Raw genomic sequence first — 72089 nt, 5'->3', positions numbered from 1 at the left:
TGATCTCAACCACATTAAAGTACAGTTCAATTTCCTCGACACACCCACAACCTGTTAAAAACATAAGACAAATTGATGATCGCAATTAAAATGTATCGAAGCATTACGGATAAGTGACGACTAATTAATTAAAACGTTTAATTAATAACACGGCTAAAAGCGTTGTTAATAAATTATGAAAGGCCTTGGACTTGTCTGATGTGGGTCCAGTTTTACATACGGGCGATTTAAAGTTGCTCAGATGTTGACGACTCACCATTACTTACCCGAGCCTTTTTCCAACTATGACGAGGTCAGCTTCTAGTCCAAATGAATGCAGCTAAGTACCAGTGTTTTACAAGGAGCGACTGTCTATCTGACCTCTTCAATCCAGTTACCCAGGCAACCAATACCCCTAGGTAAGACTGGTTGGTACCCGTAACGACTGCCAAAGATGTTCAATGACGGCAAATTATTCACGTAGTGAGCGTTAAATTAACTGACGCATGTTAGGCAGGTTTACTGAAGCGCATTGAGGGATATAGAGCAGTTAATAGCTGTGATTCGATCAATAACATTGTAATGTGATTTACACGGTTGATTTCTGAAGAAAATGAAACTCAACATTTAGTAACACTTATCACATGACTAGTGAGTTTAGGGAAACAGTTTTTATGTATTATAAAAGAATTGAACACAACGAATACTTTAAATTATAATTAATTATTTTTATGTCTTGCTTGATTAGGGCTAGCAACTGTTGCAGGACACTTATTAGTTGCTGCTAAGTGGCCCGTGTGATCTCATAATTCTGTTCTGTTGTCCTGTGTTGCATTAAGTATTTACATTTAACGTGTAGTGGAGGCATTCTCTTTGTGATCTTAGTTTTGGATAATAGTGCTAATTAGCAGATAAAACAAGGCAACTGGATAGCTGCGGGTGAGTGGTGTGTGGGCGGCCTTTATAAAATGGATTTCACTACTGTCAGTACCTGAGTTGTGTTCAGGTGAAATGTAGCTATAATTAAATTATTACAATAGGCATCACGGTAGTTTTAAGTTACATTTGCTATATGGAAAGGTATTTTTGAAATATATTTTTTATGCCTGACAAGCCTGATTAATAACTGAATAATGTTTTTGACTTTTCTACAAATACCGTTGCTAGGTACCTACTACCTCTATTCTGTTCTTACGAATTGATAAACAGAATCTAAAACTTTAGTCGCTAAGATCTAAAGTTAATCCTGTTGCTTCAATACGCTTATAAAGTAGCGAAGTTCTAAAAGAAGTATTTTAGGTATTAAAAAACTTTGCTTTTTATCAGAAATAAAACACATTAAACAAGCTAAGGGCCAATTTTAAGGGGAAGGTAACAATTAAAAACGTAATAAAGAACTGCTGACGACACTAATTTTTATTGCGTAACCCTTTCTTGGCACCCCTGTCATTGTATTTTGAATTGTGCCTCGTTTAAACAGCTAATTTGGAAATGTTAAAATTCAATAACACGCTCTCTCCATGCATTTTTCCAAGATGAAGGAATTCAAAAACCTGGCTCGATGAATGATAGTGACTTTCAGAATCGCTATCACTCCTCGAAACACATATAGAGAGTTGCTACCGGCTGACATTAGTTATATGACCATCTGACTAAAGCCTCAAGCTGGCAAGAAATGAAATGAAATGAAATTTATTTATTTGCTAGAATATAGGTACATTATGATGGTAAATATAATAACAAAAAATGGTTTCACTATATTCGACTTATAAATTAGTCATGCAAATATTTAAGTTTTCCTATAATCTAATAGCTAAATTTCTATTATAATTCTATTTCTCCTCTAGGTATTCTTTAACTGTATAAAAACATTTGTCAATAAGCCAATTTCTGAGGGACTTCTTAAATTTACTCATAGGTAGTTCTTTAATGCGAGATGGTAGCTTATTGTATATTCGAATGCACATTGGGTAACAATTTCTACGGTACAATTCAGTTCTCATCGATGGTAAATTTAATTTATTTGGGAATCTACAGTTAAATGTGCATTCATCACCAAGTTTATTAAACATAATATCTTCATATGATTTAGTAAATTTACAAACTTCCTCTATATAAATGCAAGCAAGTGTTAGGATTTTTAGCTTTTTGAAAAGCGGTTTGCATGATGTCAAATTATCCACATTACAAATCGCTCGAATACATCGTTTTGTGAGATAAAACTCTGCCAACATGCACCGAGTTTCCCCATATAAAGATGCCATATCTTAATACTGATGCGACATATGCATGGTAGGCTTGCATAGTCGCCTGTTTTGTGGAAACATTACCTAATCGCCACAAAGCGTAAGCAAATCTGTCGATTTTTCCGCACACTTTTTCCACATGACCGCTCCACGAACATCGTTCATCGAGCACTATTCCTAGGAAGGTGGTTTTGTCCGTTTTTTTTAGTTGTTTTTCATTTAATTTTAAGTTTAGGCTCGTTCCAGTTGCATCTTTGTTGTAAAATTGTATGTAATTTGTTTTGTCTACATTAGGTTTTAAATTATTATTTTCCATCCATTTCGCTATTTCATTTATTGTAGTGTTAATTTCATGCTCATAATTATTATCAAATTTAGGTATAGTTACCGATACATCGTCAGCAAAAAGTGTGCAGGTATAGTCGGTTACATCTGGGAGATCATTTATATAAATGAGAAAAAGTAATGGTCCCAAAATGCTACCCTGCGGAACCCCGAATTTATTTTCAATTTGCGTGCTTTGGCAGGTAGACCAATTTAGATCGTGGCCCTTACTTTGTATTTCAACAAATTGTGATCTATTTGTGAGATAGCTTTTAATCCAATTGTAAGCGTTACCACGTAAGCCATATTTATCACATTTTTTTAGTAGTAGGTCATGTGATACGAAGTCAAAAGCTTTTGACATATCAAAGAATACTACGGTGGTTGGTATTTTGTCATCTATATGTTTTATAACTTTGCTGATTAATGAGAATGCGGCAAGGGTAGTAGATTTACCTTTCTGGAAGCCATTCTGTTCCTTTTTTAGTATTTGAAATTTATTTATGAATTGTAGTATTCTTGAGTGCATAACTTTCTCATAAACTTTGGAGATAATAGGAATCAAAGCGACTGGTCTATAGTTAGAGGCATTCCTTTTATCACCCTTCTTATATATTGGCTTGATTACGGATATTTTTAATCCGTCTGGAAATACACCATCTGATATCGATTGATTTATCAAATGAGTTAGTATCGGGGTTAATATTGGGGCAACTAATTTAATGATCTGTGTGTTTATTTGATCATATCCGGTTGCGTTACTATCATTGAGTGATTTAATTATTCGAAGAATTTCATTATTAGTGGCGGGCCGTAAAAATATACTTGAGTCAGTTTGATTAATTTTGTAATTGTTTATTTTACTATCAAACTCCTTATTAGTTAATTTAATGAAATAGTTGTTGAAATGGTTCGCTATTTCCATAGGTTTATTTATAGTTGTTCCATCTACTTCTAATTCCTGAATATGTGTGTTATAAGTCTTTTCATTATTTGTATTATACCTGATTAAGTTCCACGTTGCTTTGCATTTATTTTTAGCCTTGTCTATATATTTAGTATTACTTAGTCTTTGCGCTTTTTGTATGCATTTTCTCATCAAATAATTATATTTAGTATATTTGTGTCTATTTTCTTTATTAGGCATACGATAGTATTGGATGCGAAGGAGTCTTTTAGTTCTAGCCGATTTCTTTATCCCTTTGCTGATCCATTTCATGTTCTTTTTAGTTACATCTATTTTTATTGTAATTTTAGGAAAGCAAAGGTGGTAAAATAACATAAGATTTTTATGAAAGTTATCAAACGCTGTATTCACATCTCGTTCATTATATACTTCAGACCAATTTAAATTAGATAGATAATAATAGAATTTTTGTTTATTTTCGGAGTTAAAGTCTAGTTTGGTAATTTTTCGGAATCGATCTGGTGTGATTTTTGTCTCAATCGGCACTGACATTAACTGGGCCGTTTCATGATCTGATAGTCCTAATGGAATGACTTCACAAGACGATTCTTTTATATTGCTAATAATTTGATCCAGACATGCGTGTCTCCTAGTAGGTTGTTGTATGTGTAACTGTAGACCAAAATTTAATGCTATTCTATTCAATTCAGATACGCTGTCGTGTTTCCCATCCTTCCTATTACATAGTATATTAATATTCAAGTCACCTAGTAATACTATTTTTTTGTTAAATTTATTACGAAGTTTGCACAACATCGATTCTAATGTTTTTAGAAAAGTGAACGGGTTTGAGTTTGGCGTCCGGTACAAGACAATTACTAAAATGTCGTATTGCGGCAGTTCAATGCCACAACACTCAAAAACTTGTTCCTTAGCGAATTGTTTTACTTTTTCTATCACTTTATATTCAACAAAGTTCTGGCAAAATACACAAACACCTCCTCTCTTTTTGTTTTTCCTAGAGAACCAATCAGCTAATTTGTATCCGCTTAAGTTAACATTGCTCTCATCGCCAGCTTTAATAAAAGTCTCTGTTAGACATAAAATATTTATGTTTTTATTTTTGTCATTAAATGAGTCAATTGTTATTTCCAGATGTTCTTTCTTACTTCTAAACCCCGCTATATTCTGGTGAAGAATGTTTAGAGCACTATCATTTTGTTTTTTCTGTCTATCATTTATATTACTAAAATCATCCGAGTGTGTTTTATTGGGTTCCTTATTTTTATCCACTGCATTATTTTTTATGTTATCAATATCATAATCTGTTATACTTTTATCGACGTTTTTAAAAGGATCTAGGTTATTATTTTTAACATTATCAGTAACGAAAAAATTTTATCCTGTTTCTTTTTACACTATCGTTTTGTTTAATTTTAACTGAATTATATTTTCGTAATGAATTTTTATGATGATTAACTGATATTTCTTTGTTCGAATCACATAACCACTTGGTGCATCTTGCCTGAGCCATACCTTGGTTAAAGAGTAAATACTTATTATTATAATCAATTGAATCAATTAGCAAGTTTAGTTTATGACATGTGTTGCTATCAGATTCTAAAAAATAACAATTCTCATGGTTTTTACAAATTAACTCTAGATACTTATTTAACATGTTCTCATTAAGATGTTTATTAGACACAATACTTAATACTATAATAGGACATTTGTTGTTTACTTTTATAAAATTACACAGTTCACTGGAAATCATAAGAGGGTTATTGTCATTCTCACCTATACAAATAATAATTTTGTCCGTTTGTCTACATCTGAGATCGTAATTATTACCTATCAGTTGGGTTGCTGTTGCATTGCTCTTTGTTATCCCAGATACCATATACTTCTCGAACTTAGAATTAGTTCTCATGTCATTCAATCGAGTTGCCATGTTTACAATCTGCTGGGTTCCAAGTATATGTATTTTATTTTCTTGACATCTCGTTTGCTCTGTTCTATTAGCTATCTTTATACTATTTCGTTTATCTGAGCTGTTATTTTTCTTCTCAGCGTTTATTGCTTTATCATTAGTAATCTCAGAGCGATCGCGGTCTACCATAGTTTTGACACAATTTATTTCATTAGGGTTTTTTTGTATATCCACCGTGTTTTGTACTACATTTTCAGTAAAATGTTCATTTTTTTTATGTTCAAATATCTCCTTCCTTACATTAAAGGTGTTTTTAGTCAGCAAGTCATTAATTTTATTTCCTTGTTCTTCTACTATTTTTCTCAGACAATTCTTTTCTATTTTTAGACTCTCTATTTGTTTCTCGGCATTTTCAAGTTTCTCTTTCAATTCTTTGATATTATCCTTAAGTAATTTTATTTCTGGATAATTCCACGGCGCCGTTGATAGGTCAGGAAGACTTCTCTGTAGAATGTTAGATTCCGTTGAAATGAATGAGTTGTCATCAATACTGTCAAGTGAAGCATTTAGAGCCGTGTTTCCTCTTCTGATCGTGATGTTTTCATAACTGCGATCCATTTTAATGTTTTATTTAATTTACTTTTTTCTACTTTGTTATAATTCGACTTCGATAAATTCAATTAATTTTACCAAATCAAGTATAATTTTTAATGTGGTATCCCTGTTGTTCATACTACGCTCCCCGTTACTGGCGTAAAAATATGTACCCAAAGTTTCAACTTGTTCAATTATTTATGTTCGCCCGTGTCTCATAGTTCCATAAAAAACATGCTCAGGAAATCAGCACATTTTTATTACTCAAAATGCTTGAAGAAAACTTGTCTTAAAAAATACATGCAATCATAAAAAGCCAAAAAAAGTAAGCAAAAGTTGCATGCGTCAGGCAGATTCGAACCAGCAGCCCCATTCATCGACTGAGCGCCTCCTCCAACGCGCCACTCAGACATTAACAATGCGTGCGAATTATCGGTAGAGGTTGTAGCCGTAAAGATCGTTGAAGTTTTGAAGCGTCGTTTGATAATTCGAATTTGAATTAACTTGCAGAAAGCGTATTTTTTGTGTATCACTTATAAATGTCTATTTACTTACAGTTATTTGTTCACTGGCTTCAATTATATTCAGTTTCACTTTAATTTTATCGAATATTGCTGGATTTTGTTTTTATTTGTGTTAAAAGTTTGTTTAGAACTGAATCACTTCACTGTATGATGCTTTCGATAAAAAAAGTAATTTTCACATGCCACTTTTGTCTGCAAACACTGTCACTGTATATTTGAACATTTTCGATCTTATTTATGTGATTTACTACTTGTTTTACAGGGTTTTAATATTTTTAATGAATTTTTTTTACGGAGCTTATGTTTACTTGGCGAATAGCGCCATCTATCCTATCAAGACAGATTCTTACACTATAAAGAAAAAGTTCACTTATCAATAAACTGACCATTGCTAACAGATTAACCAACCTAGGTTTAAAATAACTTTGCAAGCCTTTTAAAAAATAACGAACACAAACAACAGTACCTATATAAGCAAACTACCTAGGTCAGTACATACAACGACCTCTGATGCTATCTGCGTACTACGTAGTTAAAGCGTAAATCAAGTCGACCGAATTAAGTTGTCATGCCGTAGCCCGGCCTTTTTAAAACATTTGTCACTCTCTCATTTTGATCGGATTACATTCTGATGGGCTCGTACTTTAAACAAATGACACAGGTTTAAAGTGTCAATTCAAATTAAATGTTTTGCTGTTGAAATAGTTTATTATTTTAGTGGCGCTTTGCAATTAAATATTATGTTAAAACTGTCGATAATTGGGATTAATTAATTGCTGCTGAGTTTTTGGAATCATTTACTGCCTGCCTATGTGTGTAAATAACCTACGATTTTAACTGTACTTTATCGCAGTTTATTAATTACTAACTGTTTTCCAAAAATACCATTATAATAAAGAGAGAACATATTTTGTTCGTTTGTCCTCTAAAGGTTCCGAAACCACTGAGCTGACTTGAATAATTCTTTCACTCTTGGTAAGTAATGTACATGTTTACACTGTTTCCGAGTAATGTGTATCAGCTATGTTTTATCCCGGTACGAGCTGCAGTTTCCAGGGAAAGCGGGTGAAAGCTCAGAAAAAACGGAAAATTTAGTATAGATGGTTGTTTATAGTTTTCAAGAACATCGTGTCTATTTAATTCCTAGTGTTCGTATTGATTTAAAAACAAATGCTCTATTTACTCCAAGTCGAAACAAAACTAAATCGCTCACACACACAAACAGATCTCAGAGTGTAGTGAAAGCCGCTTGAACAATAGACTCGGTCAGTGATGTGTCAATCTTAATGTGGTCGATTAAGTGTGATACACAGTGACCCCTTTGTCAATTGAACGGCTGATAAAGTCCCACCATCCAGTTTAGTTCTGTAGGCGTTAAATTCCTTATCGGCAAGAAAAATATTGAAATTGTTACTTTATACATAATTGTATAATGTGGGTGTTATGTGGGCTCAACCCGCAGAATATCTGCATTGCGATGTGACAAAATTGTTACTTTAATTGCAGCGAGTCTACAATTTATTTGAAGTAGTAAAATAAAATGTGAACATCACTGAAAAATGTGACACGTCGGTTGTAATGGACAGCACTCACACATACAGATAAAGAATAAAATGTATAAGTGTATTTCAGTTAAAGTATTAAGCAGTCGACACACCGATTTAAAATAAACAAATAATGATGGCATCGATGGTCACCCATCCACAAAACGATCGCACCAAGCGTTGCTTAACTTTCTGATCTGGTTGTTACTTAGACACAAGCTTAATACAATCCACCATGCATATACAACCTAATTATCACGCCGTTTAGGCAGCTTCATTGTGACGTCATTACGGCATTCTGTCGTTGAGCATTTAGATATTCATACAATCTTTATGTTAATACACTTTGAAAGTACATAAAAACTTGAAAAGTTGCATTGGTTGGCATTGGCCTTACTACTAACTTACAGTTGAGACATCATACAAGTACTAGCGCCAGTAACTCACCTAATCTAAACGCTCCACAGAACAGTAAAGTTATCAGGTGCTACACAGCGGTGTCTTAATGTTTAACGAGTTTACTTCTGCCTATCTTTGAAAGTTTTACGTTCTGATTATTCTTCTAATTAGTATTAGTGCTTAGGTCTTAGTTTAGTTCTAAGTGGGGTGATTTTTATATTAGTCTAGTCTATACCAAGCCTTTTCGTTTTATTCTCTTCATTTTGATTATTTTATTTTCTAGTTTTCGATCGCATTATTTATAATATGTCAGTAAAAAAGATTTATAAAACATGGAAAAGACGCTTTCCATTTATCACAATCTGCACTCCTCATAATTATTATATCCTTGTGACAAAATTGCCAAAAAAACGGTTTTTAAATGTTTAGGTTCTTAACGTTTGCATAATATTGCTTATTGCCTTTGATAAACGGTATTTTACATATGTGTAATGTGTAGGTATATATAATGTGACAAATTACAATTCATACATAATTTTTTTTTAATAATTCCCAGAGTTTAACATTCTATTCTACACAGTTGTTAGATGAAACTGTTAGCATTGTCAGTGTTAAAATATAACAGAAGAATAAGAAACGTGTTCAGAATAATTTATTAGCAATTTCTTTATTCTTGGACTGAAAACATTTTGTACATAGAAATAGCTGGCTATAATTAAATTTCCGTATTTTTGTCCCTCATTTCAAATCAGGGTAACAAAAGAAAAATAAAATGGATCTGTAATGGTTATCTAGAAAGAGAATTTGTACAGAATAGAAGTATAGGAACTTAATCCCAAATTGTTCAAAGAACTATTTCTAAGACTTAAGTAGGTACTGTATATCGATTTCCCGGAAAAATAATTTGTTTTTGCCGACAAGAAAGACAGGAAAAGTTTAATAATGAAGACTAGTTGGCTAGCCTCACGGTTCCACCACCGACAAAACAACCTACTTCACCTATATGGATAAAAAGTAGCCCATATACTTTCTTAGACACTAGACTAGAATATCAGTTTTAGAAAGTTTTAGCGTGACAGACGGACAGACACACAGAGTTGCTATCACATTTAAAATATTCAAGCCAGAATTTCCCAATGTAAGTTCCACTAAAGATTTACCAGCTACTTTCAGGACGACTTAACCCGAACAAAACATACCTACCTACTTTCTTATACAAACTCTTTTACCAAGAGCTTAACTACTGATACGTTTTTCTTGAACCGTAGCGTATATGCACTTGCAATGAAGAATGCCAAGAAAGTCTGATGTTCAAATATACTAGAGAGATTCATGGAGAACAAAATGATTAGTGGAGGTGCCATATCGGAAAATCGCCTAAGAAAGATGCGCGTCAAAATGCGGCTGTGCGAGGGTCGAGGAACGTTACTGTTATCGCCGTTATACGCCTTCTTTGGACCCAACCATTTTTAGGAATACCAAAAATCAGTGAAAAATGCCAAAAAGAAGAAGTTAGTTCACTCGAAACTGATCGGTTTGGTCATCCCTGCCCTACGAAATTTGACCTAGAAGAAGGCGCCTGTCCTACCTGCATTATGGCATCTCCGCTCATCTTTCCTTACTCCGTGAGAGAGATTATAGTGTGAGTATCCAATTTAATATACTGCTTTAAACGCTACTGTGGTTGCTACAACTTTGGTCTTTAGGAATTTTGGGAACTTTATAAGTGATTTTGATGCATAGTTGTAAGTTGTTGTAGAACACAATAAAATGAGTTTTTTTTTTAGGTGCATGCTAATCAGTATCTTGTGTAGAGAAACAAAAAAGAGGTACAGTAGGTATGTATTCACAACTGACTTTGAAGTAAAGAAAGATTACCTTATATTTTTAATTGGTGGGACATTGGTAAGCAGTAGTAAATAAATGTAGAAAAGTCCTTTCCTTTTTTATAATTATCCACCCCGGCTAATCGGATAAGCAACACAAAACATACGCTACTAAACGCAAGTGGGACTGGGCGAAAGTACCATGTATGTATACACATACTCGTATTTACGTCTCGAGACGCGGGAAGCTCTCCAGCCTTTATTATTTACGTACCGCGACAGACATGTTGACAGTGGTTAAGGTGATGTTTCAATGGTGCGAATGATTGTACGAATGTGGATTGAAATCGCAGGAAATAAATGTCAAGATCTATAAAGCGATCGCGTATCTTATGTAGGTAAAAGTTCAGACTTTTACGGCAGATAATTTAAATTTATTCAGCAGTAACTTACTACTTGTGAAAATGTTTGATTTGAATTGTGATTTAATTTGAACGACGGCTAAATTATTATTAAGTACAATATTGCTAAAATAACGTTATCGTTACTAAAAGGAATTTTTAATCAACTGTGATAGCTTTACTAGAGTTTAACCACGACTTTGTGACCAAGACTGAATATTCATGTAACAAACCAAACTGAAGACAAAGACATAACACCCAAATCGCACCAGTGAAACCACACCCACCTCGTACTTCAAAATATGAAAGGTGCCCGATGAAGTAGCGTTGTGAGTCGCCCACAGAGAATATAAACCGCACACCCGCACACCCAGCGTGCATACACGTCCACGTTTTACGGGGATTGCATTCAGACAAAGAATCTTCGTGTTCCTTCCCACACACTTTTTCGTGGAAAAAATAAACGCAATCATGAAACCGTTGGAAATGTTTCTTAATTTTTCTGTTCGTTTTTTTTCTGCTAGTGAAGGCAGTGAAAGTGTATTTTTGTTGGTTTCGGGTCTTGAAAATTACCTTAGAGAAGTCTCATCAGACAGACAACTTTTCCATTTTTACATCACGTGAGTGTAGTGAAATCTGCGGATTGGAAATTGAGTTTCTTATCTGTTAATAAAAATAAAAGAAAATTGACACCTCACTATCAGTAGAGTAACACAATATTGAGATTACGTGAAACAAATGCTACTGCCCTAAGTCATTATTGTCATATATTATTGTATTATATTTCGTAGGTACCAAATACTGAAATTAACTACGTCCATCGAATATTTCGGGAATCATCGAAAAACAAACATTGGTATGAATAACAATTTTACATTTGGTGCAATATGAAAGTTTTAACAACAGTCTATTGCACATGATTCGAATCGGCCATGCGTACACAGAATTTCAATATCCGTCCATGGGTTTATAGAGGTACTTCCACTCGAAAGGCTGCTTACACACTCGCGATTAAACTGTATTAACATCCTACGTTTTAATATCGCGTGCATACTAATAAAAGTTGCATCGTTTTTCCTCATGCATTTTTGAAGACGCGTCGTAAATGCTAGCGCAAAAAAATACAAGACAAATATGTATGAGACGGCGAACGCTTGCTCTTTAGAGAAACATGGCTAGATGAAATATCATAAAGTTGGTATATTTTCAAGCATTGGTTTACCATCATTTTCTACAACTAAGAATAGTCTCTTGTATATACTTTTTTTTGTTTTTTGTAACCTTCATACAATTGACATCCTTTTAAATCTTTCTGTTTAGCGAATCGTTACCAACATTCATTTTCAATATTCTGTTGCGATTTTCTACCATTCCTAATTAGCCAAAGTTCTCCCATTCTGCAACCAGCCTAAACACGGTTTTGACATTTTAATATAAATTTGATACTTTACTGGCAAGTCCGATATTAGTGGCATTTGAATATCGAGTGCGATACAAGTTAGTTCGACGATGGTTGTAGGAAATTAAATGGTCTAGCTCTATTTAGTTTCTGCGCTGAACGGAACGTGAACTAAGAATATAGGACCGGCTATTCTAGTGCAGTTTGCATAGTTTACAATAGATTGAAAAGCCAAATGTGTATTAAAATTCGTATAGGTACTTGTGTATACTGCAATAATGGTGACCACTTAAATTGATACGTATTTTTGAATGCAGCGTTGCATTTTTTTGATATGATATAAATGAAAACTAAAAACCTCATATGGTTAGGAATACATCCAAATGACCAGTACCTACTTAATTATGAAGTCTGGAAAATATTCTATTTAAAGCAAGTGGTATTTTTTACTCTCCGCGTTTGAGACCTACCGCAATCAGATTTTAGTGAGAGAAAAAATATTTTCCTTCTAATTTAATTAGGTTAAAACAACACACTAACGGTCGAAAAACGAAATGTATTTAGTTTCCTCAATTTAATTTTATCCTAATGAGGGTACAATTTTGAGAACAATTATAATAATTATTCAATAGAACAGCTAAATTATAAATGTTTGGAAACCAAAAACAGATCGCACGTAAAATATTTAGTTTCATACGTAATGATTTGTTGTAGTTTTAACCATAGTTCACAAAATAAATGATTGCTTATGCATGTTTATTTCATAAATTGTTCATAAAATGTTTAATATGAACAAAACATTGGTGTTCATTTTTTTATATTTATTTTATAGTACAACACTTTGGTTGGAGTATCCATCGGTAAGAACTTAAGTATGGTACAGAAGGTATCAGTCTCACTACATGCAAATCTAACACCAAATAATCCTTTCTCTAATAATTAAATATGGGTTTGTATGTTATGTATGTACTACTTTTATCCGGGTATTGAAATTGATTTTCTTTGGAAACAAGCAAACCCGCGAAAAGTAGTATACATCACCATATACCTTACCTAATCATACAGGCAGTGTACTATTGCCACGCTGTTCCACGCGAACGAAGTTGCGAAAAATCTAGCACCAAATACAAGCAAAAATTCACCTGTTTAGCTAACAAAGTTACTTTCCCATACATAATAAAATACGTATAAAGAATTCAAAGGAATAATATCTCCTTGTCTCGTTAACTCCGTACGATATCTTCACTTTATCACCGTCCCTACCCAGCCCCATTATGTCGCGGAAACGTTTTTAGTTCAACAGATCACAAGAAAGAACGTACGAGGAAGGAAATGCAATTTTCCTCACTGATAGCCACGCAAAAATCTTCCTTATTGCTTCGTACATAAGGTTGACTGAAACTGTATTGTGTTACTTGGTAAATTCAGTCACAAGATTAAGGGTGATCATTGGTATAGTAATTGTATCTATGAGGAGTTACATGAAACTATTTCTCTGGAATTCCTTTATTGCTATTAGTATGTAAGTAAGGGTCTTACTACTAATATTACTTTATGTGGTTTGTTTGAGTGTTGCAATGTACAAGTTTGGGTTTTGTTAGGAGGGTCAGTTTCGTGATCAACTATAGATTATACTTACGAGTCTAATTTTGGTAAGGATTGTTAACTAAGCCGTTATTAATAATTATTATAGTAAAAGCTGTCAAACCTTCTAAGACTTGTATGTGTGCATGGTTTATTAACCCTAGAAGCCTAATCTATTTCGAACGTACACAAAGCCTTAACATACGTCTCAGAGGCGTACACATATAAAAGTCCCGATTGTAAGTAAATTATTTAATTATTATTTTTATTATTGAGCAAAAATTGAAATTTGGAATATAAGCTAAAAATAAAACAACACTGTTATTAATTATAACTATAATTACAGTTATTAATTACAACAAAAAAACAATAAGCATAATTTGGAACAAAAAAAATTAACTTCTTCAAAATCAGCTAAAACATATATATTTTTTTGAATACCAATTTTTTTTTTACGCTAATATCTATTCTTGGAGCAAACATTACAACTAATCAGATTTGAGCTTTAACAGTTGACCAAATATGTCCATTCTGAGTACGATTACGAACACGATAAATCCGCTCCGAGTTGGTAGGTGGTAAAACACGGTCTGCAACAGATGATGGACCAGCTTCTGCAACAAGGGTAGGGTCGGTTTCTTCAGAGGCTCCAGATTCTTGTAAAGACGAAACGTACTCAGATACTTCATTATTTTCGTCCTCGCTTTGAACGTTGTCGATAATCTGGTTATCCTCAACTTCGGAATCTGAATCTTCCTGAAAAGGATGTCTTCCTCGTTCAAAATTGCAAAAATATCGTCTTCTTCTAATACATTAGACCGTGACATGTTTATACCTGAAACAACGCCGAAAAAAGATATAAAATATACGAAAAACAAGCAATAGTAAAATCACTCAATCTCAGTTAAAAGTTACACAAAGCCTAAATATACGTCTCGCAGGCGTGCAACACTTCGATAAATCAAAAATGGCGGGACTTACCTCAACGATACGGGCACCGTCCTCTAGCTGCCGTCGGCCACGGAGGTAACAGAAGAGCACCACGCGCTAGCTTCAACCGTTAGAAAAAAACAAACGATATTCGAATGCGTGTACGTCTCGCAGGCGTAGATTAGGCTTCTAGGGTTAATAGGATTATGAATAATTGAAAAAAAAAGATCATATTTGCAAACAAAAGGGTTGTCCATTTTGTTCAAATTATATTCATTTTACTCGTATGTAAAATTATATTATTTAAAAAAAAATCTTAAGTCACTTAAATCTTTTTGAAGAATTATTTTCAGTTTACTTAGACTAATTAGTAAATTAACAATTTCAATGATCGAAATATATTTGAGGTCATAAATTCATGTTCAGAATAACAGATGGCGCTACTAAGTTCAGGGGCAGACCATTTCAATGAGAATTAGGTAGCCTTAAATCCCCTGGGAGTGATTTTAACTAAGCTTTTACTTAAAGGCCTGTTTAAGTTAAAACCTTTTGTAAAAGCAAACATCGGATCCATTTAACTTGAAGGCATTTTGTAAATGCGTCATGATTGAGAGATAAGCTAGGCGTAGTATAAAAATATTGCCAAAAGGTGAGGAAGGTTTTGAGCATGAACGTGAATGGATGCAAGAAGACGACCGAAGAAACGGTGGATGGATTGTGAGAAGATTAACATGGTTAGAAAGAATGTTACTTGTGAGAATCAGATGACGGCAGGTAGTAAAATATGGAAGGAGAAGATATGCTGTAAAAACAAGGATTTAAGTTTTCATAAGATATTGTTCAAATGTGAAGTAACGTTAATGTTCATAAAAAGCCGAGCTGAGTTTGATTCTGTGTGAGACAAAGGATTATTGCATTTCTTTTGTCAAAGTTCTCAATAACAGCTTGAAGTCTAGATTTTATCCCTATTACTATGACCTTTAGCGCATGACTGGCAAAATGTCAAGTGACTAGGTACACTTTTCACTATATCTATGGGATCAAGGCATGGTCTTTCATGCACTTTAATCCCTAACTTAAGTCCAACTTCATGTATCATTATTAAAACCTGCTGTAAAAAGATGGGCTATCCCATGTTTAAATATTTCTCAATTTGAGACGTTAACCACTAGTTAACGTGTGCGAATAAACAAACACATCGGTTTTGTAACATTTATAGTTCGGTAGACATATTTTAAGCCGCTTCTATTACGAAATTATGTAAGCTACTAGCAACAAAAAAACTACAACTATAAAAGTCTAGCCACTATACTACAATATCATCATTTAACCGAAATTCTATCCGAAGTTTTTACAACGCCAACCTAAAACTTGTGTAATCTGTTTCAGTTCAGCACTAATTGCGTTTCTAGTACTCCAGGCTTGTTTATTAAGGTCCTCTAAAGTTTCTTATTGGCTTCTTAATGTCTAACTTCGTGAACACTAAGAGAGCTAAGATGATCTCGATTGGATGTTGAAGACTTTGGGCAATACGGGGAGGTATGAAATTCAATACTATAGGTATGAAGATGAAGAGTTTGTTGGCATGTGCTATTCTTAGGAACTACTTGACTGATATGAATATTTGTTTTAGACTTATGGAGGAAGGCTATTAAAAGCATTTAGTCAATAAGAGTTTGAAACTCCCTCACATTGCACCCACAATGGGGGGTCATTTGATGATTTCCCGTCAAAAAAGGCGCGGGTGAGTGAAACAGATCCAACAGTTTGTGGCCGAAACCGCTAGCGAAAGCTGATTATGAATGTTTTAAGTTTCTGAGATCGTCTCGTAACCATCTAAGAGCAGACATAAATTCTAAAGACTATTGGTAAGAAACACTCTTTTGATATTCTTCCAATCAGATCGAGCAATCATTGAAAAATAGCTGATGTAATAAATGCAAGTCCCACCTACCTACCATAAACACATTGCATTTGAAGCTTTATCAATTAAACTTCACTCGAACTATTTATTATATCAAAACCTCCACTGCATATTAAAATCAAATGTTTAAATTCAAATATCAAATGATACTAAATAAATTTCACAATCAGTAGAACACGTATTCAAAATCCTTTTAGCATTAAAGTTAAATTGTACAGCAAATTCATTAATCCGGATTATAGTTTCCAAACTTGGTTTTAATAGCTCAAATAAAATGTTTTATACCCTGAATTTTAAGTATAATATTTATGTATTTATCTTTTGTTTATGGCCGTGTGTATTAACATATTTTATGCTTTAAGATTAACGAGGCAAATTGTAGTAAAATACAGATTAATTATATATTTGATACCAAATCAAAGACATTTTACAAAAGAGACAAAAAAACTAAATAAACGTATCATTTCTGGGATAATACATCGCTCAACAAGCCGGTATTTGAATAATTTCCTTGGTCCATGAGTCAAGCAATTGGTGTGTCTTTGCATCCTGGACAGTAAAGTGGTTAAGGATACTGCCTTTCTTTTGATAGCATGTTAAAGTTTGAGGAGACTTTTTTTCAAGCTATAGAAAATCCAATAAAATTTTGAAAAAAAAAATAGCTTGAAAAAACGTAACGACAGCACCTTGTCACAAACAAAAACTTTTTACAAAATACAATGTATCAAAAATACAATTGTGACGTCACAACCATTCCCTTGTAATACATTTATAAGTACTTGATTTGTAGCCCAAAAAATTGTAATACGATCTCACAATGCTTTTAATTCTATTTGTGGACCATTTATTATCGTAATATTAAGCTGTGAACACCATTATATTGTGAATTCATGGGGGAGCGGATCACATGGTATTGACAAACGTTATTTATTTCGTATTGTTGGTTGTAATTATATTGGCAAAGTTTGCGCTTTATTTTATTGTGTTTAGAAGTATTATTTTTTGTTTAGCAAGTGTTTTTAATGTAAGGAAATATTTGATTTTATTGTCATTCGGCAGAGTTTTACAAATATTTCAGCCGGTACCTATTACGAAATTTTTTATAAGAATAGATTAGTGTTCATTTAGGACTTCACAATTAAAATTTTCAGACAGATGAGAGTTGCTTCTCGATAAACAAAGTTTTTAGGCTCGTAAACGTTTATCTTCAAACCTGTTCATTATTATTCTATAGAAAATTATAAATCGTCTTTCTTACTCGATATTTCTTCTATAACAATAAAAACTTCCTTAAAACTACGACGCAGAATCGAAGCGCATCTCGAAATTGTTCAGATAAAATATCAGGTATTTATGTAGAATTCATAAAATATTCCCCTCACAGCGAATTCTCAGCAAATACTATTTGTCTTCATTAGTAAACGTAATTAATCAAAGAACAAATTCTTACTGACATTGTTTAAGTTATCGCTTAGCACCTTGTTTTACTTCTGAACTTAGTATTTTATCAGGATTGGACGGAATGATCTTTCTAATCCGCTTATAAGAATTCCACTGAACATTGCGAAATACGTTTTAAAAAATTGAGTGGATCAAATTCTTTTTTTTTATGACATCGATTAAATAGTTGAACAATATTACCTTTGAGGTCACAAACTCAAAAGGTAATTTGTTTGACCACTTTTATTTCGGTGTCTATTCAAATAATAATTAAAAATAAATACTCAATTTATACTACATATTTTACAGCACAATATTGTATTGTTCCCATCAACTGCGACAACAAAAACTTTCCCAAATAAACTATTCATGATTAATCAGAAACATAATGGCGGCCGATTCAAAGTCTCAGAATTTCAAACATTTAGTCCATCAAACAAGACTAGCACCTTATTCCATACAATTTACAGAGAAGTTATAATAATAGGCAATTACTTGGATAGTGGTCGTATAATAATTGCAGAGCAATTTACGTTATTGAGGATCGCTGTTGACAATTTTCCTTCTTGTTCTATTGCTGCATTTATTATTCTATGGTCTTGGTTCAAGTCGTTAGCTGATTCGAGTTATTATTCGTCTTCCAACTCGATTACCACTTCAACTTTAAAATCGTTTTGATATACAAAACCAGGAAGAAGTATTCTCAATTTTGTAGCTCGTTATCTGATCTCATTAACCATTTGGTATTTCAAAAGTACTTGTATCAGTAGAAAGAAACGTCAATCACTTTTGGTAAATCATGAGATACATCTCATTCACCCTCGTTTATCGAATTTGTGTTCCATCTGGTAGATTCTGGATTCTTATCTAAGCAATCTTAGAAATTTAGGCTTAATGTGGTCTGTTGCTTTTACTTCATAACTTGTACCAATCGAAACAGCTAAAGCCTTCCTATGTATTGAATTGAGGACTTCAAAATAGTCGTCCAGTTCAACGTGCGATGCAATATTAATTGTACTGAATTCTGGATTGCTGCCATTAAATCATTGACGTATAATTGGTCCAAAATGCGAATGCTTTTAGTTTTCAGCCGGTGATATAGTTCCAGTTTATTGCAGTTTTAATTTGGTAATTATTTTGATGTGGCGTTTTTGGTTTGCCGATTCATATTTTTGCTGAGGTCTAGTTTAAATTTTCGTACGATGGAAATTGGTAACTATTGAAGGTTTTCGCTTTTTGGTAGTACTTTCGTTTACAATTTATAAAAAAAACGTTTTTATTGAATCTGATTTATTAAAATTACGGATAAAAATGTTTTTCATTTCTTTGGATCCAATAACGGCATACCAGTAATTCAACCCCACAAAATACATAGAATAAAAACTAAAAAAAAAACATCCATCAAAATATCAAAGAAGCGAAAAAAATCCCAAAAATCCATCATCAAAAAAATAAACACGGCCGTATAAATAACATGTTAGGCTGAACGTTAAACTCACAAATGGAATTCATTTCCCAAAATCTGCGTCAAAAGAGCACTTAACATACGTAACATATTCAAACGAGGAGGGGACTTGACAAAATAAGTTATTTACGTGCTCATTATTTCGGTGATAGAGGTGTTTGGCGAAAGAAGGTGTAATAACAGTAAATGGTACCCCATCGTGCGGCGGGGCATCAACTGAAGAGATGGGGATGTCGGAGGTACCAATGCTTGTCGGATTTATGTCACTTGAGAGTGGAGTACTCGTTTTTGTGGTGTGCTGTTGATCAAAATGGAAGGGTTTGTGGAAATCAAGTAATTTGCGTAATGTAAAACATCAGTTTTGGGTTTTTATTTTGCTGATAATGTTATAATAAACTATGTGAGCGGATTCAGGTGTAAATAATGTAAATCAAACTGCTATTGTGGTAGCTTACATGAAATAATGAATTGAAGGGATTATTTTCAATAAAATATCTAGAGGTGTTGTACCTTAGTATCGATAAAACTTTTTTTTTGAACGATAGATGTTATTATCATGCCTAAAGTTATCCAGCTTGTAATAAACAAATTAGTGGTACTAACTTTAAGGTGCCGTGCAGCACGAAGTAAAATTCTTGTACTTATTACCTCGGCATTTTTAAGGTACAAAGCTTCGTCTACATTTTTGCACTCTTATTTAGCATTGTTACTTAAAAACAAAACTGTCAGCGCGTTTTGTTTTTTTTTTTTTCTCTTTTGCTTTTTCTTTCTGTCCTCTGTTTTTGGGATTACGGTAATAAGAGCTTGGAGAGTGTAGTTATTTGCATAATATTGTCATGCTTTTATGGTAATAGGGAAAATCAGGCTTATGCGATTCTTGTTCAGGATGTTTTCAACTTGTTGAATTTTGAAGTGTAAAGAATTCAATGTCGTAAACGGAATAACAATAGTGATAGTGAAATTAGCAAAGCTAAACGGGAAAGGAAATTTGTAAGAGACAGCCACTTTAAGATATTTTTGTCACGATCTTCTTGTCATTATTCGGGTCAACTATTGAGAAAATAATTCTTTGTCTTGTTTGTTATTTTCGAAGCAATTCTGTAGAAGCTTCATAGACCATGAGTAATCTTGTTATTTGATGCCTACAACTCCCACTCAATGTTGAGGAGCTGTAAGATGTGTCGAAACTATAGTAATTCAATGTTCTATCGTGCGGAATGAGGGTACCACAGATTCCTTTGAAGATATTATAAGTCTAGACGGTTGAGGCTAAGCAGTGGAGCTGCGGAGTTGTATAAGTGATACCGAATTAGATATCATTGAAATAGTATAGTTGGAATTAGAGGTATTTTGTAGTAGGTACCTACGATTTTTGTTTTCGTTATTTGGTTAACACTTAGCGTGATCAAGGTACTGATGATTTATGAAAAACTTTTCACAGTCCTGATATTTTCCATCCCCCTTTTTTAATTCTAACTTTAATGAACCCCTTTTAACCTGGTTGCCATTGATATAATTGGTTCCCCTCATCCTTATTCAGAATCGATTTACAAGTAAACACACTGCTCATTTGATAATGTCGTCCTCCACTCAATATTGTCTTTATTTCACCCTTGAAGCCACAAGGACTAGTGAGGGGACACTTCACTTCGGGCCGGCTTTGCTCTCGACAAATTAAACAAGTTGACTCGCTCAAAGTTTGACAAATCCGATTTCCTGTCGCTCTTTTAGAAGTTTCTAGACCATCCGTTGGTGTGATGAAGTTTAACTATTCTACTTAAAGTGGGGACCATTTTGAAAGCATTTGCTTCTGATGAAACTAAATAAAAGACTGAAGTAGGCCGTTGTACAAAGATAAAGTTTTGTGTGGGTTGTAAAGTCAGTCAGGTAAGTATTTAATTACATAAATCGTTTTTATCCTACTGATACCTTCAGGTGAGGACATCCGTTTGGGTGTTGCTTGCTCACCGAACTAATTCGTCTATGAGAAGTTTATTGTATTGCAGATCGTTTTCACAATATTAGGGCATTATATTGTCCTATGACGCGTTCATCTGCAGCATAAAAACCGCTACTGTAAAACGAATATTCATGGTGCTTTCACAAAAAAAAGACTGATTTATAAGGAAAGGTTAGGTCATGCAAGGGTTTATACTCGGACTCTTGCCCCAAATACTACCAGGACGGTATGCTACTACAATATAACCACAAAAATCCTACACAGTGCGCATTGATTTTTGAATCTAGCTGGTAAACTGAATATGTAAAACTTTTATACACACCTACAGCCAGAGTTCCGACATTTCATAGATATTCATCCCTAGAGATCATTCATTCACTCAAACAGTTTAGAAACGTAAAACTAGCTGCTAGATATTATTCTACATAGATTTTCTAAAAATATAATACTGAATTATATATACATTTGCTTATAGTTTATACTGGCATAGGTAATATCAGTGGGTATTTTATGTACCTAAATAATTCTATTTTTACCCGACTGCCAACAGAAACTTATTTTGAATACAAATTTACTGAATATAATTTATAAATATTGATGGAAAGCATCGCAGGCGGGGACCACCTTGACCGCCACCAACGAAAATTCTGCTAAATGGTGCACAACCGAAATGACTATAAATAAGCCTCTGTTGGTCCCCGCCTGCGATGCTTTCCATCAATATTTATAAATTATATTCAGTAAATTTGTATTCAAAATAAGTTTCTGTTTATTTAACTATCGATTACGAACACATATTGTAGTGTATTTTAATATAGGTATTGTTTAAACGGTATTACATAATTAGTTTTTAGCATTTGATTGATCAATATTATTGTGGGGCTTGTTTTACTCTTTTTTTAGTGTGCAGTCGGGTATTTTGTTTTTTTAATAATAATCATCAAAATCATTTTAACTCTATTGTAATAAATTACAAAATCTACCTTCGATCACAATGGTCCTAGATTTATCTTAAATCTGTCACAGAATACAAAGGCTTTCTCATAATTTTACACCACTCAGGATACCTTGAATTAGTTATATATAATCTTCCTCTCGGCAATTCGTAATAAACCGAAATGGATCACACACTACCATAAACCATGCTTGCTCTAATGCGTCCTTTAAAAACTGAATCATTGTACTCATTTTCTCTGTCAAAACTGCTTTTTCCTGGATCTCAGCCAGGTGTGGTGGTCGTGTGTGATCCGCTTAAGCTATATTCTTCCAAGAATAGAATGTTAGGTCACGCACGTGACGTTTATCTAGAGTGCCTTCAACATTCACTGGATTTACTATTATAGTGTAGGCATACTTTATTATTGTGATAAAGAAGGTTTTGCTAGCGGTTTCACTAGCATTCTTTAGATAAGTGAATTAGGATTTTCTCATCTTTTTTTAGATTTTGATGTTCACGAAATTGAATAGGTGGTTTATTCAACATAACTAAAGCTCTATCTTCGTAAGAGTATAAGCAAGGTTTACCATCATTAATCTCTTTATCTATATTGAATGTTGTATATCGGTGCTCACGTACAAAACTCCGTGTTAGTTCCCAAGAGGTAACAAAACTCCATTATAATTCTACGTCATTAGCAGAACTTTTGGAATCAGTCTCATGTAGTTACTGGTTCCCTTTTGTTTGGCTTATTGTTCCAAATTTGGTATTAGTTACCCCGAAGTGTGGGATGTGGATTGCGTTATCTAAGTTCGAAGATGTGACGTCTCTCTGATTTACTTGTATCTTTACTACTTCAACAAGTTTCGTATCAAACAATTAGACATCTCGAGATTATAATGTATCTATTCCATTTAGTGTGCCTGTAATCCTATTAGTTGTAGTAGTATATTACTTTAGTTGTATTAGTTAGTACTGTATGTTGGTGTAACTTAGGTGTTAGTCATTTTTACAGCTAACAGTCTTAGCAGTACTTAGTACCCTGCTAACACAGGAGATGACCAGCCTAATTTTCTCCCACAAGTGGCTAGTAGAAGATTCTAGAAAGCCTTGATCAGGAGTTGATGGGTTATGGGCAGAAAACAAACGATATTCTAGGATGACCAGGGATTTAATACAATTAAAGTAAATACAGTATTGTCGAGATGCCGGCAGAACACAGAAGGATCGAGACAATTCCATAGAGTGACGTTTTTACAGAAATGTCAAACTCGAATGACATAATAGTTTGCGTTTACAAATAAACTTCAACACTGGCCCTTAAACCAATACTATAATGTCTAACAATGAAACACTAAAGATTCACTAAATAGAACACTAACGAAAACATTCATTATATGCATACAGAAAACAAAGTTACAACTTCTTGCAAACCATATCCTTAACAATATCTCATGACAAAACAATGTAACAGTACAAAAAAAACAAACTTAAAACAATTTCAACTTCACAGTAAATTCAACTCTGTTACAAACTTAACATGTAATCCACTAGACAAAGGTTTTGTCAGTATGTCTGCTAACATTTCTTTTGTACACAAATATTTAACATCAATAGAACCTTTAGAGACATGTTCCCTAATAAAGTGGTGTCTAATATCAATGTGTTTAGTTCTAGCATGAAACATTGAATTACTACACAATTTCTGTGCTGACTGATTGTCATTAAAGATTGTGACTTTAAAAGGTTTTTGCAACAATCCTTCTAAAAAGTTACATATAAATAGAGCCTCTTTACAGCTGTCGGAGAGACACATGTATTCAGCTTCTGTACTCGATAGAGCTACAGTGCGTTGTTTCCTACTCTCCCACGACACTGTAGAATTTCCTAATTTGAACACATATCCTGTGTAGGAGCGTCTATCTTCGCCACGCCCCCAATCAGCATCAGCATAAGCAGTGATAGTTAAGTCACCTTTAACAAAAGATAATCGCAGGTCCTTTGTACCTTTTAGGTAACGAAGAATTCTTTTAGCCGATTTCCAGTGAACTTCCGTAAAACAGTTGTTATATTGACTCAAATAACTTACGGCGTGTGATATGTCAGGTCTTGTACCAACTGCAATATACATCAGGGATCCTATTAAACCTCGATAGTCGTATTTACTGTTATCAGTAAGTTTCTCAGACTTCGTTAACTTAATTCCTGTTTCCATGGGAGTGGATGAAGGTTTACAATCTTCCATCTTATACTTCTCAAGAACTCTTTCTATATAATTTATTTGATCAAGAGTTATATCAGATTGAGTTTTAGTCAGTCTCATTCCCAAAATATGACTGGCTGGTCCCAAGTCTGTAATTTCAAATTCCTTTTTAAGCTTTTCTTTAAATACAGTTCGCTCTTGCGATTTTGGAGTAGAGAAAAGTAAAATATCATCAACATAAAGAGCTATTATTATAAACTCACTCTGTATTCGTTTATAATAAACACATGGCTCTGAAGCAGATTTCATAAACTTACAAGTTTCACATAGGACTTTATTGATCTTTTCGTTCCAAGACTTAGATGCTTGTTTTAGACCGTAAATTGCCCTATTAAGTCTGAATATTTTATTCTCTTTTCCACTGGAAACAAAACCCTCAGGCTGTTCCATGTAAACAACTTCCTTGAGATCACCATTCAGAAAAGCTGTCTTCACATCGAGATGATCAATGTCCATATTGTATTGAGCTGCAATGGCTAGCAATATGCGCAGACTGGAGTACCTCACAACAGGTGAGAATGTCTCCTCATAGTCAATACCATGTTGCTGTGTGTACCCTTTTGCTACTAATCTTGCTTTGTATCTTAAGAGCTCACCATTAAGTCCATATTTCTTCTTGAATACCCATTTACATTTTATGGGCCGCCGTCCTTCTATACGGTCAGTAAGAGTCCAGCAATTATTGGAAATAAAAGATTTATACTCATTTTCCATTGCTTCTCTCCAATTCTCAGCTTCCGGACCAGATAGGGCTTCTTTCACAGTCAGCGGCTCGCTTGCGACTCCGTTCATACCAGCGATATGAAGAGCAGACAGCATGGAATCATCATCTTCGTCTGTCTGTGTACTAGAAGATGTGCTTTCTTCTTCCTCATCTGGAACGTAAGATTCATCCGCAGCAGCATTTGATGTAAAGCTCTCATCATCACTCTCAGAATCATTTATTGTAATCGTACTAATTCTCTGTCCATCCTGGTTAGTATCTGTGTCATCAGAATTACTATCCAAACATTCATCAGTATTCAATGATTCTGTTAGTGGCGATAGTTCAATGATGGATTCATTATGCAATTTATCATCATTTGACACATTCATAAACTTGTTTTCAAAGAATGTTACATCTCTTGCTTTTATACACGCTGTTGGATTATCAGGGTTTATCAATCTGTAACCCTTGCTCTCTTCACAGTAGCCCACAAATATTAATTTCTCTGCCTTTGGATCCAACTTTGTACGATTATGTTTTTGAGAATATGCAATACAGCCAAATATACGTAAATTTGAGAGTGATACCTTTTTATTAGTCCACTTCTCCTCTGGTATACATCCCTTGACTGCTATGGTTGGTGAACGATTTTTCAGATAGACTGCCGTGTTTACAGCTTCAGCCCAATATTTCTTTCCAAGGCCAGCATCTTGTAACATGCAGCGAGCTTTCTCGAGTATGCTCCTGTTTGCCCGCTCTGCAATGCCATTCTGCTGTGGGGAGAAGGGTATGGTTGTTTGATGACGGATACCATTTGCCTTCAAATAACTCTGAAAAATCAAATTAATATATTCACCTCCATTGTCACTACGTATTGCTTTTAGGTTTTTATCTGTTTGGTTTTCTACCAAACATTTCCATTCTTTGAATTTACCAAAGACCTCATCTTTTCTTCTCAAAAAATAAACAAAAGTTTTCCTACTATAGTCATCTATAAATGTTAAAATATATCTAGATCCACTAAAAGATGAACAAGGCATTGGTCCACATAAGTCTGTGTGAACTAATTCTAATATATCAGTGGCTCTGTTGAAACTTTTCTTAGGGAAAGGTAACCTAGTTTGTTTTCCCATCACACAAGCAACACATTTCTCGAAATTACTATCATTAGAATAAGTAATACCAGTAGCCATACCTTTATTCAAAAGCTGCATGCTTCTATGGTTAAGGTGCCCCAGACGACGATGCCAGACTTCCTGTGAAGCCGTGCTACATAGCTGTGTAACTAAAGCCTTTTCAGTAGTATTAGTAACATCACTACTTGAAGTAACACCTGACTCTGTTTCAGTAGACTTTTCTACTAAGCTGCATCGTATGGGAGTGGATTCAACAACATCTAGCTGATATACACCATCACAAAGTGTAGCAGAGGCCACAACTACCTCACCGTCATATATTTGACAAATGCTAGAACTAAACACCACTTTAAAACCTTTTCTAACCATTTCACTAACTGATAACAAGTTTGCTGTTAAGTTTGGTACAAAATAAACATTAGAAATTGTCTTTACATTACCATTTCTCATTTGTACATGAACTGTCCCTTGTCCAGCAGTTAATAACTTGTCACCATTGGCTACTTTCACTTCCAATGTTTTATCATTCACAAAATCACTCAAGACTGATCTGTCACGACACATATGGCCTGTTGCACCACTATCTATGTACCATGATGTACTATTGATGTTTGCTGAAAGTGCGGTAAGTAATGCCTTCGAATTATCTGTATTTGTTTTAGGATTCTTCTTGTTTACATTCTTCGGGCAATCCTTGATAAAATGTCCCGTCTTTCTGCACTTGAAACAAATAGGAGGCCGCTTGCGTGCAACTACAGCTAGAGCACTCTCAGTCCTCTCAGTCTTGTCATCTCTTCGGATGTTTTCCTGCAACAGTTTCCCTTTGACTATCTCGCTTGACAATTTTACATTTGAATTTTCCATTGCCATAATCAGTGGGTCATAGTCCGCAGTAAGTCCGCTCAACATGATGACTGCTACGAAGTCGTCTTCCAGAGGCGACCCTATCTCGCTCAGCTGTTGTGCCATTTCAGTGATTCTGTTTAAATATGCTTCCATGTTCTCACTATCAGACAGTTTGGTCGCGAACAGCGTTCGTAGTAGACCAAGTCTCCGGCATAAACCCTTGTCCTCGTATGCTTTCTGCAAATTTGTCCACGCTTCGTGTGCAGTCTTCGCGTTTCTAATGTGTGGTATCGCTGTTGGCTGTACATTCAATGCAATTTTTGCCAGCGCCTTATGTGATTTCTTGTTATCTTTGCCATCGTCCGATTCAACGCAGTCCCATAACTCTTCATGTACCAAAATCATTCGCATCATGAATTTCCACGAGCTATAGTTCTCGATGCCTTTAAGTTTCTCAATAGAAGCAAAATTTGAGGATCCAGAACCCGACGAGGCAGCCATGTTTTTTTCTTTAGTGGACATTTAGAAAATATCCATGAACCGGTCTCAGAAATCTCGCGAAGTACGTGAAAATATATTGATATAATTTATCAACAATATCCCTGGGCCCATAACCTGATGGGTTATGGGCAGAAAACAAACGATATTTTAGGATGACCAGGGATTTAATACAATTAAAGTAAATACAGTATTGTCGAGATGCCGGCAGAACACAGAAGGATCGAGACAATTCCATAGAGTGACGTTTTTACAGAAATGTCAAACTCGAATGACATAATAGTTTGCGTTTACAAATAAACTTCAACAGGAGTTACAATTAAGAGACAGCTACAAACCGCATTTAAGTATTTCATATCCCCAAACCTACCTTTTACAGTTGGAAGTTATTTACTAGTCAAAACAGGTGCTAATGACCCTTAACCATCATGACAAAAAGTCACGCGAAGGGGTCGTACCCTCGCTGGAAATCCCAAAAGGACTTGAATTCTGGACTGCTTTTGTTATAAAGCAGCAGGTTATGGGTCCCAAGGGGTTTTGGACACTTTCATTGCTCACTTGGCAATGCTGACCAGTATTTTTTTTTCATGGTTGAATAATAGTGGGGATGAATTTATGGTGTTGGTTTGAATGTTATGTACAATCGGCGAAGAAAGTGATCTACTAGTTCACTTTTCTTATAGAGCGTAAGGGGAAATTAAACTTTGAAGATTTGTGGTGATTTCGTGTAAAAGGTTCAAGAAAAAACGCAGTTTGTTGCTAGTTATCCAGGATAGTGCATGGGACGCTTGAAATAAAGTCGCTTATTATGGAATCCTGTCAAGAATCATTGTCGCTAAAAAGACACAATACTGGCAGAAAGATCTTAATGTAGTACATATTTACACTCATGCAAAATATTTGCTACATTTTGCCCATTATTGTAAAGAGATATGAGAAGAATATTATTCTCCGTATGAGAAAGTAGATCTAATTATCTATTAAGCTTCTTAGAAAAAAAGGAGTATGCCTACGTGAAGGTATATATGCGAAAAGTCTAGTTGGTATCATTATAAGTAGATGGATAAGATTAAATAGAGAGCTCTCACAGCCAATTCCCAAAGCCGATTCTAATAATACTATCACAGCGTAATCATGAATGTACCAGACTATTCTAGCGTTGAAACGTGAAATTGAATTTTAACTAGATTCTAGAACAACTAGGAAACTAGGTACATTACCTGTTGCGTGAGTTTGATAATATTGTTTAGAATTTCGAATGGTTTATCGAAATCATAAGTCATAATGGAGTTCACATAAGTTCTGCCGTGGCTTTTGTTCTTAACTTTTTTCTCGTGATTATTGAAAAAAAACCTGGTGTCTGTACAAAGTTGAACACATTTACAGTTTCCCCATGGCTAAATAATCATAAAAACTTTTTGGTACTGGACGGCCTTTGCTAAAATTATTTCGAATCAGCTTTCAGTTTGTATGTACGAAGCTGTATGTCAATATATTCTTCGAAGTAAAACCATTTGACCTCTCCATCTTACTATAAGGTTAAGCCAATTTTCCACGGCTGTCTGGAATTTGAGTTACATCTTCTAGTAGCCATAACCTCTGTCAGTGTTCTACGAAATATGAAGTGCTTCATGTTTCAATAAAATATTTATCAATTCTTTGAATTTTTGTGATACAAAATGACCCATTAAGATAATCCTATAATTCTGGTATGCACTTACGGACAGCTAGACCTTTATCGGACTACCAAGCTAAGAGATGATGCCTTATAAAATAAAGGCTTGCTACGAATAAAAGCGAAGAGTCTTGCTTTCTAACATTTAACAAAACACAAATTAACTTTTACGGTGATGTAAATAAAACGAAAGCTACGATTTCAAATTTTTTATTAATATTTTATTACTAATTACAATATCCAAATCCTTATTCTCAATATTTACAAGAATTATGATTACTATATTACATTTTATTTCGCTTACAGGCTTTAGTCATAAAAATCCGGTACATTAATATCTAAAATGCAAACATATATTGAAGGTTCGATTTCCGCATCGTCTCATAAATCTATATAAATAGAAGTGTCCATGTCCTCACATTTGAGTGTATGATTTGTGTTTGCGATACTCAAAACATCATACATTTTTGCAACACTGAATCCGCTAACAGAACTTTTATTTAAATGTACAACATTCCGTTCGTCATTTGTTTTATTTGTAACAATTGCATTAACGGTTGGTTTGATTTCGATTACAGAATTTATTATAGCATTAACATCTTCTATTATATCGGCATTTTTTTTAATGCTAAACCTAATTGCATTATTTGTACAAAGGAGATCATCGTTAGTAGAAATATTACTTATCGTTCCATTGAAATAATCTAGACTCATAACTTTGCTTTCGTGACTCTTAGAATCATTTTTTGCTTTTAGAATTTGTTCTCAAACTTTTATATGAAGTCCTTATCTGGAAGTCTAAAGCTTACAACATTGAGCTGCTAAACATCTCTAACTTTTGTCACGTGGGTGTAGTAGCAATTTGTTCAATTTATTATCATTGTCTTTGTAATGACAAGGTCGTCTTAAAATAGCATTTACAAATTTTATGGAAACCCAATTGATATGATTTTTCGGAATATGAAAGAAAAATAAGCTAAACACTTACAAAAAATAACTTTTTATGGGTTTTCAACTAGTTGGAACATATCCAAAATCCCATAGCGAAGCATGATACTGACATTATGGATCTAATTATATAACACTGGGTAGAACATTAAACTGGGCTTTCAATTACACTTACTAAGAAATAATTTAATTAAATATCTAAACCAGTCTTTTTTCTTAAAGTCTAAAAATCAAGCATCATAGCAGAACATGAAAATTATAAGCTTATAGTGCTGAAATATTCGATAAAGTTCAAGAAACAAACAGTAAGCTCGAAAGCCAAATATTAATGTTTCGATTCCTGATCTAATATACATACAAAAGGAAAAATATGCAAGGTGATAATCTTATTACTTTCGAGGCCATTAAACGAGCGATCGTTGCCAAAGGAGCTAGGATAATTGGTTCTATAACCATTACGTGACCCACTTTAGAATTAGCCTGTTGGAATTATAATACAATGCTATTTATTTTTGCCTCTCGCTGAACTTTTCCTTCTATTTCAGCACTATTAGAAGAGCATCACACACTATAAATATTAAAATTAGAATACACTTATTGTTAGTAACGTCACTACCAAAAACAGTTTTGGGAGAACTCGTAAGCTTGTATTTGATTGCCAGTAACTTTCGTCCTTAGACGAGAGCATCAGAGAGTCTTCGCCGCTTCTAACTAGCTCGCGGGGACAAGGCAAAGTTTCTACAGGCATATTAACTATTGTGAGCTGATTGGCCACGACTGGTTGTACAGTTGGTTCGAACTTATATTGATTGTCTTCATACATTTCTTCTTCATTGGCATCTTGTTGTAATACTTCTCCGTTTGCTTCGATCTCGTAAAGTTGTTCGGATTTTGCAGGCTTAGCGTCAATCATTTGGGAGTTTACGTCATTTGATGTACTCTCAACTGCCTCGCCTGTACCTATCACACAAGTGACACTGTCTAAAGCCATTCTTAGAGGCTCGCTTTTCGTTTCATTTCTCAGAATTTGTATCCATGATAAACGGCAATCGCAAGTCAGTTTATTACCTGTAAAAAGAAAAAGTAATTTAGTTAATGACCTCAAGAAGCTCCGAATTGAAATGATGACAAATGTGATGCTAGGATTAGGTAAGTTAGCAAATCTGCAAAATACACGTTAAAAATAAGATACATGATCGTCTGAACATAGCACTGCAAAGTTTTTTTTTACAAAAAGAAAAGGAAACTTAATTATTCAAGTATTGTTCAAAACTTTGACAGTATTCTAACAAAAAATACAATATTCAAGTAAATATTTGAGATGAAAAGTTATAATCACATAATATGATGGGATTTAAATTTTATGCTCTGGTGAGTTCAAGTTCAGATTTCTGCGTGAGTAAGTTTATTTTAGGGACGAGCAAGTAAAACAAAGGGTTGTTATGATAAAAACATCTGCCTGAAACGTTGAGTATGTCTTTTGACTTTTTTATAACTTTACATTAGTTTAGAATCTAAATGGAATGTAAAAATACTAAAGCCTGACATACGATATTTATACACTTCGAATAGAATAAATACGCGATTTTATCTACAGATTAAAACTTTTTCATTAACTCTTTTTATTGTTTAATCTCTCATATCGTATGCATGAAGCATCACACTATTGTTATCTACATTTCAAAAGTCTAACTCAAACTTATTTCATTAAAACCCTCAATCATTACACGCACGTGCCAATTTAATCAAAATGGAAAACACCGTGATGTTTGTATTTAATAAAACTACGGCATTGTGTGAAAACTCGACTTATTGCAATAGCTCTGTCGATAAAGGGAGCTGTAACACTCATTAATTGTCCTTAATGCTAAGGGTGCTTTAGTAGGGGGATTAAACACAGGAGGGAATACCCCAATCCCCATTGTTTGCACTAAACACACTTATTTAACTTCCCAAGAGTAACAGACATGCTGTGTGCCTATTATTCGTAAATACATGTTACTACCAAAAATGAACGCGTAATAACATCATAATGGAAATGTAATGTCGTTCATTTTGAATAATCGCATTGACAGTGATAGAATTGAATATTTCCCTGTCATAATCTAAACAGTGGTGTTTGAATTTTTTGTAATTATTGAGGGGAGCGTGAAATATACACCTAAGCGATACTGGAGGGTCAGTATGAAAGGTGTGTTAAAACGGGCAAATAATACCCAGAATTTAAGAGATTATAGTGCAACGATACTATGTGTATTTACATAAAAACACATGTTAAAAATACTTCTAGGACTAGTTAGAGAAAGTTTTAACACATAATAAATATAAATAAAAGAAAGAAATGGAAAATGCCATAGTTTAGAATTCCAATAATAAAAGTAAAACTCACCGCTCAAATACAGAACAGAATTCTTCATTTTCAAATTCTCCAATATCGGCTTTATTGTCTCGTAAGTAAAATGTTCTATCTCATTGTTCCTCAAATCCAATAATTCAAGACCGCGCACACCTTCTAATAGCCCCTCATTAATAGACTTCAATTTATTCCCTGTCATAGATAATTTCTGTAACAGAGCGAGACCATCGAAAGCTCTTTCAGACAGAAATTTCAATTCATTATTATCCAAAAGCAGCTCGTTAAGATTCCACAGCTCCGTGAAAGTTAAATCGCCCAACATTGACAACTTGTTGGACCGCAGATCCAATCTCGTCAGATTAGCTAAGCCCCTGAATGTGTCTCTAGTCAGAACCGTAATTGAATTAGCCTCCAGTATCAAATCGTTTAATACGGTCAGATGTTCAAAACAGCCGTCGTGCGCTAGGTTGATACTGTTAGAAGACAAATCCAGATATTTGAGACTCGGCAAATCTACGAACACGTCCCTTTGCACTTCTGTTACTTTATTCTCTTTTATAGTTAGGTTTACGAGCGACGGGAGATTCGTGAACGATGAAAAGTCCAATTCGGTTATTTTGTTGTTCATCAGAGTTATTTCTTTTAGTGTGGTTATGTTTGAAAATGTTCTTTTCTCAATCTTGTTAAGAGTAGCGTAGTGTATGAACAGCTTTTGTAATCGCTTCATGCGGTGGATGACGTGGAATGGGATGAATCGAAGAGCTCCGTCAGATCGAACGTTAAATGTTAGCTTTTCCAAATATGGCTGAGAGTTGAAAGTGGACCATATTGGATCGGTTTCATCGATACCTCCGTTGAAAACCCAGCAGTCGGCTTTTGTAGCTGTTTTAACATCGCTGCTGTCAGTGCAATAGCAATGTACTTTAGACTCTCTGTTCGTTATCTCGCATATGTTATCTTTTACTTGCGTTCCATGGAACCTCCTTTCAGTTTTATCCCTGCGTTTTTCATTTAGACGGCTTTCAGTGTAGGATATTTGCACTGAAGTCAGAGCCAAAGCTAGGAGTAAATATTGGACGACGGTCTCCATGTCCCCCTTGCCTTTTCACTAACCTGGAACAAACAAAAAATAAATTAAAGAGTTGCTTTGAAAGCGCCGTAGCATAAAGTCCGGTTGAAATAATATAGCTAATACCATTTTTTGCAACTTTTAATAAATTCCTGACTCGGAAGACGCTTGGTGAATATTAAGATAGCAGTTTTTACCTCTTCCTACATTTTTAACAACATTACGTACTACTTTTTTAATATAAGTGGTTCGTAAAAGTAATGTCCTAAAAAACAAGTTGTAGTCAAATTATATTAAATAAGTTCGTCCATATTCTGCGCTAAATAACAACCAGGCTCCACTGTAGGCAACTGTTATAAATTTACATAATCACTTAAACAGGAGGCTTTAAAACAATGACTCAGCGTTGGGTACTTTATTACCAAAACTGATCGTAATTCATTCAGCCATTGACTTGTTGGAGTGGGTATCGGATGTATCGCATGCACTCAGCCTAATTTGTGGGGAGGCGTGTAATGAACGCACCGGAACATGTCACGTGACTTTGAGTCATTTATGCTGCATTCACCCTCTGGATATTCGGCGTTTTTGTTATCATTTTTTAACGTAATTGCTTTGATAATATGCTTTCCAATAGGGGAATGGAATATGACGCGTCATGCGCCTCTAGCATAACATTGTCTATCATTTTGTTTATTTAGGAGCGACTGTTCATTTTTTTAGTAAGCCGATATGGTTTACATCAAAAATGTCTGTGACTTAAATAGACTAATAAAGGCGAGCAAAAACAAAAGGGGAATTTCGTACATAAGAATTTTAAAGCAACTAATTAAAACTCCAATATGCTGTGCAGCGATTTTTTATTACAGCCATTTTCTCGAAATAAATTAACAAAACACAAAAGCATTGTCGTCAAAAGAAAATTACACATCACGAAACTAGCTCATCAGCGTGTTTAATTAAAAGCGTTCTTCTTTTTCACGCGAATGAGGCGAGTAATCAGTGTGAGAGAGACAAAAAACTTTGTGTGCTGACTTTTTTGTTCCTTCGAAATGGTTATTAGGAATTGAAATTTTAAGGGCATCCCTTGACGCGCTCGCGACGCTTTTAATTAAAGGGATTCTTAGATCAAGATGCTAAAGTTCGGCACTTAAGTCTTTTGTTATTGTAAAAAGTTTAATATCGTGCGAAGATTCGCGAATCATGTTTGCGTTTTACTTTTTAAAGCAGCTTTGTAGAACGCCTTTGTCTTGTGAGTGCGCTCCAAGTTTTATTCGAAATGTTCTTTTCATTTTGATTTTGAGTAATACCATTAATATTAAATAATGAATTATTTTTGAGCGTGGGTTGCTAATGAAATCTAAGAAGGCTCATCGATCTACTGAAATATTAAATGTTTTTTAACTGTGTTTAAAATATGAAATTAATCACAGCTTTTGATATAAGAAAATTGCCATTTGTAATAATATAACTTTTATCACCTACTTCGAAATTGCAATATTTATAAAAAAAAAACAAATGCCAACATTATAATGCAAACTACTTATAACTCCAACTACCGCAGAATCCATATTCAGAGCTCACAACAATTTCATTACGAACGTTTCGTATTTCATAACAAAAGAAAAAACCAGAAACCTTTTCTCACATTTCAAAAGGAATCGAATTCTTTAAAATCATCACAGTTACCGTGGCGCGATCGTTGAGACCGCATTCGATCGAACTTTTTAGGGTTCCGTACCCAAAGGGTAAAACGGGACCCTATTGTTTTCGCTCCTCTGTCCGTCCGTCCGTCCGTCTGTCTGTCTGTCACCAGACTGTATCTCATGAACCGTGATAGTTAGAGAGCTAAAATTTTCACAGATGATGTATTTCTGTTGCCGCTATAACAAAAAATACTGAAAACTAGAATAAAATAAATATTTTGGGGGGCTCCCATACCACAAACGTATTTTTTTTGCTCTATTTCTAAATAATGGTACGGAACCCTTCGTGCGCCGTCCAGCCGTTTTTGCGTGATTGAATAACGAACATACATCCATACATTCTCACAAACTTTCACATTTATAATATAAGTAGGATATTAGTTTGGATGGTACGGAACCCTACGTGCGCAAGTAAGACTCGCGTGGCCGTTTTTTTTTTAAATTTAATTCTGCCTCGAATCGCGCCCGCAATACCTATTTCAAGTGAAGTTGTAAAAAGATACTCTAGCAAAAGTTCAGCGTTTCGTTTTGGGACCTTTTGTTTGTTCCTTTCTTTTATTTACACTGTCTTGAACAAAACGTGTCTTTATTCTTTTTAATAACGTTTTGTTGTTTGTTTGATTTATGTTTAGAGTGTATTGACAGAGGACAGAAACAATAATACACTTAGATATTAATATGTTGGCTCGTGTAAGCTTTGGGTGGCAGCAAAAAATGAGTTTTGCGAAATTAGTAATTTTGAATGCTGATCGTAATAAAATGTTCGTAGGCCTTAATATTTCAATACAATGTCAATGGACAGTTACGCGTAGCATTACTTTTACTGTAACTCCTTAAGCTCAAAGCCACGTCTCTTTATTCGATTTTACATACACAGCAATAATATGAAAACCTCAGTAAAATCGGACAAAAAAGCGCATATTGTACACTCCATTAATTATATGAAATACATAGTGAAACATTACTAATTTATGTGATATACATGACTGGTCATAAATAATATAATATTATACATTATTTAATGTACATAGTTAAAGCTTTACACATGTGTATCCTACCTAAAATCTGTAACCGTTCATTGAAAGCGCTTTTACATAATATTCAAATGAATATTGTCTGACGCCTGAACCGCGAGTTATTTTGTACTGTAATTAATTATTCATAAATAATGTTATAAATATTTATATCAGCTTTGATGTGTGTTATAATAAATCAGAAATAGCTAAAATAGAATTTGCCTACATGGATTTTTTTGTTATTTGATAATGAATGGTGTTAAAGCTAATTTCTCTGTTGCTTATGATGTTATGTCGTTTATAAGGTTCCACTACCAGTTTCAATGATTATAAATTACCTACACTATAAATGGGCTATCGTATACTGGTATATTTTCAAATGACAACACAATTTCTCAATTTCTGAATACTCAAATTCCAGTGTCGAAATCAAATATTTTGAATAAAACAGATACCAAAGAGAAATAAGGTTATACTTTGAGATATTATCTGTAAAGATTTGCCTTTAGGCAAATCAAAATAGGTATATTTTTGTCCCATTGATCCAGACAGATAAGTAAAAAAATAACCTACTTCTTTCAAGATGATTTAATCTCAGTTCTACTATTACAAAGGTCTTTGAATATCATCGTAAAAAGCTTTTTTTAAACAAAGTAAAACCTTATTCACGAATAAACTTCAAAACAAAACGTTATCCCTACAATAAAAACGTAACAATCCGTAAAATTAGTTTCATTTCAATTCAAAAGCTGCCCCATATTATTAAATTAACCCTTAACAAATAAAAACTAATGAAACAGAAAACTGTAAAAGAAAATGTTTTTTAGGAAATTTCTCACATAATTTGAGGAGACAAGTGTGTAAAATCACTGCTTTGATCTTTGTCACGCTCGCAAAATGCCACATTAAAATAATACGAGCGAGGTACGTGCTTACTTAATGTTAAGCTCTGGTTCCATTAGCCGAATGCCCGAACGTTCGAGAACGTTGTGAGCTTTTATCGCAGAATTTGTTTTGATAAAATATTACGCCTTTTTGGCTTCTGAAAGCACTCGTTTTGTGAAATTATTGGCAATTATATTGAATGGTCTGTTGATGGTTAGTGGGTTAGAACTGGTTTCGTTTTGTTTCACATTTTTCCTGTGTCGAATACGAACGATTTTGTAACTGGTAACTCAGTAGGGTTTTTTTAATAAGGTTCTATTATCTAATATTTGTCAAAACCTTGACAGGTTATAGAGGTACAATTATATTAATCAAACAGCCGAAAACGAGGCACATTATTGAGTACCCATAAACGTTCGTCCAGTGAAATCACAGCCTAAATTCAATTAAGAGGATTCACTGACATTACGAAAATACCCGAAAATACTCAAACATCGAGGAAATACCCGGAATACTCGAAATGCTCGGATACGCTGTATTATGGTAAGCCTTATCTTTTTCTACTCAGATGGAAATCGTCTTAACCTTATAGAGTAGGTACGTTAATCTTTTAAGAACATTGTCTTTTACGCCATTTTGGATCTGATGCCGAGGGAATTGGAACATACCTGATAATAGGATCCAAGGATTAGAAAGTAAATAAATTATTTTAGAGATGTATTTTAGGATTCTGTGAAAGAAAATAAAAAGTGTATGATTTAGATTGAAAATTGTTTGAATTTAGTTTAGGTGTCTATTAATAGTTTTCGTTTACTTTATTAGGCCTTTGTGTTGGTGGAATTTTAATCAAAATTGTATTTATTATTTGAAATACTTATTAAATTTAAGCGTTTTGAAGCTTTCTATAAATAGGTAATTTTAAATCTATTTGTAGGTCCAATCGGAATCCCAATCGGTGTCTGAGAATTATTGCTTAGAAATGGCAGTGTATTATTGTCTTATTGTAAATCTAGTAACCGTTTCTTTAAAAGAAGCAGGAATACTTGTATAAAAACACTCCTAATTTTGTCCAGCAAAAACTACGTAAAACCCAGAGTGCATTCGCACAAATTATCAACGCTACCTGCCTATTTATTTGTACCTGCACCTTTTTCAAATAACCCTAAGAGATGTTTTTTCAAACAAAATCCTTCAAATTTATCACTAGGCACGTTTACCTGTCGTTTTGTATAGGCACAGAATTTTACCTGCGGCTGGAATTCTTTGGGCTTATTCAATTTCTTTAATAGGCACACAGTGCGGTTCTCCGAAGTAATTGTGTAACAAGAACTCTAAAAGTGCCCTTTGTATTTCTTTTGCGACTGTCACTTGTTAAGATAGATTTTGGCGAAAATGATGAAAAAATCTTGCAACGGATAATTGTGTAAGTTTCGTAGAAGCACGTTTTGGTACCTTGCAATTATATTGTTAGGGTTGTAATGTAAATCAATTGTCCAATGATACGGTTTCTGAGGTATGTCACTTTACCTACGAGAAATGTCACAAAGAAAGAAGATTGAGTTCTTCTTCTAATAAGCCCTATTGAATGCCCAAAGCCCTACTATATGTGTAATCTTGTAAGCTCTATTAAATGTCCACATAATTAGGCCGCTGCCTCGAATTTTGCGGGCAGCGGGGCGGCAGCGGCGGCGGCGCGGGAGCGGCAGGATCTTACTCGTATAATCAAATGGACCGGCCCTCGAATACAGCGGCGCGGGGAGCGGGCAACGAGCGGTGAGCTCCAGTCAAACGGTGACCGCCCGCGCCGCCGCCGCTGCCGCCCCGCTGCCCGCAAAATTCGAGGCAGCGGCCTTATACCAATGATGCAGAGATACTATGGAAAAGATTGTACATTATTTTGTTAATGAAATCATTCAACGACATTATAGCCAATTCAAGTAATAGATGATTCCAGAAGGCCATAATTCAAGACTTACTTGAAGAATACAGCGCGTCCATTCTCATTACATAGCCGTAAAGATACGCTATAACATTCTCCATAAAGAAGACTATAACTTAGCCAATGATGTAATCAACGGGATGACCTTGACCCTTCACGGTAGCTATATACTTGGGTCAATGGTGTTTTTATCACCAAGTGGTATAAAACAATGAGAAGGAGAATAACGGAACAGTTTTGGTCTAAAAAACGCGCGAAAATTGGGAATGTCTTTCTTCCTAAGGAAGACTATAACTTAGGCAATGATGACCAACGGAATAACCTTGACCCTTCACAGTACCTATATACTTTGGCCAATGGTGCTTTTATCAACAAGTGGTATTAGAAAACAATGAGAAGAATGACTGAATAGTATTGGTCTGAAGAGTGAAAATTGGGGATGCCATTTTGAGGTGTTCAATTTTTGGATCCATTTAATAAAGGTGACCCAAGTGGCTGATAATGGGTTCGGCTTTTTTTTAATCGAGAATCCGTTGAAATGAAAAAGAGTATAGTGGGGTAAATTACGGAATATTGCCTTTGCGAAGATAATTATCTGTCAAAAAATACGTGGTAAGGGTAACTGACGAAATATATTTTTTGGAGTATTTGATAGAAATATATTTTTCTACGAAAAGAACAATGCTATTAGGGATAAAACGCACACTCATATCGAATATACCAGTCATGGCATAAAAGCTGTATGTACCAGTACTTTTATTTTTATTTATACGTAGAATTAGTAATACTGTTTCTCGTGGTTACTCTCGCGTCCTAACGTCACTACTTTTTGCAAACAGAAAACTGAGTAACTATACCGTACAAGCAATTTCATACTTTATTCCAATTGGTTCAGCCAATTTACCGCGAAAGAACGATAAACAAATTGATTTCGTTTTTGAAAAAATGTATTTTATATATTTTTATTCTTTCATTCCTTTACTCCATTTTATTTCAATCAGTTGAACCAAACAAACAAACAAATTCATTTCCAATACTATTAACGAGTTTTTCCTCTAAAACTGCCAGAAAAAAGGCCATATTTATAAATAGGCTTGGTGTGAAAGCGGTAAGCGTGTCGTAAGTTCCTGTCAGAGCCAGTAGGCCTTTCGTACGGGTGCATAATGGAAGCCGCCTTTAGGCAAATTTACGGCTTTAAGGCTTATGAATGGATATGGCTTGGTCAAGACAGAACTATTTTGGAAACAAAGTAAAGGGAAGAAACTTTTGGTGTTTGTTTTCTATGGGAATGTGGTGTTAAGAAAGCTAGTTATGTAGTAGTTTCTGATCCTTAATAGATTAGACCATTAATAGATTGCTGACTTACAAGTTTAGTAGTTCTGAGTCCATACGAAAAGATGAAGTAGATAAATTCAATGCAGTTTAAGATTTTCCATTTCATAAGGCTGTTAGATACGGTTCCAAAATTATAGGAATGCTCGTAAATTCCATAGCTATAGAAAATTGTGCCTTATTGTTACCGAGAGTTTATTTGTTTTGTAACTATTAAATTCGGAACAAATAAAGTCTATATTTCTATAAATTACGTTGTTTAGTTTTGCAGTTAAAATCCCCGTGCCACAATAAATGTAAAGGCTTAACCTGTAGCGTTGTATCGGTATTTATATGTTTGTATGTGTGCGGTAACAGGTGGAATAAAATCTAATGCATTTTTATTGCCTTTGAAATACAATAAACAGTTCGGGATTTCAAACACCTGAGTATTTGTGAAATAAATTCATATAATATTACCATTTGTAGAAACGATTGCAAAAAAAATTGTTTGCAAATTAATTGGTGGTTTTAACTTGAGCTAATTAGTAATGTTAGTTCATTGTTTGTTATATATGTATGTATGTTTGTCACTCAAAAAAAGTCGTGGTGGCCTAGTGGGTAAAGGACCAACCTCTCAAGTATGAGGGCGCGGGTTCGATCCCAGGTCAGGCAAGTACCAATGCAACTTTTCTAAGTTTGTATGTACTTTCTAAGTATATCTTAGGCACCATTGACTGTGTTTCGGATGGCACGTTAAACTGTAGGTCCCGGCTGTCATTGAACATCCTTGGCAGTCGTTACGGGTAGTCAGAAGCCAGTAAGTCTGACACCAGTCTAACCAAGGGGTATCGGGTTGCCCAGGTAACTGGGTTGAGGAGGTCAGGCAGTCGCTTCTTGTAAAGCACTGGTACTCAGCTGAATCCGGTTAGACTGGAAGCCGACCCCAACATAGTTGGGAAAAGGCTCGGAGGATGATGATGATGTTTGTCACTCTTTGACAAACACAAACACACTTCGTGCAAACAACTGAAAGGATTTTGACCAAACTTGACTGAAATATAGCTACATCAGAATAATAAACTGTCTATTTTTATTTCAGATGTGGAAAGTCCCTCGGTAAGCGGATAAAAACACTCATTGGTAAGTCAAAAATTAAGAATGATTATTATCTACCAGGAAGATTATGCTGTTGACTAGTGAATACAAATATCAATATATTCTTTAATCTTTTTATAAAAGTTTCCATTGGATTCTAATAAAGAGTTACATTCAGGTCAAGAAGCACTCGCTATCACTTGAGACCTTTCAATTTCTAGCATTCCTAGCTTCTTCATATTTTGAGGAGCTCAGTTCAACCGTCTCAATTTAGCAATTGTACAACGTAGAATTCTGAATTCTGGGAACCAGAAGTATAAGAGCACACTGTGAACTTTTAGTTGGCCGACAGTTTGTTCGGGCTTATAAATGAGTATGAAAATGAATAATAGAGTACGCACATAACAACGATTAGGTATTTTGCCGGCATAAGAACGACTGAAGTTTGATTGACACCATTTTCTTTAAAATATATATTTTTCCAAAAATCAGACCAACTTACTGTCGTCGGCCGACTATTAGCGAGTACTCTTATTGGAATTGCTCATCAGAAATTTCTCAGTATTATAGTCTGCCATATACCTAATAGTTTTGACTCCTAACATTCAAACAACAATTCTATTTATAAATCTCATAGATCCTGTTATTGGTGAAATGTGAACATTATGCTTTTCATTTATTCAGAAAGTTAATACGATCTCATTGTTGTAAAATTGCGTTTTTGGCAGAATTACGTTATTTTGTTGGTGGGTGAATATCAAGTTGAATTTCCATCATCATCGAGTATTTAATTTCAATAAAAATCAGGTCAGTGGTATAAGTAGATCTATACATTTATCCGTCAAACCTTCACACTTTCTCCTTTATAAATTCTAAGCAAGGATGTTATAAACGAAACTTTCACAATATAAACTTTAATAAAGAAAAGACAGTCGCTGCTTATTTCTAAGTAAAATAATAATTACAACAAATTTCCCAGTACTATCTAGCTTTATCTCACTGATGGATCCCGCAAACTTAGATCTTAACTTTGACGAATGACTTACTAAGTCTTATTAAGTGAATTAAGTGTTTCAAATAGACGAGTAGACTTACTTAGCACAATTAGAGCTTAAACAATTAAGACGATAACGACGGTAGATCTTTTACTATTAGGCGTTAAGCTGGGTAGTTAAATTGTTGCTGATTTGAGAGAAATACACTATAAATTATCATTAGTGAAATGTCCTCTGCTCTGTCTTATATTACCTAGCAACATTATTTAAGCGGTAGGTACTCATTTCATTGTCTTACCATTGAAGTAATGAGCTCTAAAAACTTAAAAGCCCAATAAAAAATAATAATTTTAATTAATAAAGTTACATTATCCAATTTTAGCAACATGATGTCTTTAGAACCCACGCACTTGCCTAGAATTATGTATGTATAAAATTACCTAATAGGCGTATTCATAAAATTCAATCACGAACTTTATTCAAAACGTTTATCTTACTATCTATTCACGGTATTGTTCCAAGTTAATAAGCCAAAAAACTTTTTGCGTTTTCTCTTTGTTATGAATTTATTTAATAATGTTTAAATGTGCTAACACGCCCACATTATCACGCTCGCATAGAAACCAATAGAAAACTTATAACAACTTCAATAAACTCTTGCTGGCGTTCAATTCTTAGTATAATAGCAGACTTTCATAAGAATTATTTTAGTTTTGAAAAATCAATAGCCCACGGTACTGAAACTTTGAGCCGATCAGCATTAATTATTATTCTTTGAACAGTAATTTTCAAGTTGTACCTCGAGTTATTAATGAGTGCTTAATGTCTACAAAACCTTTGAAGCGTGATTGAACTGTAATCGTAACTTTGATTTATGTAATCGCGATGAGAATTACAAATTAGGTTTAATATAGCAGTTTTCAGATAGTTCTATTTTTCTTCGCTTTTTAAATTCAGAATGCTTTTTTTTTATTTTTCTGGCCATTCGTTCTTTTTTCAAACGGTCAATGTTGTAATTTTGTTTTAATATAAATTGTATTGTTACTTAAATAACAGACTTAAAAACATGTGATTGCTCATACATCACAGTACAAAGTTTGAAATACATCTCTGTTCTCAGCCCATCCGTAACGATGCTATTGTATCTCGTATAGAGAAATAATTCAACACTGTAAAGGAAATTTGACAGCCGCATTAAAACAAAGGACTCTCGTTCCTATTCTTTGGACGTTAAAGTTGTTATTCGAAATTGTGTTTTTATGACCCTTTAGTTCTAGTGATGGTCTTCATCAGAGTAGAGAACTCGATTGAAGCTTCCAGTCTTCGTTTTATGTGCTGTTTGCCGGTTTTATTTCTAAAAGCTGGGACGGCAAATGGCTGAATAAAGACACAATACATTACGTTTTAAGTCGCAACAAACGTGAAACAAAGGAAATAATTAATTTCGTTTTGGTACCTTTTTATTTTGTTGGGCTCTTAATTTTTGCTACGGAAGTTATTATGTCAGCTAGTTATAAACTTTATTTTATTATTCATTTTTTATAAACTTTATTTATCATTTTCATATTGGTAGGAAATGTAGTAAAGAAACAAAAGCCACAGGTAAGGCCATCGTCTAATACTAGTATTCTTTGATCTCCAAGCACTTTCAGAAAATATATTCAAAAAACCTTTTAAAAGATACTTATTTAAGCATGACACTTGATGAGCCCTTTATTTTCTATTAAAAGCCTTTCTCCGTTTATATTTTTACTGAGTAGCCATAATATTTTTTTGCAATTTATTTTTACAAAAGCGGCCTCTTTTGTTTTTTGTAGTGAGAGAGCCCATTGGCGAGCCTGAGGTTCAATCAATAATTTCCATCCTTTTTTAAGTCGTAGTTATGAAAAATTAAAACAATATGAATGTTCATTGATATCCCATTCTTCGATTTACTCCAGACAGCTTCTATCTATCCAAAAAAATTAAGTATGTGGTAATAAATTCAGATTAAAATATTCTAATGCCACATCGTTGAAAAATATGGCTCTCATTAGATACCGCTCTTGTAACATCTATTTACGCTGGGTTTAGTCTGGAAAATGGTTCAGGAACCAACCTGGTATTCAAAGGATAAGATAAAAGCGATAATGTCTTTTAGAGACCTGCTTAAGTAATGTCTTTCCCGTGACACTAAGTCGGTATGCATACTTCTTTTTCACAGAGCACTGGGTATGTATAAGAAGAAATGATGCCTCAGATATATTTAAAGTGATAAAAAGTGAGTTATGAGTATATAAGTAGCGCATTGAGACCCTTAGCACGCGGTTGAAGTCGCAAAATGTACTTATTACTCAAAATAATTGTAACAGATTTTATTTATCAGAATGACATAGCAATATTGTTGCCGCTTGATTTATTTGATTTCTAAAAGCTATGCACCTACTGAACGTCAAGAAAATTTGATACACATGGACCCATTTCAATACTGATGTAAAGAAATGAACACTGCGTTTACTTTCAACAGAGATTTCACGCGATATAATGCTTTTATGATCCTCAACATCAATCAAGATAAACAAAATCTCTTTTCTTAGAAATGTTTCAATAGATACTCTTGCCTTGGTGGCCCAGTTTTGTTCAATCTTATCGTATATAGAGTATAATGTCTTGTTCATAGATATTGGAGCTGCATTGAATTCTGCTGTCTTAACAATGAACACTAAATTCTTATCTGTTTTTTTATCCGACTGCCAGTAAGAGTTATTATTTAAAGTATAAAACAGTGCAATTGTTTGTGAATATCTTTATCGCATGCTCTTATTGCGAGTCTTGTCTAGATCTTTCTCAATTGAATGGAAGCTACGAGAATTATCTTCAAATGAAAGTCTTTCATTCAAAAGCACGTAGAGTTTCAGATAAGAAAACATTTGCTTCATCGATTTAATGCAATTTTATTGTTTAAAATTAACACAATGCCTCCAATTTTTTAAATATTTGTTTTACTTGTTCCACGTTGAACTTTCTTTAACATATATTATAGTCAAAGTCATTTTCTTTTTTCAAATAGGTCTACAAAATCTCTTTCGAAACGTCAAATTAGTTGCTAGTATAATTCTGTATCATCAGTTTTTTTCTAAACACGTAAATAGCCGCATCCGCGCGTCACTCGGGCCACGCACCCGGGTTTACCGCCTCCCCGAAGCCTCGCGAACTAATAAACGAGTGACACTAATTGGTGTTGAGCTTCCCCGTCTTTGTGGACGACCACTCACAATGAAAATTCTTTAAAAAAATCTCTCCAAATACCTCTCAGCCGTATTTCTTCCGCCATTTATTAAAGGCCAGAATATTACACGTAAAGAGCCTGTCTTTACATTTTTTTTTCTAAAGAAATTCGCGATGAGACCAATTTCGGACCGTGAATAGGAGTAATTGACTTTTTTTTGGTCGTATTATGTTTTTGTGTGCTTATATTGGATTAGGTCTTTCAAGTACACAATAATATAATGCCTGTCTGTGTTAGCTGTCTGAAAGTTTGTGAATCCTTGAAATATATTTTTGTTTTTCTTTGTAGTTATTTGGAATTTCTAGGTGTTTATACTGTAGAAATTAGTGTAGCGATAAAAACGTTCTGTTTTTGTTTTAAGTATTTCGTGAAAATGTTTCGTGAGGATTATCGTAAAATTAATACTCAATAAGTGACTAGTTGGCAGTAGCTACAATATCTATGTACCTACCTCTATGTGTATGATATTTTTTTTATTTTATATAAATTGGCTACAGATACAATTTTTTTTATTGTTTGTATATCCTTCAAATTCACAGCTTCAAGAAAAGAACCACCCAAATCTGCTATAAATAAATCAAACAAGGTTTCCCTCTACAATAACAGAACCGAGCATAATGTAATGAAATCCTATTCAGACTCGATAATACAAGTCCAAATAACCTAAGGCTTGTCATACTCGATTCTCGATTGTCAATGATGAATTAGATTTATATCGATCGTCGGATAATCTTTGTGTGCGACAATGAATAGGCTGGCGGACATCAGTCGTAAGAGCTAATACAATCATTTGATAAAGCTTGTATTGTGGGGAGATAGCTTTTGACCGTAGTTTGACGAGCATACATGTAGGTAGGTGTATTATGAAGGTAATATGCTATATTAGTCATATATTACTTATTTACATTACATATGTATGAATGTGGAAATGTTTTTGATTTGCTGATCTGTCCCGTACAGGCGAAACTACTGAACCGATATGAAAAATTCTTTCCGTGTTAGGAAGTTATAAGTACTGTCCCTGAGTAAAATAAGCTAGGTATATTTTATCCAAGAACGGGAAAAAAATTCCCCGGGACACGGTTAAAACCGCGGAAAACAGTCAGTGCTATATATATTTATATTTTAGCAATTTCTGCAAAAGTAGCTTAAAATTTAATTCCTATATCCAATCATTCTTGAATATTTAAAAAAAAATCAGGCATGCGTTTTCACCAAGCGTCAGCCAAATTCAGTCATAAAGTTTAAATAACAATATCTAAAAAGGGTATTGACATTAACTTTGGATAACTAAATGCGACTTTTATAACTTCATAAGTTATTTCACAATTTCTTCTGACATTTCATAGCTTGTTGAACTTCAACAATTTACGGAACGTAAATTCTTCTCGCATAAAATGTTCGCACTGTCAATTATTGCTGACAAAAATTATTGAATTATTATTATTCAATTTTCAAAAATACCTAAATAATAACATTTTTATATAGTATCTGACTTGTATAAAAATACTATTACTTAAGTATCTATCTAGCTTGCTGGAGTACTGGATATAGATGTATGTATTTTCAAAATTGAATATAATAATGTCCTAACATATTGTTACTAGACAAACAAATATGTGTATCACAATAAGGGATAACGCTAATAAAAATGTTAAGTATATAATACCGAAAAGTTATTAATGTTTCAAAGTCTTCACTCAGAAAATTTCTCAATAAAATAATTTCAGGCCACTATTGACCACAAGCTTTTCCAAAAGGCTGCTCCATTACCCAAATCCCTAATCCTTGCAAATATGCCATTCCATTCCATTTTCAAAATTCAACTTAACATAAAATATACTGCTACGACCATATCACCTATCTTAATCCATAAACAACCAATAACAGAAAATCAGTTCCATTAAATATAACCAAAATATTTTCGTCCCGATTACTGGCACATCACACTCGGCTTCGAAAATTGAAATCTTCTGTATCCAATATGGCCAATACTGCAATTGACACTTAGACAGGCAGAGTGGTACACATAGGTCCGTAATGGATTTAGCACTAAGAATAGACTTGGTGACTGGTCTGTGGGATAAAGGGGCAGCTAAACAATGGTATCAGGGCGTATATCGAGCAGAAGACGGATGTGTGAGGCTATATAGTACTGCAATACGATGAATAAGGACAATTGTTTGATTATTAGGAAGACTGTTTGAGAATTGTGTGTGTTTGATATGAAATTAAATCGATGGGACTGGTCAACTATATAAATAAATAATACATAAGGGCATACATGAAGCTAAAATAATAACTTAATTCATCAACTAGAAATAATCCTTTTCCGTATGGCAAGGGAAATGTTAACAAAATATTTTCCGACAAAGACGCTGAATAAAATATGAGCAGTAAAATCAATAGGTTAATAATTGATAAATAAAGATATTGTGGAATCCATCCAAGGACAGGGTGTGAATAAATAACCAAGTCGTCAAGTGGCCTCAATTATTGCTGACCGTTTATAAAATACACCTCACATATTTCCGAAATAAAAACATAATAACACAAAAATATATAAAAAAAAATTAAACTCTTACCTCTGAAAATCCCAATACGTCAAACACACAATACACAAGTCCACAATTTTTTTGAAAAAAAAAAATTACCGAGTTCGGAAAACGAAGCTACAATTTCGTAAAGTTGAGTTCACGAGGGGAGCGAACGCGCGTGCTTCCCTTATCGAGAGCTAGATGATAACTGGGCTGAACAACGCGGGGCGTGGACTCCCGAAACTAGCGGGGAGTGGATGCGTTTAGGGGCTGTAATGGACAGCCAAGGTAATGTAAATAATTTAGGGTGTACTACAGATAAGAGGATTTGCTATGATTTTCTGAGCATAGAGAAATGGCGTGTACAGAAATAATTATAATACTCCTTTCCAATAATTTTACTTCGAATACTTAGCGAATAGGTTTTGTAAAAACAGAACAGTTTTTTCTGTTTCTGTTTTTCGAAGATTTTCGCTTCTCGAAGTTCAACAACTTTTAAGTTGTTGAAAGCTTTTGATTCTTTTTAATATACTTATTTATTGATGCTTTAAGTGTTATATAACTACTTATCAGATTTTGTCGTGTTTTACTTATTGCGAATTGCTTGTTAGAAAAATCAAGGAATTCACCCGTCAAGTAAATCATCCACATATATCCTTGCACAGATTTATTTACCTCCCGTAAAAAGAAACACGGCACGAATAATTAAGTTGCTCATCTCGTGTCCTAAGTCAACAAATCAGTCTCTATATGGTTAAGGGCTGCTGACCGCCAAATTAGGATGGAAACATGTACCACTGTTTATAAAGGAAATAGTCGGTATATATCTTCGAGGTCACATGATTAGTGGGGCTTATTACTTACTGTGCTCTCGACTGCTGGTTCTAATGGTGTCTCTTGGGAAGTGATGGGAGAAACTTCTACCTGTCTGAGTTATGACTGGACATCGGCTTATTCTTTCGGATCGGGTACTTACAGAGATGTGAACATGATAGTCAGCTTATGTTGTTGTGTAAGTGTTCTAATAAATACAGTGTTGGAAATAGGGGGAATAGGAGCTCTCTGGCAAAAGATTGGATTGTTTTTCTTAACAGTGCATGTACATATTTTACAACAATTTAATCCATTTGCATATATAATTACAGCTACAAATGATAGTTAACTAATCCAAAATATTGGAATTATGGGATAGTAGACATTTTCAAAAAATAACAATAAATACTGATTGCACATCAAAATCCATGCAATTAAATCAACCCATAAAAGCACTTCCGATAATAACCCAACTACAACGACTAAACAGCGTAATAAAAATTCAATACAATATCCTTTTGGTAGAGAAATTAATCAAATAATGCCATGTTTGCAATGAGGCGGGCTATAGATTGTTTAATAACATTATAGAAGGCAGGTGGCGTTGGTGACTCATCCGTTTATGAAGGCGCCTTAGGGCTGGCGCGTGACGTCATCTAGAAGACTTTATGGGCATTATTTCCTGAATTTTTGGTCGGTAATTTGTAGCACGCTTAAGGGGTAATAGGGTGTCTGAATTTCTTGCCATTTGAGTTGAGTTAAGAGTTCAGATGGTATCGTTGGTTTTCCTTTAACATTTTTGTCATCATTTGCATTGAAAAATGAACTGTTTCAAGAGTTCATATTTTATTTATTCATACTTTATGTACAAAATTGGTACATTGGCGGACTTAATAATTCTCAAAATCTCTGAATTATGATTTTCAATAATTAATCTTTTCTCATTAATTTCTCCATCGTGTCATCCCTAACTTATAATTTGAACGAAGGGTACGTGTGTCTAAACAATGGATATTCAGGCTTAAATCTAATTGTCTTTATGTAACAAATTATCAGAATTATAAAGCAGAACTCCAATACTAATCTAATGTTGGTATGGACGCATTCATTTTATGTTGCAGCTGGCCGTTTCGCGTTAGTAGTTTCAAGTAACGCTCTGTTGAAAAGTAGAGGAAGGGGCTAAAACTATTTGTTTTATAGACAAACGCGTTTCAACGATATCTTTGTTTTCTTTTCTGTGTCGCAAAAACTAGTGTGTAAAAGCTTGGATAGATTTTGATTTGAAAAATATTTTGTGTTTTATAGGATATCTGACTCTTCAGATTCACACATGTTAGTTTCGTAAATCGCAAATATGCAGGAAAATATTTCTTGAGATACTGCAAAGAAAACTTCCACCTGAACTAAGTATTACTTGAACTGTATTGAGAATGATGATAAGTTACTAATGACAAAGACATGTATTCGAGATTGCAATGGTGCAAAACCCCTTACCTTAGGTACCAAACACCAGATTAATTATATTATCTGCATCAATAAGGAAAGATCCAATTCACCTTCTAAGAGCAGCTCCTATGTACTCATGTCCGAAATCTTTCGCCAAATTTCCTCTTTCAGAGTAAACTGAGCGTCAAGTAGTCACGCACAGGTAGAATTTGTTCTCTTGTAGGAACTTCAGCAGTATAAATGATGTCCAAGTCACGTCCACTTGCATTTTAAGGTGTAATAAAAGTTGTTTCAGCGTCTTACGGATGTTTTACAGTGGTTCTACACTTATGTTAGTGAAATAGTCGTAGAAAAGATATTTTATTCACCAAATAGTTGAGTAATGAGTTTTTTGCTAAGATTTTATGTCATTTTGATATAATGACAATCAAAATCGGAGAATCAAATGAAAACTTTGGAAACCTAAGTTTTGCCTTAAGTCCTAACCCCGCACTAAGAGACATTCAATAGTTACATAAGTCACTCCTTAGTGACGGTTGTCGTATTAAGATTCTAATAATGAAATAGATAATCATTTCTCAGATATTTTATTGGCAAGGGTTATTATGTCTTTGGTTTAATTTCATGGTAAACGAGAGATCGAAGTAAATGAAAATGTGCACTGAAACATAAGAGATCAAGTTTGACCGTTGACGACGCAGCAACAGGAATAGCGTGTCAATTTGGCAGCCACACATTCTGCCAGGGAATTGATGGCTCTTGTAGCAGACGACATCTCAATAGGAAACCGCAAACCAGCAAATGAAGTTTCGGACGTTCTCGGTGAGGTAACGTGTCGACGAGTAAAATACTAGTCAGACGTACAGGCTGAAGTTTAATTTTAGCTACAATTTTGGGAATCCGATATTCTATTTATAAGCTTCAATTGAAGCTTTTATTGGTGTTGGAATGGTTTTGGTCGCAATATTTTGATCATGTTTTCGTTTTTACCTTTCAAGTGTCTTTATTTAGAATTGCTTTAGTCTGTTTTGTAAAGTATAGCTCCATTTGTGTCATTGCCTACCATCGTCCGTCTTATTCCTGTTCCCTCATTTCCATCAAGACGAGTCGGTTAATTAATTTCATTCACAAGATCCGCATCTAATTCCACAAATGCTGCAATAAACAACACAGGTATATTATACCTGTAAAGAGGCTAGTCTTTTGTCTAAATGTTCTATAATAAGATCTTAACGCCAGTTTTATGAGGATCCTTCCAACTACACTTCTTATTGTGTGTAAGAACAATGAACATTTAATAGTTGTTGAGTATTAGCGCGCTCGTGTTTAGTGTACGCCTCTTTTGTCAGCGTTTTACCTGCTTCTATTTATTCCCATTTTTGTATTGTTTGGCCTTTTTTGTTAAAAGTGTTTATTTATAACGTAACTGTGTTATTGGTTCGAGGGGTTTTGCTTGAGGGGAAAGACCTACAGCATTGAAATATACTCATAGTTTATTTATTTTATTTTCGCTACAATGTGCAGATTCTGTAACGTATTTGTAAATAATATTGGACACGTATTGTAGGGTCCGGAAAACAGCGATTCATTTTGAATTGACATTTTCAATATACATGCAGTTTGCGATTTACCAAAAATATTTCATTTAGAGCAGGAGTTAAGTCTGCTTTTGTATGATGCACTGTCAATCGTCCCTTAATAAACTGAATATTATTATTTATTTCTTACCTATACACGCGGATTACATTTCACCATACCAGCGTTTACAGGAACCGCTCCAAATCACACCTCATTCTAACTTCCATAACGAAACTCAGTTATGTACCTGTCACAGAAAACAAACTACAAAAGTATTCCGTACAAAAACGCATTGTCCTTTGCACTCCAAGAGCTTTTATTACTGAACTGCACGCAAAGACCTTATTGTTTGGCACTTGAAAAGTCGGAATCCCATTGTGTTCTTGAGAGATAGTCCCATTGCGGAAATTTTATTGTTTTCTTAAGCTTTTTACTAGAGAATTTTATTGCTGGATTGTTAAGCTGAGCTATTTGCAATTACTCGTTTTCTGTGTGATCTGAATTCTTAACTATTGTTTCTTTAAAGGAATGCGAGAAAAGACTGTCACTATGGATTGATAGATTACTGGGGAGCATGATATTATAAGAAACTGAGATTTACAATCCTCATGAATAAAGAAAACACTAGGTTTTTTTTGTTACTTGTCATAGTGAAATCTGGCATACTCAAGTTAGAGAATTTGACCTGTCATTCGAAGTTCAGTACAAAATCGAAAAATATAAAACTCCAACCCTGTATATAGCGAATCGTGTTACAAAATCAACAAAGGGAAAGGGCAACGTAATGACCCTTAGAAGCAATGACTTAGCCTCTTAATTCTACCTATAAAGCCCTTTTATCCTTTCCCCTCATTTATGAAAGGGCTAGTTTTCCCATCATGATGTTATGGTGTTTGATTTTTATTTTGTACGTAACGGTGTCCGAAATTCAAACTCATCACAAATTGCCATTTAGAGTTAATTCATACTCTTATTAGTTCTTCCTAAAAACTAGGCTCTCACATTAACAAATGCTTCTTGAGTTTTTATGTCGATGATATTTTTGAAGAAGAAAAAATACCAGAGAGTAAGTAGATTTACCAACAGCCCTTAAAAGCATTGTACTAATAAGCCGTCTCGAAAATACTTAGAAGTAAACTAAAAAACACAAAAGGTGTTAACACTGTTGAGTTCCTTAAGCCGCGAGTACCTAAACCAGTCTAAACCTTTTCACTTTACAAAATAACTGTAACTTTGCTGGCGAAGTAGACCGACTCGAACGACTTCTATTCTGTATACTTTATTATACCTCAAAAGACCAATCTTCATCATCATCAGCCTATCGCAGTCCACTGCTGGACATAGACCTCTCCAAGTGCACGCCACTGAGATCGATTTTCGGCTTCTCGCATCCAGCTCCTGCCAGCCGACTTGCGCAAGTCATCACTCCACCGTGCCTGAGGACGTCCTACACTACGTTTGCCGAGGCGTGGTCTCCACTCTAGAACTCGTTTACCCCGACGGTTATCGGTTCAAGACCAATCTTAATGACCTTCAAAAATACATGGGGAACAAATCCATAACAGTCCAAAATACAAGCTATAGGTACCCCAATAGTAACCGGAAACTTCCCTAACATATTAACGACCACTCTCAAACATCACGCTGTCACAAAGGGTACCGAACAAAAGTCGTGGTCATAATCAGACGGGTCTTATCCCACCCATTAATGCGAAATATCTTTTCAAAGAGGGAAAATAAAAAAATCAAAATATGTTATTAGAAATCTGTTCGCCCCTAGTTATGAAATTATGTTAATGTCTAACCTGACTTCTTAACAATTTTGAGTCTTATTGCTTAGAGATAAGGCTCATTATCGGTTGATTAATTATATAAAAGAACGTCACGGTGTTATGGTTCTTTTGATAAAGAGATTATTATGAGAAAAAATCTCCCATGGAGTTTTATTGTCTGTTGTGTTTGGACTAAAGTAATATAATATGAAGCTTTTGGTGTACTTTAATAAATGTTCGATATATAATTTAATAGTGGGTATATCGGATTATTAATAAAGGTGCATTGTGACAAAAAATATTTATTTGATTTTTATTCGGATCTCAGGGTGCGCACACGACTGGGATTGGTAGTGAAACGTGTCTTTAAATATTGATACCTCAATTGACATTGAATTCAATACAAAAGATAATATTTCACTGACTGAATGTAAGCTGATATGAAAAAGGGTGAAGTAATATTGCCTCAATAATTTGGCAAATAAAAGTGTCTTCTTCCACATGTATTAAGACAGGGACAAGATACACTCATTTTCACAAGCGTTTGCTTAATAGGGTATTTTTATCCTGGCAGGATTGACTAAGATTATTATGTTAGCCACGGTCTTAGAGAACAAGCGGGTTAATCAATGTTAATTCTTTTCATTAGTTCGGTCAAGTTTTAGTGGCTCAATAAAGTAGCTTTTATTAAGCATTATATTACATGTTGACTTTATACCGTTTCTTAAGAGATGTTTGTGGCGAAGAATTAGGCTCAAGGGATAAATTGAGTTTAAGATGCTCTTACCGTGGTCATTTTATAGATTGTTTGTGAAATTTAAATGATTGAACTCAAGTGCTATCTTTAACAATCATAAGAACGTTGCTCTGACGACTATCATCATCCTTCTGCCCAACTTTGTTTGTCGTCGGCACAGCAATGTTTGCTTCTGCCATACTCTTCTATCAGCCGTCATCTCACATGTCCTATTCGTTCAACTCTCAACAACCAGTATTCCCAAGAATAGCTGTATAATTATTATTATGTGAATACTTCAATTGTTAAGTATGACTTGATTTTTTGTGAAGATAAGGAATAAGGAATAATGAAGCTTACTGCTATGTGGTCGGGAAAGGCAATATGTTTTAACCAAACATTTTTTAGAACACCTAAAAAAATGCCTTTCACAATCAAAATACACAGTTATTCCTAGCAACCGAATAATTTTTAGTTCCTGCGGTCCACGTTCATTAGTATACAGCAAACTAGATTTTTAATTACACATACATTAACAATATTTATTTAACTCGGGCACTGTTTGTACGAGAGATAGGATTTACCTTAAAACAGTTTATTCGCCGACATACTTTGGATCTAGGCCAACGAGTTAATGTAACATGGTAGGATTTTCTATATTTTTTTTAGTGGAAACTTTTCCATGCTTTCGTAGTCGGGTAAAAAGTGGTGCTCGGCTATGTAGGGCCATTGGTACAACATATTAGGTATACTAATAACATGTAACATATAGGTATATTGCTCTATCTCCCATACTATATATTTGAATCACTTATGGACCCACTCGTAGACATTTAATGGTTACGTAAACCGTTCCTTAGTTCAGAATTTCTATGAGAATCTGACAATAAGGAGTGACTTAAGTAATCATTAAATGTTTCTGAGTGCGGGGATTAGAGTTACAGTTAGGTAAAAGACAGTTAACTTAGAGTTAAGTTACAGTCGCAAGGGTTGATCGGTCATAAGGTTAAGGAACTATTTGCGAGGTCAGTCAGTGAGTTCCGTCATGATAAGTTGCTGGGTCCCTTCTGTCAATGGAACATCTATGGCAGTCGTTACGGGTAGTCAAAATCCAGAATGTCTGATAACGGGAAGTCAGAAATGTTCTGCAGTTGATGGAATATGAACTTTCAGAAACTGCCAGTCCGTTTGAATTCTTCTCAGGAAACTATTATTTCAACAACATAACATGAATTCTGATATGCCTACAGCAACAAAAGCAATTTGAAATCATGTTACTTCTTCGAAACCTGTAGAAAATGTTACTTCACAAACTCGAAAACATTTCGGAATCCGAGAGGCTTCAAACTATATTCATAGTTAGAATATAACTGGATGTCAGTAGAATATCAGTATGTAGCTTAGTTTGTTAACAATCCAAGAGAGGTTACTTTTATTTAAATCAATTCTAGGACTACAACTATTGCAAAACTTAGGATTTCGATTGGCGAAATCAAGCATACAATAGCTACAGATTTATTTGCAGACTAGAAGTTTTTGGCTACATTATTTTCGCATTCTAGCATTTGACGAGAAAATTTTCAAAAATAGAATTTATATATTCGGTTTAGATGGTTCATCCAATAGTAATCATTCTACATGGTAAAATGATTTCCATTATCTTTATCATATCGTCTTGTAAATGACATCACTAGTCTACCAATCCTATTTTCACACCATTCAAATTAAAATCAGTCTCAACATAACCTGCAGTGCAGTTACATAACAAATTCGAAAAACTGTTCAAATAAACTGACGTAGATACAGCGGCCGAACGACATAAATAATGGGAACAGAACGGAGTCCCTAATTCCCATAAATCGAAATATCCGTTGGGCCACATCGAGCCGGCTATGGTGATAACGTATATTTATGGTGATGATGCGTCCACTTTGTCTGCGATGAAAGTACTCTTGAATGCTTGAATGCTGGTCTTTTTGGTGGAAGTCCCGAAGGACCAGAAGGATGAAAAGGACCAGAGTTGGTGTGAAGGGATGTTGTATGAATTTGATATCAGAATCGATGGAATTGTTTGGAATTTTTAGGGGTCATATTAAAATTCCAGGGTCATTTAAAATGACACTAGGTGAATTACAGTCCATACACGCTTAGATATAGGCCTTTACATTTTATTTTTGTGAAATCTGTAACTTAATATTTGAGTAGCAGCTGGTACAATTCACAGGTCAAACTTCTATTTACAAATACCTGGAAGCGAACGCTTCACGTTATCCATTCTCTAATTTGGCCACATACACAAACCGCATTGCCAGTCGAAGCTTTGAAAAACAAAAACTGATACTCGTTACTGGTCCTCAAAACTGTTCATGTTCAACTTCAACTGTTTTTCATCGAAGGAGTGTAATTCCAATCTGGAAATGTAATTCTCATAATCTTCAACAAGTGGAAATCGAATGAGTGTCCGTTAGACGTAGGAACTGGGAGATACTCTAATAAATGGGGCTGCGGGATTGGTATCCACTAGGGTAGGTATGTATGTCAAAAATTCATATATTATTGGCAACATACATGATGTACAAATTATGACTATTTTTAAACTAGTAGCTAGAATACAACCTTCCCTTACCTACCTTCCTTAACTTCCCTTACCTTACCTTCTCTTACCTTACCTTCGTCATGAATTCATTTAAATATTTGTGGAAATCACATGAAAATAAGTTCTGTAGTTTTTAAGACAGACGTTTGTTTTTGTTTCTGTGTATTTTTATTAGCGGATAGTAGGTAGGTAGGTGCTCATAATTTAGAAGTTGGATTCTCATAACATATCTATCGTTTTCCTTATAATTTGTTATATTTGATAAATACTCTCGCGTGTTAGGTAGCATATGTGTGGCGTTATTTATTGCATCTCAATGTTATTTATTTCCTTGAAGATTTCCATGGGATTAATAACAGGGTTTCGTTTTCCTTGTTTCCATGTGAAATGATAGATAGATCTAATAACGATACATCATGTAACTATGTACTTAAATGAAAATAAATAAAATAATTTCACATGTTATCTTCCACAGGCTTACTACAAAGTTAAAGTTAAAAATTGTTTCATGCAGGAAGACTTTTTGAAAGCGTCAGAAGCTTGTATACTAAGTACGAGGAACCGAAATGTGTATTTTAGAACGTCATAAAAAATAACTTTATAAAACTATTGAAACTTTATTTAGATTACACTACTAAATAAAACTTGTTCCCACTTAGCATTTGACTATAAACAGGCTAATAAACTAACTTTACAACCAAGACTTACCCTCAAAATTCCATCCGCCTCCTCTTTTCCCTAACTATTATGGGGTCGGCTTCCAGTCTAACCGAATGCATCTGAACACCAGGGCTTTACAAGGAGCAACTGCCTGACCTATACCTCAAAATTATACGCAATTCATTTAAGACCGTTCCCAACATCTATCCATCTGCTGTTTGCTTATATCAAACTTCTATCCTCAGTAAGCTAAATCAACAGATAGACTGAATATTGAAAACAGCCATTAAGCGATACCAGCATCCATATCTTAGCGTCATTCGTTCCATAATTCAAAACGTTTGCAGCATTAAATTATTCCTCTAGGCAGAACTATCGTTACGTCACAGTGGACAGATAGCCTTCTCAGCCGACTATTCGTTTGGGGGTATTTGCGATGGCCGGTAGGTACGGTATTTTACAAATATTTGGACTTGTAAAATGTTGTGGCTGTTATTGCGCAGTATTTTGATATTTTAGTGGCAGATTTGATGGCATTTGTTAGGGATTTAGTTCGTGTTATTGATTTGGTTTGGGTAAAGTGTGTTTTGATGAAATGTATGGGTAAGTAACACAAATGGTCCATATGATGACTGAAACAACGCGTTTTTTTATTATTAAAAAAAAAAATATAGATCACACGGATCTTTTGTGTAAACCATGATTGAATAATATTTTTTAGAATAATCAAAGATATTTTACAACAAATGATTTCCAATTATAAAGGATTTCTAAATGCCACGTAACATGAAAAGAAAACCAGTTTAAATTCATGTTTCTTTAAATCACATCAGATATTTTTGATTAGTTTCCAACTAGCCAGTCACATTTTAATTCCATTGACAAAAGAACGATCCACTTCTCTATCAACAGAAATGTACAATGACACACATTTTTAATAACAAATGTTTCAACACCACTTGAGTAGCATACAAAAGTACTTATCGTAGTAAAGTACATATCACACATGTAATCTGACTCTCACTAGATTAATCTTTGTATTCCAGTACTATTGTTATAGAAGTACAGTCGGGGACAGAATTATTCGTGTTTTGATTTGAAATTGTGTATTTGTATCAAATGTCCAGTGTTATTTTCGTTGCTAGGCGACGCATGCATTTAAATAATGTACCTAACAATCATTGCTGTTAGGTTTCGGGTGTATTCATTTAAAATGCTGTAATGGATTGGCATTTATTTCATTAACTTTACTATTGCTGTTTATAAAGCTGCCATTTTGGGACTTTTTTTGACTGCACGATAATTTTCGAATAAACGAGCAGTAAAAAATTGAATGTTGTTTTTAAATCTGTTTACAATTCTTTTATCACAAAAGTCGTTAAGTAGCTACATATTAACATATTCTGAAATATCATAAATCTACTGATATATTCAAACCAATACCTACTATAGAAAGCATGAATTCTTGAATTCATAGCCAATGTAAAACTCAGTTAACAGACAAAAAAACTTAATAACAACGTCATTGAAGCGAAAAATCGCTCTTAACAAAATAAAAATCTTCAATTTTAAAAAGAAAAATATTATTTATATCTGACCAACAAAGCAAAGGATGTACAATAAATACTACGAGTAACTAATTAACACAACAAACTGCATTGTGCGTCGTGGCTTGTTACGATTGCACTTTATCGCCTCCCAGCATATTTGTTTTATTATATTTTCCGTTCATTACCGCAGTTTACGCGGGCAAATAAGCGGCAAATATTATGTAGAAAATGTACGACAAGTTTATTGTAAAATTTTGTTTATAAATAAAAGTATTGACGTCACAATGTCTTTTCATTAAATGTTTACTATTCTGTACCTGCCCACTTTTCTACTAATTTGTCATTTTTGTCCATTGTCTTGGACATAAATTCTGTGACTTTTTGATAGGTATAATTTTTTATTATAAGAATCAATCAATAGATATAGACTGAACACTAAGCCTAAATGCAGTTTAAATATTAATTACAAACTTCCCCATTGTGTCCCAAAAATACTCTTCACGGCTAAGTTTCCCGAAGACGTATTAAATTGAAAATTCCGTTGTTCCAAAAGTTCAATCTCGAGAAAAGCATTCTAATATAAATAATAGTACTAATGTAATAAGGGTACAAAGTTAGGCCCTCATCGAATGCGAATAAATCATTTTGATCGATGCGATGAACTCACGTGCGAAACAGGGATGCATTGTTATATGCCCTTGTCACTTTTGGTACAAGTTACTAGTGGAAAGCGTTTTTGTAGAAAAAAAAAATAAAAGATTTCATTTTAAAGCGGATTTTTTTGGATTAGTTTAGTTTTCGGAACAAAATAAAATTGCCAGAAGGCGAAATAACAATTTTATTTTAAAAAGTTTTGACTTGCACGTTTAAAATGTTAACATCTTTGTAAAAAAAATATCAGTCGTTTTTTTCTACTGACTAGATATTATAGGCGTTGCACAAAATAAATTAAATTGCAATGTAAATTTCAATTTTCGCTACATAAGTGGCCAATTGCCCTTTTAGAAGATTCTGGTGCATAAATTAAATTCAATGTTCGATGATTAATTTGCTACAGTGGATAATTTCTTTTTCTTCAATTATATAGCGTTCAAGTATCGCTGTTCCCATGATCTGTACCACAGCCGTTATATAAAAGTCATTCATTCGGAAGAAGAGTTTCCTTTGTGGGCCGACCCCCAAATATTCAGCAACATTTTAAACTTATAATAATAAAGGAATGGAGTCGAATTAATCGTGTTATTTTTGTAGTACAAATCTTTTAATGTTCGGTGAGACGAAAATAATATGTTGTTGTATGGTCTTCGGAGTATTCACATATTGTTTTGGAAAAAATATTGAGTTTTAATAGCAGTTTCATTGTTAGTTTTTTTTTTTCAACTTGTGGAAGGTTGTTTCAATTATAGTGTAAAGTTACTTTTCACTCTTGTGAAGCTTTTTATTTTGTGTATATTTCTGTATTTTTGCTTTTTTTTTCTATGAAAAAAAAAGATTAATTAAAATACTTTCAACAGATAGTTATATTTAAAATAAAAATATCGTGATCCAAAATATGTCGTAGGTTACCCGACAGCGCTATAAAAATATTACCTACAAATTGAATTCTTTTCACACGACCTCCAAAACCAATATCGAAAGACCTAAATATTTATTTTTATTCTAACATAATACGAACCAGACATATGTGATAATACGCTAGTTTATCGGATTGTCTGCAAAATCTAGATTCGATGTTAACACAAAATCTAGGACATATATTAAGATATTTATAACATTTCCAAAATATTCGACAAGGTCCAATGTTATAAAACCATTTGATTATGGCTCTGGCATATGTACCTTAGCATATAACTAATAATATTGTAGATAGGTTGCTGGCTTAATTCCTGATGGTTGGTGTTAGTTTCTGCCTACTTGAAAGTTGCCTCAGAGAAGATTAAGCAGCTTTAATAGACTAGCTTAGCTACATTTTATATGTTCAATTGTTTTCCTGTTACTTCTCATCTTATCTATGAAGAGTATCTTACCCTTGTATAATAGATACGCATACGCAGAATGTTCTCGCGGAAAATGTATTTTCCTTCTTTCATATTTTTTTTTATATTTCCAGTTTCTAATGTGTAAAGTTTTAATACCAAGTTCATAAGAGGGACTGTCCAAGGTGCTTTATATTTATCGGACCTGTCATCACAGGAGGCTATTTTCATATACAGCAATAACCTTAAAATATTGTATTTTTTATACTCTTTAAGGTCAGTCACTCATTTTAGAATATAAATATTTTATTCATTAGAAGACAGGCGTTGGACGGCAACAGATAAAAATACTTTGCATAATTTCGTCATTCACATTAAAACAAAGGGTGTATAATCCCGAAAAAAACGTTTATTTTGACAGCTGATATGGTCGAAAATATTTTATTTTATTGCTTTGAAAGCTACTGGATTTAATGCAGCCAATGTCCATTGGTATCTGAGTGGATTATTTCGGTCAATTCAATAGCGTGCCTGTGTCAAGCCAATTAACTATCATTTGGTTCGATATTTTGGGGGTAATATTTTTCAAAACATTTTTCATACTGTGCATGTAATGTGAACAGTATACTTCTTCTGTATTTCCTCGATAATTAAATTAACTGATGATGATTAAGAACCAATCCTAAATCAACCGATTTTTTTCTGCACCAAATCATTAAAATTTCACATCACTTATTTTAATCCATAGACAGAACATAGCGCACTATTTTAACTTTAAGATCTTCATTTTATTTTACACCTATGTTTTACAAATAATAAATACTTTGACTTTGACTTTGACTTTGCATAATCCGCTTCAAAAGGACTGTAAATTTATTCACAGGACATTATCCACCTAAGTACACACTGTCGCATCTGCACCCATTTCTTAGTCTACACCCCACACGTGCGTGAGTTAGCAGCATAAAGAACGAAGCGCGAACATTCAGCCTGCATTACTGGCTAATATTTCACCGCCGCTATTTACTGGGTAGATGCGTAAAATGATAAATGCTACTCCCTTGATATAGTATTGAGTGGCATGTGGCTAAATAGTTGCTTCCGTGACGTTGTTTGATAGATAAGGCTTGGTTGGGTAAAATATTTTTATGATGGTTACTAATTGCGACAATGACGTAACTGGTTTTTCATTGAACTGCTCCTAGCTTTACAGCTTTAAATCTATTCTAATTATATTGAACTACCTTTCTGATCCAAGCAACAAGGTAGGCTTCTGACTACCCGTAACGACTGCCAAAGACGGCTAGAATTGCTGGGACCACCATTCCATCATGCCTTCCGAAACACTGAGGAACTCGTCATGGTGACGGTCACCAATCTAGGAACCGCGTGTTCCTTAATCTTCTGATTTTGTATAACAGTAATTCCAACAGTAAAGCCACGATATTTTCACAAAAACCCCGCAATGCATGTCAAGTACAGACTAGTACTCTAAATCAAATAAGCTTATATGTACCTAGCTCTTAAAACCTAACAGAATTTTTTATCATCAACAATTGTTTATCCCACCGCATCAAAACTGAATATGCCTTAATCAAATCAAATCATTAACTGCATTCTTTACAGCCAGACCAATTTTCCTGCTCATATACCGCTATTTTTATCTAACTCTGGCTGAAAGCCCAAAGCAACTTTAGTATGGAAATAATAAAAATAGAGCCAATAATATCTCTATTCGCCAATAAGTATCTTAGTTTTATATCGTATTCCAAAGCAGTTAATATAAGTTTTATAGCATTTATTTTATACTCGTACACAGAAGAACATTGGACGTCTTTGCTAGACGTATGTCGATGTAACTTATTGTTCTTTAATATGTATACGGAGACATTGGACTTTAGCACTTTTAAGGAATTATTTATATAAATCTTAATTAGGTAAATGTTAATACTGTTGTTAATACAATTACTTAAAAAAAAAAAACAAACTTTATTTTTCTAAAAAAAAAAAAAAAAAACTTATGTCTTGTACAATCGTGATTTATCCCGGAATTACTGAACCAAACTTAAAGTCGTTTTGCAATTCTCCAGAAGTGTTCGACTACCTACATGGTCAACGCCTACTGATATCAAAAAAATATCTACGCTGGGACTCGCACCGTGTTCCTAACTTCAATTCGTACATTATAAAGATGAATATTTTGCATCGATTGTTGGACTTTAATGTACAGCTCTTAAATCTCTAGAAAGTTGAACGTATTGCAGACCTAAAAGTTGATTTCAAAACCCGACAAAATACTCCTCAATATTCTTTTGTTTTCATTTCCAATAAAATATCCCAAGTCCACAGTCTACTTAACCCGCCAATACACCAGTTTGTTAGTTTCCTTTGAGGATTCGGTTTACGACTGTACCGTATAGAGAGCCATCGTAAACTTAAAGAAACTACGTCGAACGTTTGGTGTATCGCGAAAATACCTTATTGGTACATTCGTGATCTGACGGCTACTTTGTTTCGTCTATATTGTTGCGGCTTTTTCTAATAGACGAACGGATGTTTTTCTTATGATTTTCTGGTTTGGAACTTGTTGATATTTTTGTGGGCTCGGTATTTCTAACTATTTATATTGTAAATACCAACTATGTGTATAAATTTTGTATTGTTTGGATGTTTGTTTGCCTTCCAAACTAAATCTACTCGATTTATTTTGATGAAACTTGACATTAGTATACCACGTCATACAGTGTATAATTTCATCAGCTCATGTGCTATTTTTTTGCACGTAATTTTATCATTTGGATTAGCTATAGAAGAAAAAAATCTACAATAAAAGCACATGAAATAGTAATACGTGAAGAATATAGGTCACCAAAACTATCGGCATTTGCTGCCCAAAACCCAACCACCAATTTATTGGTGTGAAAGTTGATGAAACTGGAATGGATCGCCAGACGGCACATACTTTACAAATCCAACCCTTATTACGTATTTACGTGTGAAGGCCTTTTATTGTGAAGAATTTACATGCATCGTTTGAGGTGAAGCTTGTATTGTTGGACTATACGGATAAAAAACATGTTTTATTTGTGACTACATATTAAAGGTTTCAATAAAAGAAAAAAATAAGAAGGCTTGTTAAATATAAAAAAAAAATATAAGTCAACTTTATCTCATTTTTTGTCCGAAGCAGCCTGCAGTTAAACCAGATACAGACGGCTACCTGAATTTTATCCATTTACAACTTAGCATCATACTCTTCTGTAAGACTGGAAATCAGAATTTTCGCAACATTTTCAAAACCAGGAAAATTAAGTAAATCGACATAAAATTATTTTCCTTAAAATTACCATTTCCACACATCAAACAATTATACCTCCTTTTGAAGTCTGCTAACAACCAATCTAGGTACAAAACTCCGATAAAAGACCAATTATTTCTACTACAACACACGTGTCAAGTTATCCACATGCACGAAAACACATGTCATTCCCTGTCTACATAATACGTGTAATGTAGAACTCACGGAGTAAGGAAAGATGAGCGGAGATGCCATAATGCAGGTAGGTCAGGCGCCTTCTTCTAGGTCAAATACATACAGTGGCAAAACTAAAACGATCAGTTACGAGTGAACTAACGATGCGTTCGGTATCCTTGAGACATCTGACAACGATTTTTGGTATTACGAAAAATGAGTAAGTCCAAAGAGTGCGTATAGTTATCGGCACGAATATTGAGCTCTGACCTTCACCTGCGCAGAAGTAATTTATTGGGTCCCTTTTGTGGTATGAAGTGAGCTAAAGCGGTGATTGGTCCGTAGTGCATCGCGTCATAGCCGTCACTCGAGATTGGTTCTTTGCTAAATAAATCACTTCAGTGCAGATGTAGGTCAGAGCTCAAGATTCGTGCCGATAACTATATAAGGGCGGAGACAGTAACGTTCCTCGTCCCCCGCACACCCGTATTTTGTCGGGCTAGCTTCTTAGGACATTTTGCGCTATGGCGTCTCCGCTAGTCATTTTGTTCTCCATGGTAGAACTGCATTCCCTTTGTTGAAGACTTAATTATCTACGCCGAAATAAGCCGATCACTCAACGCGCATCTTCACGCTAAGTAAACAGGGGGGATTGTGGCTGTAGATGTAGTGAGACTGGATAGGATAGCAGTAATGGGGTTGGAGCTGAGCGTGGTTGGTTCACTTTGGTAGTGCAGTTGAGACTTTAAACGTACCTATTTACCATCATGAGTCTATTCTGAAGTAACTGTTGGTTTATTTTGCTTATTTTTATCGTAAAGCACTTTTATAGAATAGAAAAAGAAAACAAAATTGTGGATAGTTTTAGTTGTTATTTTAGTATATAGAAAGAATATTGATCGATAAATGATTATTATAAATTGAAACAAGAGTATGAAGTGATCATGCTCCATTTACCAAAACATTGGTTTATTGAAATATCCTTCATGAAAATAATGGCAAATTTAAATATGCAATTATTATTTACCTAGAATGAAAATGTTTAACAACGCTTTATCCAGTTTCAGTCATTACACATTACACAAAACAGGCAGTAATTAAATATAAATTATACAGAATCTTTTTTTGCATTAAACAATTATTTTTGACGTAATATGTCATAAAACCAATCAACCAATTACTGATTTATATTCTTTAATTTTACAGTCACTTCCATTTTCTCGTTATCCTTACAAAGGTACATGAAGGCAGTTGTTTAATTTAGCCATTGATTGCTCATTGTTCGAGGGTCCGTGATCCGATGCACCCATTACCCATCGCTCATTGTACCGAGTTCCTCTCTGTTTGATTTAGTGTACAACTGCAAACGGCAGACTTTTTAGTCGGCCGACAGTTTGATAGGGCTTAATAAGTATAGATATGTATGGAACGTGCACGTTCAAACGATCAGGTATTTAGCCGGTAAAAGGCCAACTGAAAACTTTTTAATTTTTCGTAACTTAGGTAATATAATTTACATTAGGTACATAATACTATAAAACCCACATATTTACAAATAAAAAATTCAATACTAAAACTATGTATCAAAAAACTCATCCGCATCGCTGTCAGCGGGGATTGTGCCCAAAAGACTGGCTGCATTGCCACGCTGATTGGCAATTTGGTCAACCAAATTCACGATATTCTTAAACAATAAATTACCCTTCAGGCAACAGTCGGCCGACTATTTAGTCTATAGTTTGCGGGTAAGCTTAAGGGTGCATACTTTAGTGATGTGACGCGTTTAATTAAGTTTTAAGATATCCTTCTACAGATCAAATAAAAAAGGGGTCTGTCATACTTTAGGCACCGGGTTGATATCAAATCGCAATTATGCGCTACGGTGACTGATGTTTGAATAATTTTGTTTGTTTAATTTTGTTACTGTTGAGAATATTCAGATTTTGTTTATTGATTTATGTTTAAAATTGCAGATGGAAGAAGGGTGAAATTATTTTTGTTTTGCGTTGAAATGAAACCAGTAGAAATAGGGGCAATTCATAGAAAGAAAAGTGTTCCTAATGTTTAAATGGAATAAAGAATAATTAATGAGACCTGTGCACAACGTCCACTATCTATGCACCTCGTGTATTCACTTCATCTTATCTCTCAAAAAACTAAACCACTTTAAAAACTACCTACTTCACGAAAACTATGTAAACAAGCTACGAGTAGTTCTTAATGTCGCCGCGACGGCATTTAGAGCGCCTACTCTACTTACCTGGGTTTTATTGTCTCAACGTGATGTTTCTTCTTTAACTCTGTGAAATGGATACATGGGTTCATGCATCAATTGATGATTGATGTAGATGGATTGTATGAATGTCGACATGGCCAGAAAGAACGTCACTTGTGAGATGACGACAGACGGAAGAGTATAGAAGAAGAAAACATGCTGCGCCGAGCCCAAATTTTGAATGATCATAGTTTGAAATTATCGCTAAACATAAAACTAAACCGCTTTTAAAATTCACTTCTGCACGAAAACTATGTAAACAAGCTACCTACTTTTTAATGTCGCCGCCGCGGCATTTAGAACGCCTACTCCACTTACCTGGGTTTTATTGTCTCAACGTGATGTTTTAGCTCCGACGCGACGCTTACAATTCTTGGGGCCTACAGCACATATTGTGGAAGTTAGTAGTGCATATTTCAGGGAACATTTTTGTATGTTTTCTGTTTAGTTTTGTTTAGCTCGAAGCTATGGGTGTGTTTTTAGGAAATAATGTCGAGAGAAGGAAATCAGTGCATTTGTTGAAATCTGTGTAACAAAATATTTGTGGTACCACCTACCATGTAAAAAGTCTGTAACTGTGATCAAAATATTAGTTGAAAACCACAAACGTGTTTTAATAGCAATACCCTGTGTTATGCTTTAGAATAGATTACAGTTTATAATTGATAAAATAATTAAAAGTTACCATATAATAAGTCTAGAAAGCAGTCTTACCTGTTATTTTTTACATAGGAACAAAATTCATAAAATGTGTAGGTATGGGAATTTACACACCATACTTCTCAAGGCCGACACTAAACCGCTTTGTCACATGACTTACTAAATATATTCACATGGGTATTTTATATCCACCTTTAGGTAATGACCATAAAAATTCACCATAACCTTAAAGTACGGAATTAATGTGCGGCGTGGTTCACGACACAAACAGACACAATTTTACGATATTTTTATATATTTAAAGATAATGTTCGACATTATACTTCGTATATTTGTGCTTCCGTGGAAAAACGAGTGGAATATTTTGTTTGTAATATATAATCTGAGTATAGGGAAAGGCTCAGAAGGTTAATGTGATCTGAAGAAGTCAAAATATAAATCGAAAAGTAACGTTTTTTAGACATGAAAATGTTAGAAGGGAAATTACAAATAGGTATTTCTCACATAACCCGATGTAACCTATGCATTTAAAAATGTATACCAAACCATTACAGCAGACCAATCTGCTCAATATTTTTTTGTGAAATAGAGAAATATTGAGCATACAGATAAACAAGATTTTTTTGTTTTTACACGCTTTTTATTAGCTTCACCTGTATGTTTGTATGTTTGTATGTTTGTAGGTTTGTATGTTTGTATGTTTGTATGTTTGTATGTTTGTTTGTAACCGACTTCTTTGGGCGCGATTTTGACCCACTTTAAACGGCCAGATTTCGTTCAAACTTTGTAGATTTATTGAGGACCGATGACAATACACTAATTTGATAAAATTATTCCATTTTTAACCGACTTCCCAAAAAGGAGGAGGTTACACATACACATCGATAACTCCGAGGTTTATAGACCGATTTACGTGATTCTTTTTTTGTTCGACTCGGAATAGCTGCCAGTTGGTCCCATAGTCATCAGGTCAGGATCTGATGATGGAAACCCTGAGAAATCGAGGGCAACCTTCAAAAGTTGTAGGCATACATAGGGTAAAAACTTGACACTTAGGTGTACGCCTAAATGCACTATTCAACTGTGAAGATTTGGAGCTGACCTGATGATGGAAACCAGAGAGGGTCGAGGGAACTCGACAACTGAATATGTAAACTACCTCGTGTTTGGGCTTAAATTATTTGTATTGACAAGACCTTTGCAACAGTGAAGGTTTGGAGCTGACCTGATGATGGAGACCACAGAAAGTCGAGGGAACTCGACAACTCTAGTCTCGTGCGTAAGCTCCTGCCGCGCGGATGTCCTTATCGCAATTACGTGCATCGTGTCGAGAGATAAATAATTGCAGTGTGTTTTGCCGATAGGTCATTGGTCAGGTGGTAAAATGGTGCAGTGTAAGTTGTGCAAATTATCTCTTGCTCGTGCGAAGAGTGATAGCACTACGAGATGCAATGGGATATGTGAGGGTATATTCCACAAAAAATGTGCAGTGAAAATCAAGGCGTTCAGCGAAACTGGTTTATGTGATGAATGCCAGATATCACCATCAATCGGGTCATCTATCACGGTGGATATATCAAAAGGTACCCCGGAGAAAATACTGGCAGAAGTAAACGAGAAACTGTCCATTGTCTTCACCATGAAGAAAACACTCGAATCAATGTCAAATGATATTAGTTTTTACGCCGCGAAGTATCAAGAACTCGTAGAAGAAAAAGAAAAATCTGATAAGAAGATCAAGGCGCTGGAACACAAAAACGTTCACCTTGAAACTACCAACAAGGCCTTGGAGGAAAGGGTAGCGTATCTTGAGATCAAAGAGAAAGAGAAGAACGTGGAAATTATAGGTTTAGAAGAACAAGGAATGGAAAAATTAGATAATACTGTTAAATTGCTGGCTAATAAATTGGGTATGGATACCAAGACAATTTGTGAAATAAAGAGGGTAGGCGAAGAAAAAAGGAACACATCGCCAGGCGAGCCGCAGCGTGAGATAAAACCAAGACCGGTTGTAGTAACCATGACCACACGTACAGCGCGTGATCAGTGGCTGGCTACAAGAAAAACAATTAGGCTAACAAACAATGATTTGTGCGAGAGTGGAAACAAAAACCGGATTTATATAAATGAAGATCTAACCAAGAACATGCGTAATATATTCTGGACTGCAAAGATTGAACTCAAACCCCTATACAAATACATATGGACACAAGCTGGCAAAGTGCTCATTAAGAAAGATGATCCCAAAGACACAAAGATCAGAGCTATCCGTACACTATCTGACATAGATAAGTACGTGAACAACTAAGCCTGTTTACTTTCATATCCATGATTATATTACGCACTACACAGATTATCTTTATCTTTCATAATTCGATCGATATAACTTAGAAATAGAACCAAAAACTAAGTATAAAAAATACTCAGACTTAAATAGCTGGCATATAGATTTAAAACATCAACAACCAAGTTTTAATATCATACACCTAAATATTCGTTCTTTAAGAAAGAAATTCAATGAAATTCAAGCGATGATACATGATAGTATAGATAAATTAGACTGTATTGTGCTCACTGAAATTAACATTAAAAAGCATGAGTTATATTTGTACGAGTTGGAAGGGTTTGAGATGTGTGTGAACACAAGGGAAAGTTCTAGAGGAGGTGGAATTTTGATATATGTGAAAAATGTTTACAACTTTACCGCTGACACATTAAACCTTAATCATTCCGAAGTAATTAAGTGCGAATTGTTGCGCCCAGGTAAACGACCAATGCATATTGTGTGTGTATACAGACCACCCAAAACTAACAAATATGGTTTCATAAAAGAATTGCACCAGCTATTATCCAGTGTTCCGAGGGACTACGAGATAGTAACTATTGGAGATACAAACATTGACCTCATGACCAGTACCTGCAATTCAGCGAATATTTATAAAACCGATATGTGTGAACTAGGATTAGAGTGCGGGGTTATTGACATTACGCGTGAAGAGGTATATGGAGGTATAGTTACGAAGACGTGTATCGATCATGTGTGGGTGCGATCCTCAATGAAGACTACGGCGTATGTGCTAACTAGCAAGTTATCTGACCATTATTTGGTAGGTCTGTGCATCGGGTGTGACGTAAATAACTCGGTGACGAATAATAGAGGTGAGGTAACAAATATTTGTGATAAAAAAGTGTGTGAACTACTCGAAGCTGTTTCTTGGACTGAATTAATGGACTGTAAGTGCCCTTTACGTTTATACGATAAATTATGTTCAATTTTTTCTGATGTTTATACCCGGTCTCAGAAGACAATTTGTATAAGTAAAAAACGGAAACCAAAACCATGGATTACTTACTAAAAGATTAAAAAATATGATTATGACTAGAGACAAACTATTTAAATATTGGAAGCAAAAACCTAACGATATGAATTTGAGAAGTCAGTATAATAAATACAGAAATAGACTAAATAAAGAAATAAATAAAGCAAAAAATAGCTTCCGTAAGGAAGAAATATTAAAATGTAAAAATAACCTTAAAAAAGTATGGGCTAAAATAAACAATTGGACAGGACAGAACAAAAAAAGTTTAGATAATATTATATTAAAATACCTAGGCAGATCCACTTCCTTATTAGATGTGTGTAACAATTTTTCACGTACTTTTACCCAAGAAATTACGAATATCAAGCATGTGTGTAACTGTAAGTTTCTCGATAGGTCGACATATGTAAAGGATAATTTGGTGTCATTAAGATTTCAAAAAGCAACTCCTATGGATGTTGAAAAGATAATAAATAATCTAAGCTGTGATAAGTCACCAGGAATAGACAAAATACGAGTAAAAGAAATTAAATTATTAAAAACTAAGATAAGTCCAATTTTAGCGTTATTTATAAATTTATGTGTAGAAAAGGGTATATATCCGGAGAAATTGAAAACCGCATAATCATTGATACGGCCTATTTACAAGCAAGGTTCGCACACAGATTAT

General features: G+C 34.3%; 1 protein-coding gene across 1 annotated transcript; it reads right to left on the bottom strand.

Annotated features, from left to right (window-relative positions):
- Positions 1-30381: 30381 nt before the first annotated feature.
- Positions 30382-48769, bottom strand: LOC110369886 (connectin). Its single transcript, XM_049844113.2, has 3 exons — positions 48614-48769; positions 32775-33854; positions 30382-31453 (listed from the first exon to the last, which is right to left on the bottom strand). The coding sequence occupies exons 2-3, from the start codon at positions 33829-33831 to the stop codon at positions 30969-30971; spliced, it is 1542 nt and encodes a 513-aa protein (XP_049700070.1). The 5' UTR covers positions 33832-33854; positions 48614-48769; the 3' UTR covers positions 30382-30968.
- Between the last annotated feature and the right edge of the window lie 23320 nt (positions 48770-72089).

Source organism: Helicoverpa armigera, chromosome 16, assembly GCF_030705265.1.
Source record: "Helicoverpa armigera isolate CAAS_96S chromosome 16, ASM3070526v1, whole genome shotgun sequence".
In the NCBI taxonomy this organism is placed as follows: domain Eukaryota; kingdom Metazoa; phylum Arthropoda; class Insecta; order Lepidoptera; family Noctuidae; genus Helicoverpa; species Helicoverpa armigera.
Note: the sequence above shows the minus strand (reverse complement) of the source record. Positions and strands in the feature narration are given on the sequence as shown.

Excerpts from the sequence above, each read along its gene's own strand:
- LOC110369886 (XM_049844113.2), bottom strand. The coding sequence starts at position 33,831 with ATGGAGACCGTCGTCCAATATTTACTCCTAGCTTTGGCTCTGACTTCA. Across the intron at positions 31,454-32,774 it reads TTCTGTTCTGTATTTGAGCG|GTAATAAACTGACTTGCGAT; the intron begins GTGAGTTTTACT and ends TTCTTTTTACAG.